The 51,408-nt window shown below is 40.5% G+C and overlaps 3 protein-coding genes across 6 annotated transcripts; 1 reads left to right on the forward strand and 2 right to left on the reverse strand.

The window, feature by feature from the left end:
- Window positions 1-2,363: 2,363 nt before the first annotated feature.
- Window positions 2,364-17,637, reverse strand: LOC311021444 (myelin and lymphocyte protein-like). 2 transcript variants are annotated; one of them, XM_084022014.1, is made up of 4 exons: window positions 7,732-7,908; window positions 4,573-4,740; window positions 4,360-4,482; window positions 2,364-2,990 (listed from the first exon to the last, which is right to left on the reverse strand). In XM_084022014.1, the coding sequence occupies exons 1-4, from the start codon at window positions 7,822-7,824 to the stop codon at window positions 2,916-2,918; spliced, it is 459 nt and encodes a 152-aa protein (XP_083878140.1). In that variant the 5' UTR covers window positions 7,825-7,908; the 3' UTR covers window positions 2,364-2,915. The 2 variants fall into 2 exon arrangements, with proteins under 2 accessions (XP_083878140.1, XP_083878139.1); XM_084022013.1 differs by lacking the exons at window positions 2,364-2,990; window positions 4,360-4,482; window positions 4,573-4,740; window positions 7,732-7,908 and adding exons at window positions 8,802-10,782; window positions 11,081-11,230; window positions 11,650-11,814; window positions 17,473-17,637.
- A 10,959-nt stretch (window positions 17,638-28,596) lies between these two features.
- Window positions 28,597-45,927, reverse strand: nphp1 (nephronophthisis 1). 3 transcript variants are annotated; one of them, XM_084020975.1, is made up of 20 exons: window positions 45,762-45,926; window positions 44,112-44,173; window positions 43,863-43,923; window positions 43,446-43,576; window positions 42,668-42,875; window positions 42,338-42,439; window positions 41,272-41,408; window positions 40,695-40,740; window positions 40,425-40,512; window positions 37,831-37,925; window positions 37,229-37,357; window positions 36,885-36,959; window positions 36,211-36,321; window positions 35,978-36,060; window positions 31,214-31,290; window positions 30,452-30,551; window positions 30,239-30,351; window positions 30,080-30,153; window positions 29,580-29,624; window positions 28,597-29,441 (listed from the first exon to the last, which is right to left on the reverse strand). In XM_084020975.1, exons 1-20 carry the CDS (start codon window positions 45,825-45,827, stop codon window positions 29,163-29,165), a joined length of 2,082 nt encoding a protein of 693 aa, XP_083877101.1. In that variant the 5' UTR covers window positions 45,828-45,926; the 3' UTR covers window positions 28,597-29,162. The 3 variants fall into 3 exon arrangements, with proteins under 3 accessions (XP_083877101.1, XP_083877100.1, XP_083877102.1); XM_084020974.1 differs by having other exon boundaries at window positions 40,695-40,743; XM_084020976.1 differs by having other exon boundaries at window positions 29,303-29,441; window positions 30,239-30,340; window positions 40,695-40,743; window positions 45,762-45,927.
- Window positions 45,928-47,047: 1,120 nt separating this feature from the next.
- LOC311021051 (C-signal) lies at window positions 47,048-49,071 on the forward strand. Its single transcript, XM_084021362.1, has 4 exons — window positions 47,048-47,396; window positions 48,239-48,416; window positions 48,512-48,606; window positions 48,701-49,071. Exons 1-4 carry the CDS (start codon window positions 47,070-47,072, stop codon window positions 48,890-48,892), a joined length of 792 nt encoding a protein of 263 aa, XP_083877488.1. The 5' UTR covers window positions 47,048-47,069; the 3' UTR covers window positions 48,893-49,071.
- The last annotated feature ends 2,337 nt before the right edge of the window (window positions 49,072-51,408 follow it).

The raw sequence follows: 51,408 nt of genomic DNA on the forward strand, positions 1-51,408 counted from the left end.
AACAAAACTTTCCCTACTAGTTGAAATATTCCCACCTCTGTCAAGGAAATGTTGTATAAAAATAGCAGAATTTTACAGTATGTTTAAAGGAATTCCTCCAAGCACTGGATGTAAAAATAAAACTTTTATTTAATAAAGCAGGGAGACCTTGTTGTTTTTCACACAAATGTGTGTTTTCTATTATGCACTAAATGTAAAGAGATTCTCAGTCATGATGGTAATCTTTGAAAGCTTAATACTGTGCATTAACAACCCTACAAGAGTTTAAATAGCTGTGCTCCCCACTCATCTCTGAAGAAGCCTCTTGGATGAGAGGAGAAACATCTACAAAAACCTAAAGCGATTCCAGTTACCTATTATTAGATTTTTTAGTATTGATTATTGGGATAATATTGTGAATAATATCGTTATTTTGCCCAAGATAAACATGACATGAACGTTTAATATCTTATATTTAATAAGTGTCTGCCTGTAATGGACACAACAACACGTACAGCCAACAGCTCCGTGCGTTATATGAACACTGTTAGCGGGGCCTTCTTGTCCTCCTACAGACCCCCGATTCTGACCCGGTGAGCCCGTACTGGAGGGGTCTCCTGGTCCTGGGGATGAAGGAGCGTATCAGAGAATCAGATGGAGCGTTTGGTGCTACATTGCCCAGCTGTTGTGGTGCTGCTGGAGCTGGAGTGTAGGCCGGAGGATATGCAGCGAGATCAGGACTCACCTCGGACAGCGGAGGATAGAGAGAGAAGCTGGAACCTGGTCTCTGCTGTCTTTGCCCCCATTGTACAAAAGTGAGTAATCTTTTTTGTAAACACCGCCGTCAACATGAGCCTTGGATTTGTTTATGGTACAATCAGAGTTAAAACCGTTGTCTAACAGTTCAAAGGACTGGACACTGATGTGGGGAACATGGAACTTTCACAGTCAAATAGTAAGATTTTGCTTGAGGTCGAGGCGGGAATCCTCCCGGACAGACAGTCACCGTCCTCCTCCGGTCTCTCACACAATCCTCTTCGCCAAATTTGTCGTGGAAGAAATATATTCTCTTTGTATCACCGGAGAGAAGCTGAAAATTAATAGAACTGAGAAAAGAACTGTCTTTGAGGTTTTTTATTCTCCAGAGAAGGTCAATCGAGTGCGAGCAGTCTGAGGGAGGATGAACAAATACAGAAAGGTATACATCTTTATAGTGCAACAAACACAGATGAAGGAGTTGAAGGTCATACATGGGTCAGCCGCTGTCAAAACCTTTTCTAATTAGCTTGTGGTTACTTTTTCCACTTGGGTTGACCATTATCTGTGCTCTTGGAGGCCATCATGTTCCTCCCAGTGCAATGGTTATCTGTGATAATGCTCGTAGGAGCCAGGAACCAGACAGAACAAAGCTTGTGGGAAACGGAAACCAAACAGAGAACAATCACCCAGTAGTGTTAGTTATGGCAGTTCTAGAAATACATTTTCCCATTACAACAACAAACACAGTCCAGTCTGATTCCAAGCGACCCCGTGTTTACATTTTGCTCATTTCACTCTGGTTGTTCCTGGAGGGAAACGTCTGATCACAAATGTGATAATGTGTCCTCAATGTCTTGTTTTGTTTGATTCGTGTGGGGAGTTCACTCACATTTACATGTCCCTGGTCCTTTCTCACTCTAAATTGCCCGTAGGTGTGAATGTGAGCGTGAATGGTTGTCTGTCTCTACATGTCGGCCCTGCGATAGACCGGCGTCCTGTCTAGGGTGTACCCTGCCTTCGCCCAATGACAGCTGGGATGGTCCTTTCACTTCACTTCACTTCCTGCCTTTTCGAGCGTCTGCCCCACTCTGATTGGTTCCACCTGTCCTCAGTTAACACTGCAGTCACCTGACCTGCTCACCTGCTCTCACTTCCCCATAAGTCACTCACTATTTACACCACACCACTTCCTTTGTTCTTTGTGTTGGTGCATGGAGGTGTTTTTTTGTGTGGTGTTTGAAAAGTGAAGCCAAGGCTGAAGTGCCTTACACCTGCATTGTTTCTAATCGCCGTCAGGGGTTGGTTGCATAGAAGTCTATAAGACAATTCTCATTTGATTTATCATCTCAGTAAACATTGTAAACATGAGTTTATGGTCTCAATCTCTAGTTTCAAGTCTTCTTCAATCCAGCATGATGTTCATTTAGAGTAATATAGATGACAAATACGGATGCTGGAACTATAATTTTGAATGCAGGATGACTACTTGCACATTGATGTATTGCTACTCTTAGTAAAAAATAATAGTTAAATACATTTTAAAAAATCAAAAAAGTGTGGGTCAGTGAGGTATGAATCTGTTGAGATGTTTTTGGGGAAGTGGATCAAATAAAACAAAGACTCAGTCGAGTCTATACTTTTAATTTTGAGAATACAAAAACATGGCATCAGTGAGAAGCTTTATAGAAATTGCTGTGAAACTCAAACAGTGAAGAGAGAGATGGCTCTGATGGCAGCAACTGTTAGGATTTAAAAACATACCATAATAAAGGTTGTAAAAAAATGTATTTAAGACTGGAAGCAGAGACCAACACCTCAATGGAAATCTGACAGTTTCTGTAAAAAAGGCTAATAAATACGACATCTTATCTCTTATGTAATTAATGATGAGTGGCTCAAATTACATGGAAAAGAATATATATTTCTTATACTGAGCTGCTGCATGACAGCGCTTTTACCAGTTTCATCATACAGCCTTTAAATGACTAATTAATTAATTTTGTTTTCAATAAACATTTCAACTCTTCATTTGCTGTGTTTTTCTGCATGTTTCAATTTTCATGCTGCTTTACTAAATATGATTTAACGTCTCCAAAATGGAGCTTAAAACCACACACACACACACACACACACACACACTGGATGCTTTCTGGACACTCAGGTCTCTGATCGGCTCTTCAGAAGTTCTTCCATCGGATGGAGGAGAGGATGACGTGGAGGAAGTAGAGCAGCGTGGTGACGAAGGCAAACACCTGAGACGCACACAAGGAGACGGACACAAGGAGACACAAACTTCAATGTACATTTCTTGAGGAGCTATTACTTTATTTTTCTGACATCAGTCTCCTGATAGACTGTTGTATCGATCTTCTCCTCTAACTCTCTGCAAGAAAGCAAATTAGCGTATTTCCCAAAATGTTGAACTATTCATTTAAACGTTTGCTTGTGCTATTTTTGACATGTTCACAATTTGATGTGAACATTTTTAGAAAGATATTACATAGCTGTTATTTAAAGGTCATTATTATTATTTTCGTTTTTGTATCATTTCATAGCTTCTCAGTTGTGTTTTTTCTGTATTCAAATCCCAAAGTTAGACGTTTGATTGAAGCATGTATATTTTAGGGTCAATTTGTATTTCGACGACAGGAGGAGAATGTCAACGCTGATAGGCTTTCACGTCACAGAGTTTGGATGCAATAACATTGCATGTGCTTCTCGTTTGATGTGAACGTACCTTTTACTGTTTTTGTCAATGGAGTCTGGTGGTTTTGAATAGAGTATAGAAAATGGCTTCAATTTCAAAAGGGCTGCCAGACAGCAAGTTGAAAATATTCTAAACGTAGCGTACACTTAAAGCCAAGGCAGAGTAGGTAATTTGGAAAAACCATAGAGACTCCAGTCAGTAGGGTGCGCGCAATCAGGAAGTAAGCATCAAAAGACAGTGAGGCCAACCAATTACTTTCTTAGGCCTGACTTTTTTGATTGGATGGAGTTTTACAGTCCTTCCACGGCCACAGATGACATTTAATAATGTTTTATGTCAGAGCATTTAATGCATTCATTGGTGTGAGGAAGTAATATAACAGAAATGTTTGTGAATAGAATCACCTACTCAACCTTTAACCCTCTTCTCTGTTCTGGTCCTCAGTGGTGGAACGAACTCCCGACCAATGTCAGGACAGCAGAGTCATTTGCCATTTTCCGAAAAAGGCTCAAGACTCACCTGTTCAGACTTCACCTCGACTCTACATAGCATGACCCACTACTTTTTGAGTTATTACAAAAAATATTTAAAATCCTGTTTTTCCTCTTAACGCCCTTTAAGGTCACTGGACCATATCTAAAAATATAAAACAGATATTGATTGTTTTAGGGGTCTATTTTGTGCTGTTTGTTGCCATCAGACAGCTCTTTCTGACGGGAAACTCCTTGTATCGCTCTCTTCCACAAGTCTCCATTCACAAAAACAGTAATTTTACGTTGCAGAACACAGGAGTATACAGAGACTTTCACTCTTCCTAACATGTCGTGTAGCATTTCTATTTGAAAAGAACGCAGATGGAGTAAACCTTCAAGTAAATACTGTAGAAATGAACCGTTCTGATCCTCAGTTCTCACCACAGCAGCGATGTCAATGTGGTAGATTCTTGAGTCGCCTGGCTTTTTCTGGAAGGTGATGTAAGCCAAAATCACACCTGCGCTGAGGTAGAAGAAGGCTGCAAGGCCGTGGTAGGCAAAGTCCTGGAAACACACAGAAGAAATGATCATTTCACAACATCGCTCTCTCTCTCTCTCCATTCGTTCTGTCATTCTGATCTGATCAGGTCTTACAGCTGCAGCCCAGCCAGAGCTGTTTTTATGACCTCCGGCAACAAAGATGACCATCCAGAGGAAGGTCAAGACGAAGCAGAAGACAGAGACAAACATCACCCAGCCCAGAGGGTTCGGTGGGTCCACATGGGTCGACGCCACCAGGATCCACACCAGACCACCAAACACCTGCAGAGACGGAGGGAACAGTTATGTCTGTGTAGATTTATACACTGACTGAATGTCTGCTCCACATTACATTGCAATGCATTTAGTAGTTTTCAAGACATTTCACTCAAAATGTCAACCACTAGAGGGAAAGGTTACCAAAGTCGTTGTTTTATTATTATTATTATTATTATTATTATTATTATTATTATTATTATTATTATTATTATTATTATTATTATTATTATTATTATAGGTGCAAAATAACCTTTACAAAAAGACATAGGACAATCGGATGGTGTAGAACAGAAACATCTTATACGAAAAAAAGGAAATTATTTAAACAATTATAATAAAGAGAATGCTTAAAATAATAGTAGTATTAGTAGTAACAATAATTATTAAAAAGTATAAGTTGTGTTAATAAAAAGCAATTATACCAAAGTTATAGGATTTAACCCCTGAATGTCACTGAATGCATAAAAGCTCAATATTTATTGTAAAAGATATTATTATTATAGATGATCAGAGATACATTTCAGACTCAAATATTTGAGTGTACCAAATGTATTAAAACCAAATTGAAGCTATTTTCCTGTTAATGCTCTTTGTTTTCTTCATTCGCTCCCCTTTTTACTGTAATTGTACTTGACTTGACTTGTGAAGATAGATTTTTTTTTGCAGCGGACTGATTCCCTGAAGGCATGAAATCCTAACAGCAGAAATGATACTTTTGGTTTCTGCTCTTTAGGTGCCAGGTTATTTCCCCCAAAATGACCTGGCATGTTTTCTTCCAGTCTAGGTGCATCAGAACGCTGCAGGTTGGAAGCAGTTGAAGGGAAAGATGCAACATAAAGTCATGGATCAAGGAGAAACCTGACTGTTTTTCTCTCATGATGATGATCATGATCCTTCATGATGCCATTATTTTGCCTCGGACAGTGTTTTCTATGCCACCTGTGTTATTGATGAAACATCAGCTGGATGCAGGGAGATCATTGATCACATACTACTGGAAAACAATTTCTTTTTCAATTTGTCGAAGCTGACGATTTTGTCTTGCTATTAAAGTCAATAGCTCTTTTTCCAGTGATTCAGACTGTGAATATAAATAATAAGCCACATCTCTCTAAATGTTGACGAAACAAACCCTTCTCTTTACTTTCTATACGCCTGATTGCAGCTGGCTGTTTGGTTTGGTTACTTTAGATAGAAAGCTGACCACATCCGTATAGTCGAAACTCTGGAATTCAAAGGTAAGAGTGAGTCAAACACAACCTGGCTGATGCTACGAGCCTCTGAAAGTCTATGCATGTAAAAGGTCAACTGTTGTAAGCAACAATAAATTCTGGTTCATATCTTATATTCAAGCCCTGTGATAGACTGGCGTCCTGTCCAGGGTGTATCCTGCCTTCAACCAATAACAGCTGGGATCGGCTCCAGCCCCCCCGCGACCCTGAATACAGGTTAAGCAGAAGACGATGAATGGATGGATGGATGCTGAACGCTACCAAATCACCAGAATACATCTGCAGATGGTGATCAAACAGCTACTTTCAAGGTTCAGTCTCTCTTCAGAGCTTTGGTTGAAAATATGAGGTTAACTGTTTCAACTGCTTTTCAGCTACTATATTTCTGTTTACTGTGAGCACCTGCTGTGTTTTGATCTGCAAGCAGAATATTAGTCTCAAACACTCAACAAAGGCTCATAGAGGAGAGGGAAATGAGAGGCTGAAATAAAAAGGCCACAAGTGATTTTGATCAAAAACTTCATAAAAAATTAATAAATCATGAACAAGGAAAAACTGTAAGCATATGCAGCATCAAAGCAGTGCAGTTTTACATTGCTAAAGAAACATTGATTCATATCTTAAATTTCCTGAAAGAAAATGTAAAAATAATGTATATTAAAGCGTCAGATTGCCAAATACAGTTCAACATTGTTGTTTCTGTGAGAGGCAGCATGGCCTGAAGCTGGGCGTTAGTCACATCTCATCACAACCCTTCCCTTGATAAATAAAACGCCAGTCAAATCAACTGAAACACCGTCCTCGCTGCAGTTTCTTCCAGCCGTCACATGAGCAGTTTCTATCTTTTGTCATGCTTCAGGGAGAAGAAAGACGACTCGGCCGCATTCTTTCTCCGATTAGTAGCACAAATACAATATGAGGGAAACGTGAGACGTGAAAAGACGAAGGTGCTCCTCCCATGTGAGGAATACGTTTCATCATCTCCCATATCAGTCAAAATGCATGTTTTTGCATTTTTATTACAGTTCAAAATCAATAGCGCTTATGTGGAGATTCAACAGCAAACTAATTTCTGCTATTTTTTTCGAGGTTATCAGACACCATTACATTGTGATGAGGTTTGGGCAGAACAACTCGTATTATTATGTGCACTCATTCAAAAACTGCATCATGTGCAGCTCAGGCTCCAAACAGTAACAGTGTTAAAACCTAATAAATGTTAATAATTCCCCTTTGTCTTAACAGGACTTTCCATTGTATGTATCATATGCATCACATGCAATTATCTTGTATCTAATTGCATACTTTGTTATTCTCTATGTATTATGCTTTTTGCCCTTCTATGGTCGCTTCTACACCTTGATCTATTTCATTTGACTAAACCTCGTTAAGCACTTTGTGACTGTATAAATACAGTGGCTGACTTGTCTGATGAATAAACTATGAAAAAAATAGGTTAATTGCTGCATTTCAAATACAGGGTCGGCCATGAAGTTGGAATAATTTGCAAATGTCTTGTCTTTTATAGCACCAAGCACATGTTACGCATGAATTAATTTCACCTGCATAATTGGGACACATAATGTAATTATTGCACCTAGTCAAAAGTGATGACTGATGCATTTAAATAGGAATAAACAGAGGATTGTGTCTGAAAACAAAATATTCCAACTTTCTGGGCAACAGTGTACTTTGAATTCAAATGAGGGAATCCGGATGGAAATTATCTGAGCTGCCCCGTCCTCCGTCTCTGTCCACTCACCAGTTCGGGCAGGTAAAATATATCCGGGGCTGTGATGCAGATCTCCAGTCCGCTGGGCAGGCTCCCCATAGGCTGAGCAGTGGTTGCAGCCATCTCTGCCTGTCCCTTCTCTGGCCCTCTGCTCTGAACTAACGGAGCAGCAGCAGGTGTTGCTGACCCTTATAGCAGGAGCTGACAAACCCGTTCTGCTCCCGTCCCACAACACCAGACACACCCTCCATCTTCCTGCAGCATCACCAGGCTGTTTCATGGGCTGTTTCAACTGGTGGCCTGTGAAGATGTTTGAAACAACCACAAGAGGAATTGTGTGTCCCGGGGGGGGGCGTCTGAGATATCTTCATTGTTGCTGCTGAGCAAAGAAACGGCTCACTGAGTTTTACTAGCTTCATGACCCTTACATTGTGTTAGCCGAGTGCCTGCAGCATGTGTTTGCGTTGCACACAGGAGCGAGAAGGGGAGTGTCTTTTCAGGAAATGCACTTGTCTTTACAGGTGAAGTCATTTCATCCGCTTCAACCTCCCTGAATTATTTTAAATTGAAATCTTCATGTTGTGGTGAAGGCCATGTTTTCTGCCCAGAGAATTGCTTTTGCTGCTGTTGCTTACAAATTAAAAATACTACACTACATTTTCTTGTGTAGCATTAATGGGCTATAACTTCATTTTGATGTGCATGATGACAATACATGTATTGGATTTCAAATGTATCATGTGGTCACAAATAAACTTTACTGTTTTTTCTCCACTTCCTTTATCACAAAATAATGTGCTGCTTTTAATTCCTCCCAGATTTTCCAAACATGAGCAGATTTGTAGAACTCCAAAAAAGAAAATCCAAACATGAAATACAGTATAGATTATAATATGCAGAGGTAATAAAAGTACTAGTTGTAACTGTGAAGCCACAGTTGTTTGTGAAATCAGGCATCCTTCTCCAAGAGAACTTGTGTCCCGAGGCTACAGTTACTAACACCATACCTGACAGGTTTGTTATACCTTTATTGTCCTCATACTTAGGCTACTCTACTAGGATGTTTTACACATTATTCACATGAAAGACAATTGGACAGATTTAACAGCCGAAACATTTTTAATCACAGTAAGCAAACAGAAAAAGCTTTGATGGAAAGTCTAAAACTAAAGCCTTGAAATGAAAGTTGAGACTTAAAATATGAATGTGGTCCAAATGTGTAGGAGGACATGATTATAACACATTTTCAAATTCAGAATTAGTTTGACCTCATTTATACTGTAACATAAATGAACATAATATCATATGACATGGAGAGACAACCTTTTTACAGGCTGAAACCTACTGTAATCACTAGATGTATTTATATACATTCATAAATTACAAACCGATTAAAATATTGCCTATTCCCTCATAAAGGAAAAGCCATAACGTTCGACTGACCAATTAATCTATCTCACATCAAAGATTCCAAAAATACCTGTCAAGTGAAATATTCTGAATATTTACATCCTCAAAGTTTTGGAAGTTCTCATACAAATGCAAACAATAATAGATCACGTGGAAACAATCTTCGATATGTGCATCAAAACAGAGCCTTTTTTAGAGAGAGGGAGCGTTGTCTTTTGTTCATCGTAAACATGGAGGATACATGACGGAAAGCCAGTCCTTAAAACATTCAAGTTTCAGGTCTTGAATGGTGCTGCGCTACGCTAACGCTAAGTTCTGCTACTGAATGTCTATGAAACGCTTTAATGTTACTTTGATTCTGAAATGGCCTTGTGCTCATTGGTTATTTCACTTATAGAGCCACTAATGACACTTGAATTGACAGCTCACTTAGTCCCGCCCCCGACTGGCTAATAAAAGTGTAGCATCAGCCATTTTCAGGCTGGTTTTGTGGATGTCGAGCTAGCCGTGGTTAAACTGTATAGTAGTAGCAATAGTAGTTATTTCAGCCTTGTGTCTATGATGGTAAGCTCCTCCCACTCTTTGGTGCAGTTACGCAGATTAACACAAATGATCCCACGGTCAAATTCGCGTGTAAATCCAGCTTAATATTTACTTCGTGGCTGATCTGAACTCTGAACACACCACTAGAAAATAACCCAGATAATGTCACAAGGGTTTATTATTGTATTATTGTAAGTTATAAAAGAAAGACTGGGTTATTAACCATGTACAAAGTGGGGGCGGAGTCTGCCAGGTATCAAGCTGCATTATGGGACGTGTAGGACCCAGTTTCACTTTTGTAGTTGGACTCTGCAGGGACTAAAATTCTGGATATTTCAGAGTCTGCTATCCAATTTGGACAATAAAAAAAAATCTGTCTGCTACAAATCTCCCAACTAAGTCAGTGAAGAGCCCCTGACCAGATGGAGCCAATATAATTAACAAGACAGACTGAGCTAATTGATTTAAGTAAAAGGTCGACTCCACCTAATCACTAAAAATAGAAATCGTCACACTAGTATCTGTCTTTGAGAAATATCTCTCTTTTTAAAAAAGCCTCCGCATAAATACAAGAGAATTGGAATGAAAGGAAATTGTATTGAAATGTTCATCTTAATGAAAAATGTGTTGTATAGGGAAGTAAAAATGGTATTGTTTTTATCTTGTTTGGTGAACAAAATACAGTGCACATAAAAAATTTAAATACATTTTCATTAATCCATTTTAAAATATTGTGATCTACTACCTGCTCCTATTGAATGGGTTATATACAGTCATATATCATATATTCCTTCTACATTTATTTCTGACAAACTGCTGCCTTTGTGATTTAAAAAAGAGTAATTTGTGGACTATGTTTTCGCTAACTAGACCAATAAACAAGTAACATGTATCAACAATCTGCTAATTTTCTACCCCTTCAAGTTACTGACATGAAAATAAAAAGAGCAAAAACACAGATGGTCATTCTGTGTTTGGTCCAATGACAGGTCAGCTGGTTATTTGGTTTCTTATCCTTTTGGTCTTCCTGTTCCCGGGCCGTGTTTGGTCTCATTAGGACCTCTTCCATCGAATGGCAGAGAAAATGGCGTGAAGGAAGTAGAGAAGAGTGGCCAAGTAGGACATCACCTGAACACACAAACAGAAACACAGATAGATATTAGTGTTACAAAGCAGGGGTCAACACACTCCTCCTTCATTAATTCTATGAATTATATAAAATGTATTTCCAAATGTAGTGGAGAGCGTACATTTTCCATGACAAGATAAAATGTTACATGTTTTCTATGGAGGAATAAATCTGGATTAAACATGTAAGAAATTAAATTAATCAAAATTATTCAATTAATGTGTGTGTGTGTGTGTGTGTGTGTGTGTGTGTGTGTGTGTGTGTGTGTGTGTGTCTGTGTGTGTGTGTGTGACATACCACTGCAGCAATGTCAAGTCGGTACATTTTGAGATATTCAAAGTGGTTTATCCCTATACTCAATAACGAGCCCTTCAGAAGGGTGATGTAAGCCAGATCTACCGCCGCACTGAGGTAGAAAACCACCGCCACAAAGTGATACGCTGCGTCCTAAAAAGAGGGAAAACGAATGGAGGAAGACAGTGGCAGATGAATAAAGGTTATTCACAACACTATGCGGCCAAAGGTATGTGGCGGTCCGGCATACTGAAGTATTCCTAATGGTTTTGTTGCCTAAACCTACTTTTCCCTTTTGGGCATGATATCGTCCCAACTGACTGCCGAGCAACACAGGAATGGACAATTTGTCGCTCAACACAAAACCAGTAGATTAAGTTTCATGGCTCTGTGGACTATTGTCATGAGACGAAGTTGGACTACTGAGCTTCCAACGTTGTGGTCACAGTTTCCATGCAATGCAACTGCTTTAAGCGTTACGTTTGCTCTTGGCGTCTCACAAATAACTTTCAGTTGTTCACATACCTCGTCCCTCTATCTACCCTAAATAAACAGTGATGGGCGCGTCTCACCAGGGAGGGCCAGACGCTGCTCTGATTGGCCCCGCAGAGGAAGATGAAGAACCAGAGTGTCGTAAATACGAAGCAGAAGACGGACACGAACATCACCCAGCCCAGAGGGTTTTCAGGCACGATGCGAGTCGACGCCACCAGGATCCACACCAAACCTCCGAACACCTGCAGGGTGACACGGGTGAGGGAGAGAGGAAGAGACAGAGGGATGGATATGAAATCTTCTAGCTAGTGTACAGCGTTGTGATGACTTTGAATAACTGGTCCGCAATGATGAGCAATGATTACATTACTGGAGGTCATCTGTGTGTTGGGTACCAGGAGGTAACGTTACTATAACAGGTCTCTCTGTGTGTTGGGTACCAGGATGTAACATTACTATAACAACAGGTCTCTCTGTGTGTTGGGTACCAGGATGTAACGTTACTATAACAGGTCTCTCTGTGTGTTGGGTACCAGGATGTAACGTTACTCACACTAACAACAGGTCTCTCTGTGTGTTGGGTACCAGGATGTAACGTTACTCACACTAAAAACAGGTCTCTCTGTGTGTTCGGTACCAGTGATGTAATGTAGCTAGGTTAGCCAGCTAGCTAGCAAAACAAGCTAACGTCCGTGTTGGTGACGAGGATGTGTGAGACGAGAGATGTAGTTCACTGAGTGTTTTCACACAAAAATAAATGATACAATGACAAACTGAGACTTTACAAAATTATCTTTTAAATTGACAAACATCATATGTGTATTTCATCAATTAAAACAGGAACCAAAAGTATTTGTCTCTCTCCTTTGACATCGGCATAATTTTTTTCACAAATAAGATCGGTGGACACCGTAAGGTGCAGGACTTAGCTTGTCCATAACCCATGTCCACCCCTCGCCAACTGGTCTGCGATGGTGCTTAATATGGCGGACCCTCAACGCTGTAACACACTGGAACGTACTTGAACTCGGCCAAAAGTAATGTTGTCACTCATACTGGGTGTATTCTCCCAGTCTTTCTCTCCACCTTTGACAAACAATCTGCTTGAAAGAGTGTTTGGCATCTGAACCTTCATTTGTCCCACGATAAGAGCCACTGAACTGCTTTACTGTGTTATTTGTATCTGGTAATAAGACGTTCTCCTTGTGTTGTGATGGTTCAATAGATGGTAGGCTACATGTCGACGAGCAGAAATCTCTGCTGTGAAAAAAGGCAGATTGTGTCCTCACTTTGATTTTCCTGTTCGGGGCTCCACACACAGGTGGCCCTACAGCTCAATCAGCCACTAATCAGGTGTACAGCAGCAGCACATTCAGATCCAAACAAGCAGCTTTTCTCTCAGAGAGGAAAGCGAAATCAACTGCAGCGATAAATCAGCTGTCGACCTCTCAGTGAGGGGAAAATCTAATCTGCCTTCGGCTTTCTGTGAGAAAAAAATCCTTCATTTATTCTGGCAAACAAACAAAAGACAACCTGCTACACGGTGAATACTTGGTGCAAATGTATCAATCATTAACAGGTCCTTATGGAAGATATTTTGTGGTTATTTTGATATATTGTTTTGGATACAGGTATCTATGTGGAAAACATGCGATGAACGAAAAACCATTCAGCTATTCAACAGCCGGCAGGACAGTCTGGCTGTTAAACAAACAGGCTCTTACTTGTATTCATTCGGTGTCTTTGTCAACACATTATTTCAGTGTACTTTACTGAAGTGAAATGTTGCCACTTCAATGAGGCTGATATCCAGCCTTCGTTTCAGAAATTCAACTGTAGCCTACTCTTAAAATCCAGTGAAATGTGGCCTTTATTTTATTTTGGGTTACTTTCGGTAAATGTCTTCACAAATGGAGTTTCACTCAGCTGTGTCAACACACAGAGTTCAGTCAGGACAGTCTATTCACAATCCTTTTTTTCTCTTTCTTCTTTATTTAGCTCAGCAACCAAAACTCAATCTGACTACACCAGAAGAATGTGCCACGCCCTGAATTGAACAATACACCTGCAGGTAGTTCAAATATTTCTATACCATGATATGTTCATTTAACCCCAAATACTCAGATTTTCATCTTGAATGTCCCCAAAGAAAACTGTGGTTACAATAGAGAAAGCACCGGAATGAAACCAGAACCAAGATACACCTTCTGGAGCCGATTAACAGCCCGTTCTCAGTGAAGTTTATGAGAAATGATCTTGACTTTTGCTGTTTGTTGTTTTGTTTTCATATTTATTTAATGTTCAACCATGGTATTTTTACTAAACCTAACTAAGTGATTTAGTTTGATTTCACAACATTAACCCGAACTCATTTTCAACTGTATTGTGCATTAAGTTTTTAGGGCAACATATTTTCTCGGAAATTGCTGTTGCATCTCACAAAATGAGTCAGTTGAATTTCACTTAGGCTGGGTGGTGGACGGGCCAAAAAACATAGGACTTTAAACCAGGAGACTGGTGTACCGTTAGAACCAACGGCCCAACATGAAGGGTTGCTTGTGCCATTTAGGATTTTCTTTTACACTTTTAGAATGTTTCCATCCAATTATGCCAATGAGATTGTCTTCAGTCTGTAGTTGAGCTTGTTAGAGACTGACTTGTGAGTCTGCTTCAAATCCAACTTCCAGTGCATGAATCTCACTTTAAATTGAACCCTTCGATGGGAGAAAGCCACACAGGTCAAACACCTGGCAGAGCTCAAGCACGGTCACATAGTTGGATACTGAGGAGAGCAAACACAGTTCTTTACAGTGAAAACACAACGGTACTTCAGACAAGCATTATCAGCGGAGGTATCAGCAAAGCCTTATCTCTACTACTCTATAGTTTTATCTCTCTCCATACCACAGGAGCATTATCCATTCATTTACATTCCAGGTAAAAGGGAATTGGCCTGCAGCCCATTAAATGGAAATCAATGTTTGTATTGAATAGTCTCCGCCTGGTGGCTCTGACATGTCACAATGTACCTGAATCAGTATTTGGACCATACATGAGTGATGATCAATGGTCAATTCAGAGATTTTGTTCTATTTATCATATCTTATGTCTTCTTTCAGACTAGTGGACCGAAAACATCCAAAATACACATTTAAGTGTTTATTTTACTACTTTGTCTATTCACGTCCATAGTTTTTTTTAGAAATTCACCAAAAGTTACCATCAGATAATGTCTAATTTGCATATTAAAACATGACATTTCAGAATACATGTAATACAAAAAATAATTGTTCAAATGTCATTGATAAAATGGGGACGTTTCGTGGTGATAACTATTCAGGAATTTGTCTTTTCAAATAAACAATAGTATAACTATCTTTAAAGACCGTTTTTTCTAAATACGTTTTTTCTCAGACTCTTGAGACAGATCTCTCCAGTTCAGCAGCTCTTATATCCACCAAGCTTTACACTTTCATTCCTCTTTATATTCTGAAGGTCTTTACAGAGGACTTTGTTCATAGCCTGATTTATACAACATTGTATTACTAAAAACATGGAGAAAATGTATTTTTAATGGCTGTTATGACCTTTGACTTGATGTCAACGACATGACACAAACATTATGAACCTGGATTTAGCCATGGTTCAGATATTTGATCTAGAAATATATGAACATTAGCACATATTTAATCAGATGATGGCTCATTTGCATATGTAAACATAACATGTCAGTTTCAGTTTGTAATGTTTGTTTGAAATGAACAATATGTTTTGTTGTATTATTATATATAGATAATTCAGACTATACTTCATACAGATGGAAAATGTGTTAAAATGTGTTTTTGTTATATCTTATATCAATCAATCAATTAAGCAAACAGACTTTGTATGGCACTTGTCATAAATAATATGTAACACACAAATGAAAAATATTTGTTTTTATATCCATGATGGTTTAGATTCAGACCAGAGTAGTACATTTCCACATCTGAGCAGCAGATTATTTCATGAAAAAGTGAACTGGCTTGCAGCCAGAAAAAAAATCCTGAGCCATCAAGTAAGCCACGTGTTGAGTTGATGGATGGTTTATATTACACCTTTCACTGCAGCTGAAGCTGTTTTTTTCCACCTATGTCACACAGATTTAATCTCCTATTCGCCGTTTCGCCGTACAGAAACTGAAATACTAGTTTCTGAATGATTCAGGATCTAAAATACGTGTTAGACTACTCAGAGAACCAAGGCGTCAACACTTTAGTCTGAGTTTAACTTTTTTCCCCTGAAGAAGAAAGTCTGTGCCCTAAAATCACACATCAGAAAAATGAGATAAAACAACATGACCAAGTCTGATTGAAGAACCAGATGTGGAACTAGATCCACCGACCTCTTTCCTCTCAGTCCCTGTCTCCTTTAACTGTCCAATCACCAATCAAGACATAAACATCCACAAAGTGCAGGTTTGGTATTAACTTTAGAAATGACAAACTGAACTTCTGTTCATAAGGGAATTAAGTTCCAGAGGGTTAATGACCGCAAGGGAAACCTTTTATCTCCAGGATTAAGTTTGTTTTTGATGTATCACAAACAAGATTAGTTATATGAGGAGGTTGGGTCAATCAAAGTCAGGACTTTCACACAGGAGACCGCTGTTCATGTCCTGTGTAAAAACCTCAACGTGCACTTATTTTTATCTACGCCCATTACCAGCTATCCCTAGGCGAGCGTCCCCCTGGTGCAGTTTAGGTGTTTTAAATAATCAAAATAGTAATATGCGAATTAAATAAAAAGTAGAAATTCACGTCTCAAGAACTATAAACATTCCACTCCCTATTGGTTGGCACATATGAAATGAAAACTAACATGTTCTGACGGTGATTAACTTTTTTTTTCTTCTTAAAACGAAACAAAAAACACAACTTTGTTTACTGAATGTAATATAGCGACCCCCACTGGACGGCACCCTAGTCAATCGCCTACGTCACCTACAGGAGGCGTCGCCCCTTAACATAAATAACGTAACAAGTATAGTCAATTTAAGACCATCATGATGTTTTTACTGTTACATTTTTTTTTGTTTTTGTTTGTTTGTTTGTTTCAATTAAAAGTTTAACACGTTAAAAACTGTGATTTGGGAGAAAGTATTTCCCGGAAACGCAATTGTGAATGCAGCTTATTTATATGGGAATGTCATTTTATAGGCGACAGGATTGCAAAATAATGCACATAATCACTTTTTAGAATTTCTTTGGATAAAGGGAATATGTACATATTCTGTTATAATTGCTCTGATGATACAATTGTATGTTCATGCTAAAGCCAATCAACTTTATAAAAGTGTATCGTTATTGTTAAATTACAGTAATGCTTTAGCATCACAGGTCTCTTATAGTCTAACAAAAACATGTTTGTATTAGACTATAAGAGTCTGAATGTTTCCAAATTACTTTTTGCTTTATTTCTAAAAACCTGTTATGGTTGCTGTTTTCCTGTTGCTACGGCAACCTGTGTTTTACACAGTGGAAACCAATTTCCCTATGTGAACAACAGTCAGTATCCCCACTGGTTGCCAAGTTTTCTGAGCAACGCGACTTGTAATTCTGCACCAGGAGTCATGAATAAAAATACTTGTTTTAAACTGGCTCATTAATCACCGATCAACTCCTCCACTGATCAAACACCTGCTGACCAACAGAACTAGAAGAGACAGATTCATATCTGAGACAGAGACTCGCCTCAGAGGAGCAGCGATGAGGAGGCGAGGAGGACCTCCATCTAAATAGAGCTGACCCCAGCAAATTAGAAATGACGAGGAGTGAGATCTCACAGGGTTAAAAATGGATGTGTTTAAAGAGCAAATAAGGAAGGTCATTTATATGACAATGAACAGGTGAGAAACTCACAAACTCAGGGATGAAGAAGACGTCAGGGATGGAGGTAAAGATCCGGCCGCCTGTTGGCAGGACATCACCCGAGACGGTGGAGGCCATAGTCCCAAACACAGTGTATGTGTGTGTTAATGTGTGTGTGATTTCCTCTAGAATGACATGTGAAACCAGTTTTAATCTGCTTTTTAAAGGCCGTCTTTCTCTCCTCCCTCTGCGTCTCCTCCTCTTCACCTACCCATCCATTGCTCCGGACTACCAGTTTGACAGGTGCTTTTCGGCTTTGTTTGTGCAGCGGGAGGATGACTCTGTTTCTCTGTGTGTGTGTGTGTGTGTGTGTGTGTGTGTGTGTGTGTGTGTGTGTGTGTGTGTGTGTGTGTGTGTGTGTGTGTGTGTGTGTGTGTGAATGCAGTTTTCATGCGCCTGCCCTCGTGTTTATATGTAAATTGTAACCAGTTGTTTACATGCACACAAAAAAAGTGATTGTGAGGCAACTAGCGCAGCATTCGTGTGGGATATAACTGAAGCTGCAGGGAAAAGTCATGCGCTATAACCATGGTTAACAAATAAAAGCAGAAGTACTGGAATTGAGTTTCAGTTTTATTTGAATATACTTAAGGTGATTTTAAAGTAATGTTTGTGTTCAGTCATTTCTTGGCACAAGTTTGGGACTTGGGTTGTTTTTGTGAAAAGTGGAGTCAGAGCCGAAGTGCTTTAAACTTGCAATCTCTCTACTGGCCATCAGGGGGCAACACGATGAGAAAATGGTCCTACTTCTCTCTTGATGTATTATCTCAGTAAACATTGTAAACATGACTTTATGGTCTCAATCTCTAGTTTCAAGAATTCTTCAATCCAGCATGATGTTCATTTAGTACATTATGTTCCATTTAGAGTCAAACAAATCAGAAAGCAGGGGATGCTTTATGGTTGACAGGTCACTACCATGGCGTTGCTACCGCGGTCTCACTATGCTAACAACTTAAACTAACACTTAGCTGTGAAGTTGACCTGAATTATGAAGCTAACGTTGTTAAGAGCTTCACACCAGAATCCCGATGGGTCCAGATCCAGTAAGGAACTCTGTTGCATGTGTTCATCAGATACACTTGTCGCTCCTCCACATTCCAAATAGTCACTTTCTTAACTGGTTGCAAAAATCCCAAGATGGCGACAGCCAAACTGCCAATTTGCAGATTTTTGTAAGGTATTCTTCTTTGTATTATTATGTTTTAAGGTTGAATCTTTAGCCCTTTTCTGACATGAGTACATAACACTGCTAGTTTCATTGTGGTGATAAACTGATGACTCATTCAGACACACTGTAGGTGTATTTTCAACCCAGTCTCACGGCAGCTCATAAAATACTCACAAAATGCAATCTATTGGTTTTGTGTACAGGAACAAGAATTGTCCATTTTCTTCTGTGTCTCTCAGCACTAAGACAATCTCAATGGAAAGTTAATTGGGATCCTTTTTGGATTGTGGGGAGACAAATTAAACACTTCACTGTGTTACTCCAGATGCTAGTGACGTAGTATTAGATATTGATAAAGACTTCTCATGGTGGTGAGGTGGGTCCAACAACACAGGACTTCCAACAACGAGGACCGTGCTGGACACTGACTGTGCCAAAGTGTGATGGTTTTCCAGAACCTATAACTAACTGGTTTCAGCTTAAATCTAACATTGTTTTGTGTGTGTGTGTGTGTGTGTGTGTGTGTGTGTGTGTGTGTGTGTGTGTGTGTGTGTGTGTGTGTGTGTGTGTGTGTGTGTGTGGAGGGTTATAGCTGTAACCAGACCCACAGTGGAGGAGGTAGTCCAAGGCGTGTCTCTTTAGCAGTGGCCGAACACGACCCTGTTTCTCTGAGTGTTTGTCTGGTGGTTAAGACAAGATAAGATAGTTGTTCTTTCCGTTCTACGAGGAGATAAACGAAACCATTAACATCTTATGGATGAATTTACAAGGCTTTTAAAGTAAATGGTTCCTGTGGACTGTGGCTCCACACACACATCGTTAAAAGTTTCTGATTGATTGACAGACAGATGGATGTCAGGATATCATTGGCTGAAATTGGTTATTCATAGGGAACGGCATATTTTGTTTGGAGGAAGAAATTGTGTTTTTGCAATTTATTTGTATGTATTGTTAATACATGTGCACAAGTGAAACACATGAACGATCATGTTGCTACATAACTTCATGTTTATATAGAAGATTCTAGCATTGTGGTTTCTGTTTGTTGTCCGAGTTGTATTGACCATTCATGTTGGAGCAGGCTTATTGAAATTAGCTTGCAAACTGGCTATTTGTGAAATAAACTGGTTGTAGACGTCGTCTCTCAACTCTCTCACACCTCTCTCACATTGGCAATCAGACTGTAGAAATATTGACCCTTTGCCAAGTCCCGCCCCTCAAACATAGACTAGCTAATCATAGGATGGAATCGACTCGCTCCAGTAGGGTCCGACAACCATAAAACCCATGCAGCTACTTTTAGCAGATTGCGTATAATAATAATAATAATAATAATAATAATAATAATAATAATAATAATAATACATTTTATTTATGGGTGCCTTTCAGGACAACAGTAAAAAGTTAGCACATCATTAATTTGCACTTCTATGCTACACTAGCTACTCAAGGTATACCAAGCACCTTTTTAATGGCTACCTTTACAGGAACAGTGTTGCTCCTTGATCGCCAGGTGATGTGGAGGTTCACTTTTACACTTGAGCTTCTATCTTGATCTTTTTAACCTGTCTGACATCCTGGATATATCCTTCAAAAGCATAGTGGAGACCCTTTTGTCTGCTGTTCCAGGAAGGAAGGATCCACCCTTGACAGGTCGCCGGTCTATCACAGGGCTCGTACAATGACATCCTGTCTAATTGTTTTCTTTAGAACTCGTTATACAAGTATCATTTATGAAGTTTACCCCATCAACATACTGCGTGATAAAATCAAACCACATTAAAAAGTCCCTTGAGGTTATATGGGAGGGTGTGGTCATTGATTTGGTTATCCGTTTGCGGCTGCATCCAAACACAGGAGTGACATCAGATCCTGCTTCCTCATATTGCTCCTAAGTGTTATGGAGTTATTATGAAAATCTCTCAGCAGTTGGTTCAGGTTGACTGGATCAAACCAGGAGAGTAAATATTTCCTCGAATAGGCAAACCCATCTCCAATGTGTGTGTTTTAATTGTTTAAATAGTCAGTAGCAATAACACAAGGATGTATTCATTCTAATGAATGAATTAACTATTCAATTAAAGGAATATTTTCTTATAATGATTGCTGGGTAATGTGTTTCCTTTCAAATATTTGTATGTGCATTTTGAAGTACCACATTAGAAAGCTGTTTTTAAACATCAGCATTGGCTAAAATTCTGTCGACTGAGCAAAACAGTTTTGAGGCTCCCTTGTCTTTGTCAAAAAAGAGTCTACGTAGGGAGGAGGTGTGGGTTGGCGAGCAAAAACACAGGACCTCCAGCAGGAGACTGATGAGAACCAAGGAACCAAGTCGTTTTATTGGATTAACCTACTGGGGTTTTTTTTTGTCATCCATGTGATTCATACGGTTTCAAACTGAGACCGTTTTGTCTGGAAAAAAGAAATTTCCCCAGAAACGTAATTGAGAGTGTAGTTCAGTTGTATGGGAACATAATTATGTCGTAGAGATAACAGAGGAGGGTCTCCAAACATGCTTGGCTGACCTTAGCAGAGGCTAACAGGGGGACAGGTTGACTCAAGGTGTGTCAGCATCTGCACAACAAAGAAACATCCCCCGTTTTGGTCGACAGGAAAGCTGACTCACCGCACAAAAAGTGGGTTTTAAGAAGCCAGTTAGCTGAGTGCGTCATGAACACAGATCACCAGATGCCTTTCAACCAGCCGTCATCTGGGGGCCATTGTGTTGTCTTCTCTGGTAAAGTTGTGAATTGAAACACACACACACACACACATGCAGAGGTTGAGTGTGATATGGAAGTGAATGAGACCATTAAGTGTCAGATTAGTGTAATTTCAAATTATAGCTGAATTTCATTTATATCGCCCCAAATCACAACTTTGCCTCAGAGGGCTTTTTTCAGGTTCCGGCTTATTGTCAGTATAAAATCTGTTCAACACAAAGTTAAATCTGATATAATATGTTGAAAGTGATTTAATGGGTTTTCCTGACGAACATTATGTACATGTTTTTATTTGATCTACAGTTCACAATGAGTTTTGCGTATTATGATGCATTTTAATCCCTCAGCCTGGAGACCATCACGCTGTGTTTGACAGTTTGATGCTCAGAGACGAAAACACAGTCCTACTCATGACTCATGAAACTAAATTCATTTGACATTTTGGGGAATCACATTTATTTGCTTTTGTACTGAGATTCAAATGAGATGATGGACTGTAACTTCCTGTATGTTGGGTTACTTCTTCTCTGGCTGTCAGCTGGAAAACTACAGGTGATGAATTAAATCCCAGCCACTCCCAGCTTCTCTTTTTACTCTTTGCTTGGTCTGTTATTTCACTCCAAACCACTTAAATCTATGTGTGTGTCCCTGTTTGTCCTCCTACAAACAAACCGAGCTGCCCTCCCCCCCTCCACAAATTCATCTCAGCCTTGAAGTTAACTCAGTAGGAATGCAGTTCAGCAGGTTTCCATACAAACACATGCAGACTCAAAACTGAACAAAATCGCCAGCCCCCATTTAGCTAATGGTGTTGAACGCTTTAAAAGACTTCAAATTGAGTGTAAATAAATACAGATGATATTTTTTTGTCAATGTTTTAATTAATGTGCAGAGCTTATATTAAAAAAAGGTAATCAGATTTGGATGAAACTATTTGGGGCTGTTGGATGGTAATATCCTGCAAACCACACAACTAACACAAGAGTCAGAGGAAAAACATTATTCACCTTATTACAGTGTAATCAACACAGTCTCATAGCAGTTCCTGAAATAGTCATATTGAAATCTAGTGATTTGTGTAGGGATATGGGTGCTAGAGCCAGAATCAACCTTATTTCTGGAGATAATTTCCCTTCTTCCTGTGCTCCCTGTCTTTATGCTGTATAGATTAGGTGTACAGTTATATAAATATCTATTTTTCTTTTATAAAGAAGCATTTTATGGAAGTAATTTATTCCCTCATTCTGGGGAAGATGAACCGGTGCGGGCGGAGTTGTGTTTTAGACTTTTTTTTTTTTTTTTTTCTATTTGGGCATTTTTCTATTTGGGCATTTTTTCTATTTGGGCATTTGTTTTCATGTCACTCAAGCAAAGTTATTTCAATTGAAAGCTTAGTTTGTACCTGCACTTTTCTTCTTCTGTGAGCTGGGACATTACACACACACACACACACACACACACACACACACACACACACACACACACACACACACACACACACAGACACACACTTGGGGACTTTGCGTTGGCTTACATTGATTTCCTAGAGACTTACCCAAACCATAACCACTAACAGCCTAAATCTAAACCTAAACATGATTTATTATTTTCTTGTTTTGGTGTGATCACTTTCTATACATGATATAGCAGTTTTTGCATGTTTTTAATTAATATTATTCATGGCATGTTTGTATACTAACACTTGGCACTTTAAACCTCACAGATAATTACAAACCAAACCAGATACACCAGGTTTTTATTGGGGTCATTCCCTCATTGATGTTTTTCATGATTATTTCTCAGTTTTAAATTGTAATATTATTATTATAACATGAGCATGTTTTATTATTACCTTATTTATTTATTCAATCGTCTTTACGAAATATACAATTTTGTATTTCTTATGATATACCTCTATCTTAAATACAGTATTCATTATTTTCACTCAAGCATCAACATACCCACAGTCCACCTCCGTAGTGCAACAGAACCCCACCAGGACCCTGAACCCGAACCCTATACCAAATTTAAACCGAACCTTACCCTAATCTTAGTCTAAACCATAACTTACTCTCACCTTAAACCAAGTCTTCACCCTAAAATGTAATGATTGATGTGCTGAGGACAGGCATTTTGTCCCCAAAAGGAAGGTGAGTCCCCACATGAATGGTTAAACACAGACACACACACACACACACACATTCACACACACTTCCATGGGAACCCCTGCCAGCTCTGGCGAAACACAATGGCTGTTTGTCAGCGTCAGGTGTACCTACACACTATAACACACAGGAACAAACAGTGATAAAGAATGCATTGTGTTTGTGAAACCGCACATTTGTTATCCAGGAAAAAAGACAAATGTAGACTCTGATCTCAGGAGCTCATTCCTCTGACCTCCAGGTCTCATGGTCAAACAAACTTCAACTTGAGCTGGAAATTATTTTAGTTTGTCTGAATTCCTTGCCAGCTCCAGGGGATCTGCTGTGCAGCTGAACCTGACCTCTGACCTCTGTTGTGGAAAAATGAATCTGCCCAATAAAGATCAACAACCAGGATCTGCTTTTTCTCCGAGGTTTATTTCACTAAGTATTCTAATCTGCAGAGAAGGATCACCCCTGCCTTCTGATACAAAGTTTCAGACTCAGCAGGAACGACCATGAGTCCAACAACAGTCTCCCTTTTAAGGAGGAGGAACCAAAGGACGGATCATGTCCTATCTTACAAAGACAAGATGTACAGGCAAGGTCAAGATTTACAGAACACAGGCGTCATAGTCCTGAAATTATCTTATGTCAATGTGGCACTCATGTTCATATCATCTACAAACAGACATTCATTTTCGTCATAGCATAACAGTCAGATGAGGCGATGCGGATGGCGTCAGCCTGACAAATATTCTGATTATAAAGTACAAACATCCAAAATTCCCATTACACCTCCCAGCAGGAGGAATAACAGATGCTTTACCAATGTTTAAAACAATCCTCGCTACTGTTCACCTGATGTTGTAGATGAGAACGGGAGAGCACATACTTGAGGAGAAATTCAGAAGGGAAGAGATCCACTAGGTTGATGCAGCCGAGGCGAGAGGAGGGACTCATTTATTCAGTAAAAAGGTTTTTAAAAGACATATTTTTACACATTCAAATGGCAGCTGTGAATACAAATTACTAAAATTTGCTTTAATAAAACCAACAAAGCTGTGTTATGTAGCCTATAGACTACAAGCAACGGGGCTAATGGTCAATCTGTAGTTGGAGTTTCATTATAGTGTTTTGAAAAGATAAAGGTAAAAGAAACATCCAGTCATCAAGACTTCCATGCTTTTAACCGAACATAAGGGCCTTTCTCATTTCCCAGGTTGTGTCTCCTCATTTCCTTTCTCTGTCTCCTCTCCTTGCATCTTTGTCCCGTCTACGGCGATGCATGTAGAGGCGGCGAGGAACTAGGAGTCGAGGCCATTTTAAAGAGATATCAGAACATCATGTGTGGCACGGAGTGTAAACCCGTCCATCGCCTCTTTTACGGGTGGTGAATAGGCTTCCGCGAAGGACACTCCGCTGCGTCCTTAGACTAAATAATAAACGGTAGTATTTCTTCATTACGTAGAACATGTGCACGGTGTCATGTGTTCCAGGATTCTTTTAGCAGTTTTTTTTTTATTGCAAACTGATGTTTTTAAAGTGTATGTCTTTCAGTGATGCAAATCCCTTTATGAGAAAGAGCACCTGATTGATTATCACAGTCAAGTGCATCAACGATATTCGATTATTCAAGTAATTTACAAACAAACAAAAACCAGCATCATTTTGTAAACGTAATGATTGAAAAACAGATGAATGAATGATGGAAGTGACTGTTGCAGTGGAAAAGAATCTTGTGTGACTGATGCTAATGATAATGATTTTGCTATGAGAAGAAAACTGCTCTTAAAACCCATCTTATTAAACGTATTATTATTAAACTTATTTAACTTTACTCACTTCCACTGCAGCAGCTGCATCTAATTTAGCACCAGCTTTAGCTCATTGCTGTGCTCTGTTGCTGTTTCATTACTGGTGCTCATTTTATGTTTTCTTGCTGATCTTGTGTGTTTCAAGGTCACCTGAGTGACATTAAAGGCACCTATACATATATGTACAAATATATAATGATTGTTATTACTATTACTATAATTTGTCAGAATTTGATTGTTTTTTATTTTATTTTTCATTCCATCTACATCCATCGATACTTTATCCAACAGACAACAATGTGTTCCATGTTTCTGTGTCAACGTGATGTTTCTATATGATTAAAGAATACAACGTCTGTCCCTCCTCAGTTGGTCAAAGAGTTTTTCCCTCTTTGTTTAACGCTGCCTTTAGATATTCCATCACTATTACCTTGATTGATGGTAACAGTTCCCCCCCACCAACACAGAAGAACGCTCTCACTGTGAGGCAACAGTGCTGGAATGTGGAAATACAGGTATGCAGGATATTATTCACCAGCAAACAAGAGAGGCTCATGGGTTGTATTTGTCTCTGTGGGGTTAGGAGGACACTTTAGGCCGTTTCATGGTTGGAGGTGAAGTTTAAATGATCCAAGATTAACATCCGATTTCCACTCCCTGTTACCTTGAATATTTGAAGAAAAGAAAACGTGTTTTGCTCTAATGGCTCCATGGTGAACGAATAAACAAAAAATGCAGAAAAGTCTTGATCAATTGAAGTAAATGGGTTTAATAGCAAATCTATATCAAATCATCCATTACAAACTCTCACAACTGGTATATAATCCAAGACTTTATGTCATTGTGATGTATGGATGTTTGCTTATTCACAAGCAGAGAGTTATATGAGAAGATTGATACCAATCACATCTATCCCATCAATTGTATCCTAGTGCCAGCAGCTGATTAGCTTATTTTAGCATAAAGACTGGAAACAGCTACATCTGAAAATTTCAGACTACCAGCACCTCTTCTTACTAATTAACACAGTAAATCTCTTTTATTTTAAGGTAAAAGTCAAGCAACAAGCTGGAAAAGGAAGCCAACAAGGACCTGCCAAAAACTGAAGTTCCTCAATTGGCCACTTGAGGTTCCAAAACTGAGTCATTCCCATAAACCTACATGTAAAAATGCACAACTTTACAGCAGAAATATCATGTCATCAGAACGACCCGTTTTCTCTGGTCTCTACACCTATAAACTGGTCCTCCCGGAGCCTGTCAACTCCCAGAATGAGGAAAACAAGCCACTCCTGCATGGTCTCTGCAGCCCCCCCACTGGTAAAACGGCACTCCTACAGGCTGTTCAGATTCAGCCCCCGTCGTTACGTAACAAAGGGAGTCATTTGCATAGGCCGAACTCCTCTGATGATAGGAGATATCTGGGGGCTTTCATCACCGAGGTGAAGTTCAGTGTGTCCTGCAGTGAGACAGCAGTGAGATAGTGTAATAAAGTTTAACGCCTAGTGACGCAGTTACTCTACCCGCGGTGACCCGCGAATATTGCTGCCACCACCTTTAATTAACCCGGTCAGGTCCGGTCAAAGCACCATAGAACACAGGCAATCTGAAGGAAATAATAATGCTCTTTATTCATTTGACAAGTCATAAAATGTATTCACATTGGCCAACCAGCAACACAAAACCTATTGTGATTAACAAAAATAATCACAATAGGTCTGAATAGTTAAGTAAAAGCACACGTGAATAGGTAATAGGTCACAGCAGGCTATAATTCATCAAGTCATCAATTCATTGATTCAACACAGCAATAATAAATGCCACACTTCTCCAGTAATAAACTCCAATACAATTTACTTGGAAAACAGGTCACACTTTTCATATACAAACGTGATAAAAGTCAGACACTCAAATGAATACAAAAAGCTGTGGCGGCCGTAGCCGAACGGTAGTCCAACAAAACACACACGCACACAGGCACGCAACACACACATTTTAAAACCATCAGTTCATTAGGCTCAGTTCATTAGCTGCGTTATGGGTGCTGTCAGTCACTTCCCCAATTTTCCACAATAACGTATTTCACAATGTCCTCACTCACAGCTAGACATGCAGATTGCTCTGTTGATGGTTGTACAAGTCAACATTAGTGCTTATATTCTGTCCCAGCTACAGAAGAACAGGAGAGACAGTGGTTGCGTTTAATTTTTATTTACAATGTGCCGGCTACGGTCCGTGTTAGCTTGTATGTGTGTGCTTACCACTTCACATCGGACTGCTTCAGTAACAAGGGTCAGTACAAAGCTGGCTTTGCCTCGACACTGACCCTCGTAAAAGGATCTGTCCCCACCATACAGGACCCTAGAACTTCACCTGAGACACATAGGCGAGCCATAGCGATACATCCACGTCAACATTGGCGCATGCTGTTGCTAGTGTAAGCGGCATCGTCTCCGTCTCTCTCCGAGTAGGCGATGACAGACGGAGCTCATTAGCATTTAAAGGTGCAGGCACAGAAACAGCCTGTTCTCAGCAGAGCTCACATGAGCAACTTTTAGACAGCTGAAATTCAGGACCATGGATGGGTTTGGGGCAATGCATATCGAATACAGGTTTGTTGGACCTCTCACAGCTGTGTGGAATTGATGAAAATCAGTATAATATGGGGCCTTTAAAGTTGGGCATAATTTCAGTGACAGGTGGGTGTCTTCCATAGAAATAGAATAGCAGAGGAACTGGAGCTACTAACTAGCTAGCTAGCTAGCTAGCTACTACCTAGATACCGGGAATCAAACCCACGCTTGCTTTTAGGCAACAACCACACCACTGTGCAGCTTTTAAAGATTTGCACTGTTTGATTTCCATTCACAGAATGGAAACAGCCATGATGTTGTTCTATCACAGTGGTGATTCATCCTAATGTGAAACCACTAACTGATCATGATCCTCTGAGTCTGTGCTCAGACTGATCCAACCTCTCACTGCTCTTGTTCTTTTATAGCGGGCTATAAAAAAGACGACGGCACACTAATTATTAACTCATACACTCTGCAACTCTACACCACACACACAGCAAATGTTGAACTAATGGGTGGAGATGGATAAAATAAACAGCCTGTTCCATGGAATCAAGTTCATAAGAAAGCGACAACTATACAAACATACATATATATATATATACATACATACACACACACACACACACACACACACACACATATATATATATATACTGTATATATTTATAGGTTTATTACAAAATAGAACATTTGGCAACAAATAGCAGTATCCAAACATGCTAATAATGTCACTGTTTGGTTCTTTTATTACAGATATCTAGTTGATTTTCATGGGAGCGGGAGTGATTTGATTCAAGAGGGATCTGGTGTTAGCATTGTGCTGACATTACTCCAAACTCAGAGCACTTCATTTCCTGTTTACAATGCAAAGTGGAGGCAACAAATCCAAACAAATTGTCTGTGTGCCCAAGCATGATATCATTTATAGTTGTCAAAAGACTATAAAAACACATCAATGAGCCACGTTGTTACACATGTTTGTTCAGTGCACATTACAGTGATCTAGTGTGCCAAATGTGTATTAAATCCACAGCTGATATTCCCCAAATACACTATTTACTCTCATTTGGAAACTATTGAGAAATGCATTTTTTGCCCTTCATTGAAACAAAGTAACACAAATGTAAAATCATTTACATATTTTTTCCACTTTTTAAAAATGTAAAAAAAAAAAATGTATTGATGGCACATTTAAGGCTTTTATTAGTTTCTGTTTCACAATACATTCACATCTAAGATCCATCGATGCTACCGTGCCACACGGAGGAGGTCAAAGGTCAACTCTGTAACATCGAAGGCGAGATGCTGGTGCGTGGCGTCCACAAAGACCTCTGAGCCTCCAGACTGGCCGCTGGTGTGCTGGCTGTGTTTGAGAGCTTCTAGGGTGGCGTAGATGACTCTGGCCCGCTGCTCCTCAGAGGGCGGGTCCGCCCAGCGATGACACGGCAGCGACGGCGAGTGGAGGAGGAAATAGATGGACGACATGTAGACTTTAACAAACTCCTGTTTCAAAAAGTTCAAGTCTCTCTGCAAACACACAGGGAGGAAGGATCGGTTTATTTGCATAGCTGGTCTGATGTGACAATATGAACTGGATGCACAAACACATTACTCATAGTGGCAACGCCATCTACAGGTATGTACTGGTATCACACACACACTGACCCTCTGTGCTCTGCTCATGTTGGTCTCAGCCTCCAGCCAGGCACTCTGACAGAACAAAAACAATTATTGAGTGATGTGGTTTTGTAAAATCCAATCATTTCAAAGCAGAGATGTATTCAGGAAACAACAAAATTACGTTCCCATACAACTAAACTCAACTCTCAATTACATTTCCAGGGAAACCTGTTTTTCTTTTGAAACAGTTTGAAACATGTGGTTAAACAGAATTAACTAAATGAGAGGTTACAAACCTGCTTGGTTCTAACGGGACACTAAAATCAGTCTCCTAGTGAAAGCTCTGTGTTTTTGGTCCCATCCACCACCCAGACCACCTCCCTATGTGGACTTCCACAGACTTGTTTGAAATAAATTTGAAATGCAGGGCAGCTAACAGATTTTTTATAACCACTTATAAATAAAATATGTATAAGGGTAAGTAAAAATGACCATTATTATAGATGACAGCATTCTAATGGGGGTGTTGGGGGTCAGGTACCGACCCTGAGAGCATCCAGCAGGTCCAGCTGGTCCAACAGTACAGGAAAGGTAGACAGTACAGGACTGCATATCAGATCTGAAACAGAGAAAAATCTGACTTCTTTCCAAGAACTATGGCCACTGTTCATTTTGATGAGAGGCATTGAAAAGGCGTGTGTAACCTGCGTTCTGCATGGTGGGTCTGTCCATCAGCAGTGTGTCGGCCAGCAGCTGCCTGTGCAGAGCCAGCAGGTGGACGCCGCTCAGACAGTGGAGCAGAGTGTCTGGAAGCAGACTAACACATGCAGGTCAGTACATATGAAGGCACGTACACATGGCTGAGGTGAGCCGCCAATACATGATGACATCACATCATGGACGGCATGGACTCCAACCTGAGCTGCGTCCTGGTCCGACTGTTGACTGACTTCAACTTCACCATCAGTTTGGGCTGACGTCTGGCCTGAAGTATCTGCTGGAAAACACCAGCTGGAGCTGAGAGGGGAGGAGACAGGAGGCAGGAGAGGAGAGGAGACAGGAGAGGAAATGGGGAGGAGAGGAGAGGAAACAGGAGAGGAGATAGAGGAGGGGAGGAGAAAGAGGAGAGGGGAGGAGACGGAGAGGAGAGGAGACAGGAGAGGAGGAGAAAGAGGAGAGGGGAGGAGATGGAGAGAAGACGAGGATAGGGGAGAGGGAGAGGAGACAGGAGAGGAGGAAAGGACAGGAAAGGAAGTGGAGGGGAGGAGATGGGGAGGAGAGGAGAGGAAACAGGGGAGGAGATAGAGGAGGGGAGGAGAAAGAGGAGAGGGGAGGAGACGGAGAGAAGATGAGGATAGGAGAGAGGGAGAGGAGACAGGAGAGGAGGAGAAAGAGGAGAGGGGAGGAGACGGAGAGAAGACGAGGATAGGAGAGAGGGAGAGGAGACAGGAGAGGAGGAAAGGACAGGAGAGGAGAGGAGAGGGGAGGGGAGGAGATGGGGAGGAGAGGAGAGGAAACAGGGGAGGAGACAGAAGAGGGGAGGAGAAATATGAGAGGAGATGGAAGGAAACGGAGAGGAGGAGAGGAAACAGGGAGGAGAGGAGGAGACATCTGGGTGTTAAACAGGTCTGTGAAGAAACTTTCTGACTGCAATGATGAGCTCTGCTGTGTCGACTTACATCCTCTGGTGACTGAAGCCTCCACCACGACATCCTTCTCATAGGGAGTGCCGCCGTTCACCGGCAGCTCGTAGGTCCTACACACAGGTTAGATTAGATGACAAACATCACACATGCAGTCGGTAGGAGGTGGCTTTCATTGTCTCACCTATATACATTCATGCTTTCAAACTGAAAGTGTATTTAAAAAATGTGAGTGTTTGTGTCTATTTACAGTATAAGACTGTGTTTGCATGTTTGAATACAGATTGTGAGTATGTATGGCTGCATAAATGAAGTTGTTCTGGGGCCGCTCCAACTTCTTCTCATCTGATGGTATTCACCCAAACCGCCTTGGTACCTCTATGCTAAAAACTAACTTCAGTATCAGTGTCCAGTACTCGTCATGTGCCTGACTGTCATCATCACACACCCACGCTGCACTCTCTTCCTCGCCAGCGCCGCCTGCAGCAGCAACCCCGAGTACCGTGTCTACCTCTAGCTCCCCCATGCGGTCTGGAGTGCAATCTACCTCTTTCCTTGTCAGTAACAGACCCTCTTCTGTTGTGCTCCCGATTCAAACTATTAGCTCTGAAAGGATTTCTCATCAGTATGACAGTTCTAAAGCTGTGAATTATTACAATCTCATTCAAATTACTGCTTCACTTCAGCATAAAAATCATATCACTAAGAAAATTCCCCCTGCTGTTGTTAATTCTCCTATCTCACCCACAGTCTCACAGATTACTACTGTGATCACTGCCAGGAAATGTATTTCATATTTGTCTCGCTCATCCACTGTTAATCCTTTTAACCTATTACCAGTGTCCACACAACCTACTATATCTCAGTCACCAAACATAGACCATACTCCAATCCTACTTAATAATCCACAATATTTCAAGCAAAGAAAAGGCCTAGGACTAATTCACCTGAATATAAGAAGCCTTCTACATCGTGATAAACTAGAACATTAACATTAAAATTCTCCTGTCACAGTCTGATCCTGAGATTTTAGTTGTGTCTGAATCTTGGCTGAAAGAATCTGTCAGTGACTCCTCAGTAGCTCTGGATCACTTCAACATCTTCAGATGCGACAGGGTTGGCAAAGGAGGTGGTGTGGCAATATATGTCAAATCAAACCTTGAGGTTTCACTCCTAAAATCTGTCTCCATCCTAAAATGTTTTGAGCTTCTCATTTTGAAGGTTGCTCTGGGGAAGAATAGTTATTTTTGTGTTGTTGGTGTATATAGGCCTCCTTCAGCTGACTCAAGCTCTGATGATTGTCTAGCCTAAATACTTTCCTTATACTTGGACTTTGAAATGATTGTGATGGGTGACTTTAATCTTGATTGGTTGAGTGGTGCCTCAAATTACCTAAAAGAGGTTAGTGGGAATCTTGGCTTATGTCAGCTTGTTAGTAAGCCTACCAGACCAAATCCTAACAATTATTCACGGTCTACCCTTATTGATTTGATTTTCTCGAACAATAGTAATAGAATCTCTGCTTGTGGTGTATTTGACCAAGGTATAAGTGATCATTGCCCCACAGCATGTGTCAGGAGCATACAGTTGCCAAAAACAAAATCACACACTGTTAAAAGGAGGAATTTCAATAACTTTGACAGCCAAGCTTTCCTCAATGACCTTGCGTCGTGTAATATTGAATCAAACATCCAAGCCACTGACCTCCAAACTGCTACAGACAGCTTTGTGATGACACTTAACTCGTTAGTAGACAAACATGCTCCCCTTAGGAAAATTAGAATTAAGAACCGAGTAACACCCTGGTTCTCACAGGAACTGTCTAGCTTGTTCAAGGACAGAAATTTAGCTTGGTCTCGTGCTAGACATTCTGGTAACTCTCATGACTGGCTCACTTTTCGTCAGATTCGTAACCGCTGTACTACAGCTGTGAGGAAAGCTAAAACCAAGTATTTTGATTATCTAATCTCTAACTCTTCTTCCAACCCTGCTAAATTTTGGAGTGCAGTAAAACTACTTAAACCTAAACTTTCCAGTGCTCTGCCAACACACCTGCGTGTAAATGATTGTGATGTCTCAGGCGAAACCAACATCTGTCAAGCATTTAATAGACATTTTGCTGATGCTGGCCTTCTGTTCGATCAGAATTTCAGCTCCACTGTTGCTCCACAAATTATCAGCTCTGATTGTTTGTTTAACCCTTGTTTCTCTCTTAACCCTGTCTCTCAGCAAGAGGTACTACACCAGCTACTATTGATTAATCCTAGAAGCTCTACTGGTGAGGATAATTTAGAACCATTTTTCATCAGACTGGCAGCCCCATTTATTGCAGAGCCACTCAAATACATATTTAATCTTTCCATCTCCGCTGGCAAATTTCCCCCTGTTTGGAAATCCGCCCATGTCATTCCCCTGCACAAAGGAGGAGACAGGGATAACCCAGACAATTATCGTCATATCTCTAAGTTACCTTACCTTGCAAAAGTGCTCGAGACATTGATAAACAATCAACTGAAGGGCTTTCTTTCTCGATACTCAGTCCCCAACAATCAGGATTTAGAGCCAATCACAGTACAACTTCAGCCATCACTCTGGTAACCAATGACATAATCACAGCATTAGACAAGAAAAAACACTGTGCTGCTTTATTTGTTGACTTGTCGAAAGCATTCGATACAGTCGATCATCAAATACTGTTGAATAGTCTACTGTTGAATAGGCGCCAATGTGTAAAGTCTGGTCATTTTTGTTCTGAATTCCTGCCTGTAACCAAAGGTGTGCCACAAGGCTCTGTCCTGGGTCCTGTCCTTTTTACCATTTATATCAATGATATTCTCTCTTCGCTGAATGACTGTCATGCCCATTTGTATGCAGATGACACTATTCTATATTGCATTGCTGACTCTGTACAGTTACAGGGTATCTGCAGGTTTCAGCAAGTCAAATTTAAGACTTTTTAAGACCTTTTTAATACCACCTTGAATTAAATTTAAGACCTAAAACCCGCGATGGTGGGGGGGATCCCGCTGTATTACAACCCAAGCATAGCATGTGTGTCACTCAATGAGACTCCAGCCAACCTCGGAAATGGACGTCTTCCAGCCAACTGACGTTGAATTTGCACTTACCCATTGTCGCAGACTAGCTAGCAAGCGCGCAGACATCCGTTTATATACGCAGCTAGCAAGAAAGTAGCCTCTCTACATCTCCTTCCCGAAAAGTCCCGCGAGAAAAATAAAATAGTCCTGCCCCGACAAATTTAAGACCTCTGAGTTATTTATTTAAGACAAACATGTGACATTTTGGACGAATTTAAGACTTTTTAAGGCCTTAAATTTAGAAAAATGAATTTAAGACTTTTTAAGACTTTTTAAGACTTTTTAAGACTCCGCGGACACCCTGAGTTAGCCACTGAGAAATTGCAACTCTCATTTAAATTTCTGCAGGAGGCTCTTATTAATTTGAAATTGGTCTTAAATGCAAAAAAGACCAAGTTTATGCTTTTCACTCGTTCCCGAAACCTGGTTTCCAATTCACTTAGATGGCTCATCCATAGAACGAGTCACTGAATATAAATACCTTGGTTTCTGGCCTGATGAAAAGCTAACTTTTAAATTGCATATAAATGTCCTTGCCTCCACTCTGCGACAGAAGGTTGGCTTTCTGTACCGAAACAGAGCTTATTTCCCATCACTCAGCAGGAAAAGAATTGTAGAATCAGTCTTTTTATCAGTTTTGGACTACGATGATATCATTTACAGACATGCAGCAGCTACAACCCTCAAACCTCTGGATTCCATTCATCACTCTGCTCTCAGATTTATAACCGGGGATAGATATGACACTCATCATTGCTTACTCTATGAAAAAGTTGGTTGGTCCTCCCTTTCTGACAGACGCATGAAGCACTGGTATGTTTATCTTTAAGGCCCTTACTGGTAAACAGCCCCCATACATCTCATCTTTATTAGAATGGCGCTCTGGATCTTATTCTACTCGCTCTAGTGGTTTATTATTTCTTAAAGTCCCAACTCATGGAATACTCTCCAACTTACTTTGGGGCTGGAGATTATTCCTACTCTTGCTGATTTTAAACATATGGTGTCTGACCTTTGTAAATCATCCTGCAACTGTTATTAAATGTAATTGTTATGTTCTGCTGCTGCTTGTAAACTCGTCGTCCCTGTAAATGAGGGAAACCTCAGTGACCAACGAGTTAAAATAAAGGTTTAAATAAAAAAAATGAAAAATAATTATGTACAACATTTTTGTGTATGTAGGAGCCAAATTTCTCATTTCAGAATATGGTGAATTGTATTTTTGTTAATTAGAAATTCAGTTTATCAACTTTCTTTGTCAGTGGATGTATTAATATGTCATGTAATAGGTATATGTCATTATGGAAATCCAACAAAGGGCCTTGCTTGGGGCTACTCCCCTTTACCCCCATGTTTCCCCTTTTTATTTACCAATTCTATATCAGGGGGCGGAGCCAGAAATCCAGTGGCCCAGATAGACTTGTATCACTTAAGAGCTCAGCTTATTCACTGAACCTCTTTTTGTTGTTTATTTATAAGTATAACAAGCGGTTGGAGCTCTTTTACAAAATATACTTTGCTTTCAAACATCACATCTCTGTAATTTTTGTTTGGACTGCAATCTGAAGCATGTCTAACTGCATGTTGGTTCATAGGATTGCCTGCATACTGTTTGACTTTATTGTGAGCTGGGTGACGTGGAAAGACAAGCGGCTGCTTGTATTACTGCACGCACCGACATATACAGTATGTATGTGTGTACCTGTTGGGGAGAGGATTTCCAGCGTCATCGGTCAATTTGAGGAAAGTCCAGCCGCAGCTCAGGTCTCCTCTCTCGCCTGTCGACTAAAACACACACAAGATGGGAGCTGCTTCTGGGCAGTAGTTTTGTATGTGTGTGTGTGTGTGTGTGTTTGTGTTTGTGTTTGTGTGTGTGTGTGTGTGTGTGTGTGTGTGTGTGTGTGTGTGTGTGTGTGTGTGTGTGTTTATCCTCACATTGCGTATGAAGGTGACTCCCAGTTCAAAGAGGATACCGAGGTCTGGGGATGCAGAGTTGCAGCGGAGGAAGCAGTCTCCGTCCAGGAGGGCAGGGAGGATACCCGTCAGCTGGAGCAAACACAAACACTCGGATTCAAGCTCAGTCTCAAACTCTAGATTCATTTTAAGTAAGGTGAAAAAATATCATTAAGTCTATGCAAGAACACATCAACATCCATACTTATCTGTAACTGCTTATTTTCACTCTACTTAAAGCACACAGTGGACACGTAAAGTAACCTATAACATCTTTATAATGCATTATAATAATGAGTACAATGCATTATAAAAATATTACAATGCATTACAACTATGGGAATTATAATCCACTAAATTGTTATGAAATATTATGATACTTGATCTTATGTCATAATAATAATGCTTTATGATTTGTTATGACAATTGATATGAAGCATAATTCAAATGTATGCTGCTATGCTATGTACTGCTTATAACTATAATAATACAGTATTATAAGCAGATTATATGCATTGTAGGCAGAGGGTCATCAGGGGAAAATGTGTTTCTGATTAAGTTCATGTTTTGTTTTGTTTTTTATGGTTTTCAGGTTGTGTAAGATTGCGTAATATTCCCATCCTCCGACCAGACATCAGAGACAAACAGCAACATACCCTTGGAGAGAAGCTCCAGGTCTTGGGGCTCTTGGCGTTGTAGGTTGCTCTCACTGTGTGGATGTTACTCAACACCTGAAACCCAAGTACGACTCCTTTTAAAGACCAAGTCTAGACTGACTCTCACAATGTAATTGAGCTGTGTCGTGAACAAACCAGAGTTGTCTGAGATATGGCATGTTCAAGCTGAATAACCTAATAAAACAAATCACAGACTGTAACACAGCAACTGAGAGAAATGTAGGCTAATAATCAATACATCAACTGTTTTATTAAATGTACACCCTGGGTAAGGAAGTACAACATGAAAGAAAAGCTGTATGTATAGACCAGAAATACTCCACCTGAGTTCCATCAAAGGCACAGAGGCGGATGTGTCGGCTGAGGACCTGAACTCCGACCCCGGGACTAGGAATCATCCTGCAGCTCCACAAACTGAAACTGATACAAGTCCTGACCTGCCGACCACGAACCTACCACACAGAAATATATATATACAGTATATATATATATATATATATATATATATATATATATATATATATATATATATATATATATATAGTTAAGATTTCTTCAGTGACATGGTGGTTTTACTATTGCACTAGGTGGGGCTACAGCCATATAGGGAGTAATATGTATTTTGGCTGTTTTTGTAGTCTTTTGTATCTCATGTCCAAGCAACAACAGAGTGATTCCTATGTTTTGAATGTTATTATCATGGTGTCAGTGATGCGTTTGTTTTTGTTGGGGGTTTCTGCACAGATCAGACCTTTTATTTTTGGGTTCATAACATGTTACTAAACTCACGATAATGCAGGATTACTGCTGCTGCTTCCTAATGGTTAAAAACACATTGGGTCTTCGTAAAACGCACATCATGCATGTTTTTATTTGCACATAGAGCATATAGACCATGTGAAAAGGACCTAAGAGCCAGTCTCACCCTGCCAGTGTCTGGATCCAGGAAGAGGTCACTGAAGGACAGCTGTGATTGGCTGAGCTCGGGCTGAACATAGTGACTCCCTCTGTATGTTATACCTAGAAGAAGACACGAGAGGTTACTGCTTTGCTTTTAAATCACAATAGTGACCAGTTAAAGAAATACTGGTCAATAATTGGTTGTGAAGATGTTACTTAAAGGGATAGTTCGGAATTTTGGACATAAGACCTATTTTCCAACTGAGCCGGTTTGTTCGAGACGTCTGGAGACGTTTTCAAGAAATTTCATTCAGTTCTTCTAGTTGCCGAGTTCGCTTATGCTATGGCTAGCACAAGTCAATGGTTCTTAGCTAGACAGGCATTAAAAACAGTCTTGCCGACTCCACAGTGCACCCGGGGCAAATCAATTAAAACACTAGACTGTCGATGTACATATCTGTGTTGATAGAATAATATTTGAAACAAAACTAACCTCGCATCGCATGAATCATCCATTTTTTGAGGAACTAGTTTCTCAGCAGCAGCGGAACTTTACTTTGCTCCGTCGGACTCAAAACTCTAAGATGCGCCGCCCGAAATACTGCCCGTAAATAGGCAATCGAACCGGCCCAAACTGTCGGCACTTATACCCCCAAGGCTGTCTGAAAAGCCCTCGTAGCTCACTCAAACACCGGGCAGCCCACGGCCACGCGAAGCCACAATTACGCACTGCGAACCCGGACCACTGCTCCGTCCGGAGAACCGTAAACCCTCGGAAGCGTTGCGGGGATTCCCTCCGGTAAATAGACACATGAACACCGACGAATAGTCGGGCCTCGTGCCCTCAGAGCTGGGTGAAAAGCCGTTGGACCGTAGACCAACACCGGGCAGCGGGCGGCTCCGTCAATCCACACATGCGGACTCTCCGTCGGACTCAAAACTCTAAGACGCGCTGCCTGAAATACTGCCCGTAAATAGGCAATCGAACCGGGACGAATTGTCAGGACTCATGCCCTCAGACCTGGGTGAAAAGCGCTTGGACCACATGCAAACACCGGGCAGCCCACGGCCACGCGAACCCACAATTACGCACCGCGAAACCAGACCTCTGCTCCGTCCGTAGACCCGTAAACCCTCGGACACGTTGCGGGGGATTCCCTCCTGGCACCACCAGTCTCTGTATGTTCGGTCCCGGTTCTCAGCTCCAGCGGGGGCTATCTCGGTCTCCACAGACGCTCGTTCACGTTCTGCCCTTTGAGCATCCCTCTCGTGCAATTCTTCCTCTGTATATTCAGGCTCGTACAGGTACGGTTGGGTTTGGGTGGAAAAAAACTCCTCATCAGAGTCTTCAAAAGTTTCAGTATATTCTCCAAAAGTGTCCATTTCTGTGAGATTGAAGAAACTAGCACTGCAGGCTACTCTGCGTCTGTAGCAATGACAGCAGGTAAACAAACTATTATAGAACCGGTAACTTATAAGTGCTAGGTGATATCAGTCCGCCGCTGCCATAGCCTACTAGGAAGTATGACACGCTGCTGCTGCTGCTGAGACATAAATCCTTAAACATGCAAGGTTGGTTTTATTTCAAACATTCTATCAACACATATGTACATCGATAGTCTGCCGTTACAATGGATTTGCCTCGGGTGCACTGTGGAGTCGGCAAGACTGTTTTAATGCCCGTCTAGCTAAGAACCGTTGACTTGCGCTAGCCATAACATAAGCGAACTCGGCAACTAGAAGAACTGAATGAAATTTCTTGAAAACGTCTCCAGACATCTCGAACACACCGGCTCATGGTTTGGAGTAAAATGCACCCGAGGTAATTTCCACCATGACATCCAGCCAAATATCCCTCGGAAGCATTTTTAGCGATGGTCAGCATATCAGCTGAATGGCTTAGTACTAGCTCGATGGTACATCTTGATTATCTCGTAAATTACCCCACTAATAATGCATGGAATGTGACCAAACTTCTGCAGTAGTACACATAGGGTCTGTACTCACAAAACGAGGCATTTGAAAGTTTGTAAGTACATCAGGAGTTTATTTAAAAGAACACTTGCCTGATAGCTTCTATCCTCGGCTACTAACGCTAACTAACGCTACCACAGCATAGACGCTTCTTCCGTGTTAACACTTGTTAACCTGATAATAGAAGCATTTATAAAAATGTGTTGACCTGATAATACAAGCATTTATAAAAATTCAGCTAAACTTTTTAATACTCTCGTGTGAAACTCGCGTCATGGCATCGGCTGGGTAAACACGGAAGTGGCGTCTACGCTGCGGTAGCGTTAGTTAGTGTTAGTAGTCGAGGATAGAAGCTATCAGGCAAGTGTTCTTTTAAATAAACTCCTGGTGTACTTACAAGTTTGGTAACATTCCATGCATTATTAGTGAGGAAATTTACGAGATATACCCACTGTACCATCGCGCTAGTACTGTACCATTCGGCTGATAGCCCTATCTTGACCAATGCTGACCATCGCTAACAATGCTTCCGAGGGGGTATTTGGCTGGATGTCATGGTGGAAATTACCTAGGGTGCATTTCACTCCGAACCATCACTTTAAACTCTGGGAAATTGTGTGTGTGTGTGTGTGTGTGTGTAATGACCTTCCTCCACCAGCAGTTTATTGAGAGATGATGGTCTGAATCCTGACGGTATAGCCCCCATGGCAGAGAGCACATCTGTTGCATCGATCTGTCGCACACACACACACACACACACACACACACACACACACACACACACACACACACACACACACACACACACACACACACACACACACACACACATACACACACACACACACACACACACAGTGTATTTCATATTCTATGACAGGAGAATCAACAGCAGCACTAGTTGTAGATGTTTACCTCGGTCAGAGCCTTTCTGACGGTGCTCCAGTTGGAGTGTGGAGAACTGCTGTGGAAGAACAGAGGAAGTGAAATTACACTAATTGATAATTGACTAATGTGTCTCTCATTCTTAAAGGGCCAGTGTGGAGCAATTAGGGGATCTATTAGTAGAAATAGAATTTAATATTCATACCTAAGTTTTTTATTAGTGTAAAATCATCTGGGGTGAGTGGAGGGGTATTCAATCTGCAACCACACCAGTAAATCACCTCGACTCTACATAGCATGACCCACTAACACCCCCCCCCCCCCCCCCAAAAAAAAAATACCTTACCTATAGCACTCTGATCGTAGCACTGTTGCTCTTGAAGTACTAGTTTACTCAGATGACCACCTAACACTTGTTCTATTTTTGGCTCTTACTTTATCGGCAATGATACGTTGTGGTTTCTTTGTTTCCTTCTTTTGACAAATGTACTTATTGTAAGTCGCTTTGGACAAAAGCGTCTGCTAAATGACCTAAATGTAAATGTAAATGTAAATCCTTCACACTACTCCTTTACTCTCACTATCTACAAAAAGAAAAAAGCAGAACCTCTGTTTGTCTCGCTCATCAGTCGGTCCTTCGCCATCTTGCTCTTCCTCCTCCTCACTGTCATCATCATCACCATCTTCATCATCTTCGTCATCATCATCAGCTTCTTCTTCTTCATCATCAACACCAGAGGCAATCTGCAAAATGAGTTTTATCTAAGAGTGTGGTAGGCCTATTGGCCGATATAGAGGCTTCATCCCGCCCCTTCCAATGTGCCACACTGGACCTTATTTCAGAAAGAGTATGTAGGTAGTCAACGGTGAGGGACAAATATTTTTTTAATCCTGTTTGATTTGTACCACGAATTACACATATGATTTTTGTCAATTTAAAAGATCATTTTACAAATCAAGAAAGTCTGTCGTGTGTCGTTGCATCATTTAGTTCGGTGTGAAACCGCTCAAAGAACTACATCTCTGGTCTCACACAATGTACCTCATTTTATAGTAAGTCTGAAACCTTGGTATGAGAACAATAGTACGTGAGTTGCATACTATTACCATTGAGATATTACAGCAAACAATGGACACTACGACAATCCCACAATGCAATGTGGGATATGTACAGTATATATGCAATGTATAACATTGGCATTTATAACAGACAATGGCTTACAGCTCTACAATGTAAATATAGCTCTTCAATGTTAGTATAAGATTCTACTTAGTTCTGACTGACTATGATTCTCACAAATCCTCCTTTGGCCACATGAGGCTGACACGGGTTACCATGGTTACATGTCTCCAATCGGCAAGGAGGCTTTCAGGAAGTGACCCACTTCAATGCGTCTAAAAAAATACAAACTACTGTTTATTCACACAAATATATGTTGAATGGAAGGAAAATCATTTAAATGTACTGCTTGCTGCTTGTTAGTCAAGTGTGAAATAATCTAAACAGCTGACATGTTTGTTGCTAGCTGCCTCAGCTATACAGTCTACTAGCACGCGTCACCGCTGCCCGATCCAGTTATTGGAGATGGTATCAGTTCTAGTGTTAACATCCCGAGTTTCACCACATGCATTTAACATGAACAACACAAGGAGGTTTAATGTGACGGGTGTACCTTCAGGTAGGTTTTTGGAACCACTCCTCTGTTGCCTCCTGAGTCCTGAGCCAGCCACCATCCGTCCGCTGTCTTCCTCATAATCCTCAGCACATCCCCCCTCTGAGAAAAGCAAGGAAGACAGTCACGTCACAGAACATCCTTCATGCAACACCGACAAACAGACCTGCTCTGGTTCAAATGCAAGAAGTGCGTCGTTGACGAGCTTGTCAGGAATATGTGATTTCACACCGTTTCCCTTTCTGTCACACAGAACTCTAGCTACGTCGACAGACCCCTGCATGCCGCCCACCTGTGCTTCACCTCTGTCTGAAACAGGAAGTACTTCACCTGGACAGACAGATCTCCTTCCTGCTCTCCTTTGAAATCACTGAGGGCTGTGTAGATGTGAGGTTCTGACTGGGAAGCCTGTTTCACAACTTCATCGTCATCTGCGTCGTCATCGCCACGGTCTTCTTCTTCGTCATCATCGTCATCGTCGTCGTCGTCATCATCATCATCATCATCATCCTCATTATTATCTTCCTTTGAAACATTGCTGTAGATCAAAACATGGTAACATGACAAACTGAAGTGTCAAACTATCGTTTTTCTTTTTCTCTTTTTATACTCAGCTTCCAGATTCAAATGCATTGGATGGGACTCACTTAAAGGGCGGGGCCATTCTTTTGTTTTAGGTTTAATATCATTCTGCAGCTCCCCAGTGGTCTTTGTGTATTCAAATACCCAGATTTAAATTTCAGTTGCAGTTTTGTATTTGCCACAAACTCCATTGATGAAAACAGTCAGTTTACATTGCAGAACACAAGAGCATACTTAAATAAATCCCAAACTAATCCTTTCAGTTATTTCCAAAATTAGCTCAGCTAACGGTGTTAGCGTTCACAATATTCATACCCTTATTGATTAGCGTACTTTAGGCTACTGCTCATTGGGAAAAAAAGATGGGAAAAGTATGCAGATGGATGCTGTGAAATTGATTTTTCTCCGCAACTCATTCACAAAAGATGAATGGAGATTAAACGTGTTGTGGTGTAATTGAGCCACTGCAGCAAGAGATATGATATGTACATGTTAATGTCATGTCTCTTTTTTCTTTGTGACTGACCCTGCAGTGCTGGGTCCTGGTGGTGAAAGCTCCAGAGAAAGTGTATTCAAATGCTCCAAGACGTCCTGCAGCCGTCTCTCCCCTTCCTGCTTCCTCTGATCGTAGTTCCCCACTGGAGCCAACTCATCCGCCTAGAAATCAAGCAGATTCATTTAGCTCCAATCTACTTTAACAGAACAGACAAATATGAGCAGTTTGATGTTGTTGTTCTTTGGAAATTGTATTTTGTCTATTATTTAATCAATAATGTACAGAAATGTAGATTTACTTTAACTTGATTTGGGATTAATGTTAATTTGCAGGATCAAAACAACCGAGTTCGTCTAGCAGTTGAACTGAATAATTGTATTAAACACATATATTCCAAAGAATAGATTTAATAATTGCATCATGATTATCAGACAGCACAGCACTAACCTTGGTCAGTTTTTTCAGTGTCCTCTGTGTCTTCTCTCCCGACATCTGCAGTTCTTGACACCTGATTGAATTAGAGATTTAGACAAAAAAGACAATTAAAGTCAACTGAATCATTAATGGGATAGGAAAAGGGAGTAGGACTGAACACCCTTCAACAGTTTCAGTGCTGGACTGGATGAGGGTCCTAGTCTTGTCAGCAAGTAAAGCTAATTTCGGAAACAGTGATGAGGCTCCATCACAGCAGTTTACCTGCGAAACGCCTCTTCAGTGGATCCATCCCGACTCTGCAGATCCTGCACCAGACCGTCAACCTGTGTGAACAACGACATGAACTGGCTGTGGATCAGGGCTGTTGAATTGTATGCATCGTGAACTGTTTCTTGGGCCGTCGCATGTCCCACTTGAGTGATTAGCTTTGCTAAAAGATACAACTAATCTGCTTCTCTCTTCAGAAAATTCACACTTCTATTATTTTTTAATGAGAACCTATACCAGACTTGTATACTTACTGCTTTACATTACTTTTTTAAGCCTTCCTCAAGGATTCGATCATATTCCACAAGACACTGATGTCATGAGCTTGGGTTTTTGTTCGGCAATTATCCTGTTATATTTTGGAGTTTCCTGTATCGTGTCTCATATTTGTTGGACTTCCTGTCTTTGTGGCTTTCTCCTTTTTTCTGTGTATCACCAGAGTGGTTTTGGTCTCATCAGCCCTGCTCGGTTCCCTTTGCTTCCACCAATCAGCTTTCAGCCTGCTCTCGCGTCTGAACACCTGTATCTTGTTGTCTGACTAGTTAGTTGCATATTAAGTCTGTGTCTTTCCCTGGAAAGTGTCGGTCAACTGCGTCAGTCTTGTGTCCATGTTCCTTGTTGTTTGTCCTTTACACTTTGTATTTTCTCAGTTGAACCTGCCTGACTCCCTATCTACATTTAGGTCCTTTTTTTCAATTCCCTTAATCAATATTCATTGAAATACAGAGGACTGTCTCTTTGGAACAACCTTCTTTCACCATCGACATTGTCATTATTAAAAAAAAAACATCTGAAAAGGACTTTATAGAGGATTTATAAGACTCCCTGTGATGCATATCAACTTGTAAATAAACTTCTGTGTAAGTTGTACATTTCTATTTTGCTATTACTGCTAATACTTTAATCTTTTCTTTAGGGCGTATGGTATCTGTAGGGAAGGTGCCTTCATAAGACATGCTTTGCTTTTAACCTCTCCTGTACACTGTTCACCTTTTTTATTATGTGCAAATACATCTACTTCATCCATACATTTTACAGTGTGTATGCTTGATGTTTAATAAAACCATTCTGTTCTATATTCTGAATGTTTTTGTTGGCCACAAAACTACAGGCCAGCCAAGGAGCCTACAAGTCATTTGAATGGGTTTTGTCTTTGTGTTGTGTTCAAGTTCACCGAATCTCCTATACTCCTGGCCAATCTTCATTTTAAAATAAAGCATTTTAATGTGTCCCTACGTCCTCAGGATGTAGGGACACACGTGTTATCTGATTGTATTCTTGAAAATTCGGCATCCACGCCATTAACCGAATGAAAACGATTCACGTCTACTTTTCCTTTATATTGTTGACTGACCGACCAACCGTGATTCATCTCCAGTCAGTCATCTCCAGTCAGCTATGCTAGCACAAGGCACATCTGTGTAGGGCGTCTAATGGGCTTTCAGTTTATAATACAGTTGTTTATTATACAGTTGCCCGAGACGTAACTTCCACACACGCAGCTGCTCTAGTCCAAGATCGGCTGGTTAGTGTTCACTACTGTCTGTTCAGTACATTGATTTACTGCTAGTCTAAAGTTCAAACTGCTGTGGAGTAAAACATCGCGACGGAGAAACACAAAGAAGAAGCCATTCTGTAACAAACCTGCTTTTTGAGTTCGTCCACTTCCCTCTGGACAAGCTGCAAAGGTCCCTTTCTTTTTGGTGGCATTTTAACGCTGTTTTATGGGGCATATTAGCCCATGTGTTAGTAGAGCACCTAGCTAGCTGCTAGCTGACGCTACACGTCCACTGGTCGCTAGGCAACCGGGTTCTTCTTCAGGTTTGGGCTTGACTGGATCTTTTTATATTACATATAATGTATTTATCGTCTGTAGAATAATATCACAGCACGTGTGTTTTAATTCTGTTTGTATATAAATGCATAATTTAGTTAATTTCACATTAATATTGACATAATCTAACACGCTTTCTTCCCGGATGTATTCTCGATTGACAATACGTTACTGCCACCTACTGGACTGGAGGAGGAGTCGCCGCAGGGAAAAAATCTTTGGTTTTTGAAAGCGGCTGGCATCCAATGTATTGCATTACTATGTACAATACTTGTAACTTAAAGCTTCTCTGATTTGCTGCTGCACAACTTCTTCTGAAACTTCCACAAGAGAAATCTTGAATTCCCCTCTAACCGATCATTCCAGTTAATTACCATGTCCATCACATTAGATCCCCCACATAATAATAATGATAATGATAATGATAATGATAATGATAATAATAATGATAATAAATAAACAAGTATTAGTGCAAACTACTATTTTCAATGATTTCTCAACAAAGAGGATTTTTATTGTTTCTGCATAATCATGTAGTATTCTGTTAGTGGGTGTAATTTATTTTATTTATTTGTATTGTTAGACACTTTTCATCTTTACAGTTTGAATCATTGGAGTGACTTCCAACAAATCAATATTTTCTTTAAAGAAAAGAGTGAAATTCATTCACATGAAAATGTTTATTTTATAACATACCAGTTTTTAAGGTATACAAGAGGGAATGGAAATTAGCAGTTTGCTTCAATACATATATTTTTATTTTGTCTGTAGTCATTTACTGTGCTATTGTTGAAAAGGGATTCCGTTGGATGAAATCTGTAACCTCACCATTAGATGCCACTAAAGACCTTACTTTGTATGTTGTCAAACATGCTGCCTTCAGGTTCTCCACGTCAGCTTCCAGTTTTGAAGTTGTCATAATTCATCATAATTATGATTTCTAAAAAGATTTCCAGCGCTGCTGTAGACGAAGACGTACAAAATGAGCTTCCAAGACCTCTCAAAATCATATTTTTCAGAAAGTACTAAATTACGACGTTTCGGGTGGAAGTGAAGGCAGCAAACACTACTCCTCTCCATCCGCCTCCGGTGCTCCGGCGTTATGTCACTTACCTGTCATGGCCGCCCCCGTAGCGCTCATTCAAGGGGCCAGCAGAGGACTGGGGTTTGTATTCTGCAAACACATCTTACAAAATAAAACCACCGCTGCCGTTATAGCGACATGTCGAAATCCGGAGGGAGCGGCCGAACTGCGGGGGCTGTCCGGCCAGCACCCGGGAAGACTGACGGTCCTCAGGCTGGACGTGAACCGGGAGGAGGACATCCGCGAAGCTGCAGCTCGGGTTAAAGAGAGCTTCGGGCGTCTGGATCTAATCGTCAACTCCTCGGCCATGCTGCACCCCTCCGGGAAAGGAGAGACCAGCCTGAGAGAGGTCTCTGCTCAGGTACGGTGCTGTGGCAGTTTAAGATGCGCTCCCACCATGACACGTCGAATAAAACGGTTCTGTCTGATGAGATGTGCTCTACTTACTACTACTACTATTACAACAACTACTACTACTACTACTACTACTACTACTACTACTACTTAAACATATGATGTAATGCACATTTAGTTAGTTGGTGCTATTAAAGGAGTCAGTTTTAACTTTCATGCAACGTCCTTGGGCTCGCGATAGGACATTGTACTCTCACGGGACCCTAAATACTGATCCACGTTCCAAACCTCGTGAACAAATTTGCTATTTTTAAATTAGATCATTGTTTATAAGTAAATATATCACAACATGGTAAAGCACCAATGTATTGGACAAATAATTAGGATCTGACTTTAAAATCGGCATTAATAAAACCTACTCAGCCATATTAATTTAAACTTTTCTTTTAGTTTTCAACCTGTTACGCTTCACTCAAAATACACCATAGACGACAGCAGGAGGCAGTGTTTGTAATGTTATTAAGTGCTGCTCAGTCCATCATCCACATACTGTGAGAGGCTCTTAATTGACCACACATTCACATATCTGTGTGCTCGGGTTTTACTGGAAGTCTACATTAAATTGTTAGATTTTTGTACTGAGTTTGGTGCCGTTGCTCTGCAGTGAAGTAGGAGGGAGAATATTTCCTATGCTGGTTCTTTGAGCTCCTCAGTGTGCTCTTACTATCCTTCGTCTATCCAGCGGTCCAGGAAACCACCCCACATCCATCCAGCTTCACCAAATACCCACCCTATCTTTTAATTCGTCAAAGCATTGTTCTGCATTGATTTACGTGTTTTCCCTCTCAGGGCCTCATTTCCACCTTGACGACCAACACCGTGGGCCCCCTGGTCGTGGCCAAGCATTTTGCCCCCCTCCTGCAGAAGGGCGGAGGTGGTTTCGGTCAACAGCCTGCAGAGAAAGCCAAGCAACACAGTGCCATCATCGCCAACATCAGCGCCAAAGTGGGATCCATTGGCGACAACGGTTGGTATCGCGTTGCTGGTGGTTACTCCATGCTAATGTATGCGTACTAATGTATGCATGCTAATGTAGTATGGTCCGCACCGCCCTCATCTCAGGTCTCGGTGGTTGGTACAGCTACAGAATGTCTAAAGCAGCTCTCAACATGGCTACCAGGAATCTGTCTATAGAGCTGAGCCGCAGTCGACCCAAGGTACACCTTACAGTTGCATTAACGTTTTCATGCTTCTAAACCCACGGCCCTTTATTTCACTGAGCGTTCATGAGCTTGTGTCTGGTTTTCCCAGGTGGTGTGTGTGTCCTTGCATCCAGGAACCGTCGACACAGACCTGTCCCGGCCATATCACAGGAATGTACCAAAGGACAAGCTGTTCAGTGCCGAACTCTCTGTGAAGCATCTGATGAGCATCATAGACATGCTGAATATTGAGAAGACTGGCAAGGTGTTCAGCTGGGATGGGAGTGAACTTCCTTGGTAGAGGCAGTGGATGGACAATCTCTGCGCCGCTTGTCTTGACGTTAAATCTCTCAGACCGTGCAATAAGATGCACCTTACACTGAAAAGAAGGTTCCTGGTGAAGTCTGAACTGTCAGAGATGGACCTCTTCCACTACCTCACAACCAAACTATATTTCTCCTTCTTTCCATATTTTCCTTATTGTTGAATAAAATCTGTTTTTTTTTTCAGCTAAATCATGCATCAAATCATCATGATGTGGTTTCACTGAGAGATTTTTCTTTTGGTATAAAATGGTAAATGTTTACAAGCCAGGGCTTGACAGGATGGGTTGCTGTTTGTTTGCCATCGGTAGCAACCACTTTCTAATATATAAACAATAGGGACAGCTCTTTAGCTGTAGTTTTATCTATCAAGAGAAGGGATGATTTTTCCTTTTAACGGGTTCTTTGAGGAGCAGTCGTACGCTGCAGGTCTTATTTACAGGAGAAGAGGAGTGAATTTAATACCATATGGCTGGATAATGACTGAACTCAATGCTGTTAAGGGATTTTTAAAACATTGACCTTATTCTTGCCATGTTGAGGCTACATGAAAAATATATTAGACCATTATTACAACCATAAAGTGCAAAGTGTTTCAAAAATCCTTCCAGCCAACGTATTAAATAGTTGGACTTATTTCAGTTGCTCAGTGAGCGGAAATGGCAGCACAGTTCATTACTTTAAACCTGAAGATGGCAGCATTTCAAGACTCCATTAGTGCACATTCCCCCTTAAGTGAATTAGTGACACAATGGACTGATTGCATTTGTTTATCTGTTATCTGCAGTATGATGGTCTCCAGGATGCTACCAGTAATTGATGGTGTTTGTTGCAATGGAAACCGGGATATCATGATTCTTATAGGTTGAGATGTCTTCATTGCTCCACTTGTAACTTCTCATTTTATGTTAATCATCATCTCTATGTTGCATATTAATATAATAACACAACATATTTGCACATATATAATAATAATATAATATCCTATAAATATAGGCAAGGCAAGCCAACTTTATTTGTATAGCACATTTCATACACAAGGCAGACTCAAAGTGCTTCACATCATCACATGTCATACAACAAAGTGGAAAAAAATAGAAGAATTAAAAGAAAATAAAGGCAAAATCAAAATGCATTACAGAAAGACAAGGAGAATAAAAACATATTTGCAATAATTAAAAACAGTGCAGACATTAAAATATTTAGCAGAAAGCTATGGTGAACATAACAGTTTTCAGTCTAGTTTTAAAAGTGGTCAGAGTTGGGGCAAGTCTTACATCTTCAGGAAGTTTATTCCAGCTATTTGTTGCATAGTGACTAAATGATGCTCTCCCGTGATTGTTGTTTACTCTGGGAATCACTAACAGATTGGTCTCAGAAGATCTTAGTGGTCTAGAAGGCTTATAGTGGGAGCATATCAGTGATATACTTCGGTCCTAGACCATGTAGTGATTTATATGTGAGCAGGAGGATTTTGAAATCAATCCTCTGACATACAGGGAGCCAATGTAAGGATTTAAGAATTGGTGTAATGTGCTCACATTTTTTGGTCTTTGTAAGAACTCTAGCAGCAGCGTTCTGAACAAGCTGTAGCTGCCCGACAGGTTTTTTTTGGAAGACCTGCAAGGAGACCATTACAGTAGTCTAGCCTACTAGTAATAAAGGCATGTACAAGTTTTTCTAAGTCTTGAGCTGACATGAGCCCTCTAAGTCTTGCTACATTTTTTAGGTGATAGTAGGCTGATTTTGTTACTGATTTAACGTGACTGTCGAAATGTAAATCAGAATCCATAATAACCCCAAGATTTCTGCTTTGTTTTGAGGTTTTCAGGGACAGAGAGTGAAGGTGTTGAATTACTTTAAACCTTTCTTTTTTAGCACCAAAAACAATTATCTCAGTTTTGTCCTCATTTAGTTGTAGGAAGTTTTGGCACATCCAGTCTTTGACTTGCTCAGTGAACTGGCACAGAAGATCTATGGGGCGATAGTCGTTTGGTGATAGTGCTACATAGATTTGGGTGTCATCGGCATAGCAATGGTGGTCAATGTTATTATTTTGCATGATTTGTCCTAGTGGGAGCATGTAGATGTTGAATAAAGTTGGCCCAAGATTGAACCTTGGGGGACTCCACACGTTACATTGGTAGGTTCTCTACATATATAGCCTACATATAGTTGTATATATGTAAATGTATACTTTATCTAACTTAACCTGAATCATCTGTAGTTTTAGACACATATTTGAAAACTGAGATGTATATAGCAAGACAGAAAGACGTGTCTTCTGTATGGTCCCAGTGATTGTTTTTCCTTATCAAGCTGATTGACCTTTGCATCTTGACTGAATGCGCTTGCTACCCAATCCTCTGTTTGATATCAAGTATTTAGAAAACAAACAATAAACATGTATTTGCTACGATAATCAACAAAATCTAATGACCTGCGACGGTCTAAAGCCCACAGTGCGCGCAAATCAGATTCAGCGATTAAAACG

This window comes from Eutrigla gurnardus (assembly GCF_963514095.1).
Source record: "Eutrigla gurnardus genome assembly, chromosome: 11".
Taxonomy (NCBI): domain Eukaryota; kingdom Metazoa; phylum Chordata; class Actinopteri; order Perciformes; family Triglidae; genus Eutrigla; species Eutrigla gurnardus.

What these genes read in the sequence shown, in the direction of transcription:
- LOC311021444 (XM_084022013.1), bottom strand. Translation starts at nt 17,559, where the DNA reads ATGGCCTCCACCGTCTCGGGTGATGTCCTGCCAACAGGCGGCCGGATC. An exon ending in TCTTCTTCATCCCTGAGTTT is followed by an intron (nt 11,815 to 17,472) that starts GTGAGTTTCTCA and finishes GTCACCCTGCAG; the next exon opens with GTGTTCGGAGGTTTGGTGTG. An exon ending in GCAGCGTCTGGCCCTCCCTG is followed by an intron (nt 11,231 to 11,649) that starts GTGAGACGCGCC and finishes CCCTCTTTTTAG; the next exon opens with GACGCAGCGTATCACTTTGT.
- nphp1 (XM_084020974.1), bottom strand. Translation starts at nt 45,827, where the DNA reads ATGCCACCAAAAAGAAAGGGACCTTTGCAGCTTGTCCAGAGGGAAGTG. An exon ending in TGGATCCAGACACTGGCAGG is followed by an intron (nt 37,358 to 37,830) that starts GTGAGACTGGCT and finishes TCTGTGTGGTAG; the next exon opens with GTTCGTGGTCGGCAGGTCAG. An exon ending in GAGTCACCTTCATACGCAAT is followed by an intron (nt 36,061 to 36,210) that starts GTGAGGATAAAC and finishes TGTGTGTTTTAG; the next exon opens with TCGACAGGCGAGAGAGGAGA.
- LOC311021051 (XM_084021362.1), top strand. Translation starts at nt 47,070, where the DNA reads ATGGCCGCCCCCGTAGCGCTCATTCAAGGGGCCAGCAGAGGACTGGGG. An exon ending in TGAGAGAGGTCTCTGCTCAG is followed by an intron (nt 47,397 to 48,238) that starts GTACGGTGCTGT and finishes TTTCCCTCTCAG; the next exon opens with GGCCTCATTTCCACCTTGAC. An exon ending in GGGATCCATTGGCGACAACG is followed by an intron (nt 48,417 to 48,511) that starts GTTGGTATCGCG and finishes CCCTCATCTCAG; the next exon opens with GTCTCGGTGGTTGGTACAGC.